The following is a 72,089-nucleotide window of genomic DNA, read 5'->3' as shown; positions in this document are numbered from 1 at the left end:
TACCATGGAGGATACACAGGAAATGGAATGTATGTCTTTTAAAGAGATTGATGAGGACAATCTAGATATGCTGGAGTTAGAGGATGTCTTTAACCATGATTCCCCTAAAACAAAGCTAGGGGGCCTTTTTCAGGACTTTTAAAATGTGAAATTGAAAGAACAAAAATTAAAGTGGGATAAATGGATTTTAACCAAGTACCTTGATCTGAAGATGGTCCCTAGAGGGCTAAGGCTGAATATATTCCCTACATATGACATCAAGGACTAGGTGTTTGTTCAACATTGGAATCATGCCCTAACAGACTGTTCATTAACCCTGATTTCCCTTCTTAATGAATATAAGGATGTGTCGTTAAATGAGGTTAAATCCAAAATTACATGTATACAATCTGATATGGATAGATTTAAGGAGTGTGATGTATATTCAAAATTTGATGGAGTCTAAGATATTAGTAATTCAATCTAAGCATACTAAATTCCTGAGGGATCAAAAGGCTTAATCTCAGGGGGTAGTATATGTGTGGCGTCGCCGCCAAAGGAATAAATCCTGGTTTAACACAAATACCAAGGAGAACACTATTGGTGGTACACATCAAAATAAGGATAGGAGACACCATAACAACAGAGGTAATAAACAAAGGATGCAGAATTTCACACATGAACTCCCTAAGAAAGTTACTTTCTCTGACTCTGAGGTGGATGTCTCTGATGAGGACAGATTTGCTTTGAGGGGGCTTCAGGTGATGAACAGGCATCTGTTGGGGACAAACAAACGCAAGGGCATACTTAAAGGCTCCAGTAATCAGGGAGCAAGACCAAAGGTATACACTGAACCTATAGCTGCAGTTAACACTTCAAAGCACTCCAACTCGCAGGTTTTTCACTAGGCTAAAAAGCAATTTCAGGGAGGGGGGGAAACAAGAGGTATTAAAAGTAAATACTCAGATGGGGGGCTCAGAACAGCCCAGATACTCACTAAGAATAGCAAAAATCAACAAGTATCAGAAAAATTAACAGTAGATGTGGTAATAAACATATCCACCTATTCACTAACAGACGTTGAACGCAGGGTTCTATACTATGGTCTGGGATTTATTCCATCGAGGAACTTTGATATATTTCAGACAATCATCGATATGAACAAATTATTTAGAGACTTTACCATTCAGAAGTTTTTCTCTGATTCGGGTACACCAGAGCATAGTTGTTCGAATAGGTTGCAATCTGAGTCTGTAAGCAATAGTAATGATTTGACCTTTAAGGATACCTGTGCTGTGGTTTCCCTTGAAGGCCTTCATAATAAAGGCAGAGATAGTGGGGATACATCTATTGAAACTACTGTTCTCCCCCTCTTTCAGGTCTAAATCCACGTTTTATCTCCTACATACTAGGGTAAGTCACTAGAGGTGTTTCACCAACGTGTAGTTGAAGAGTTAACTGAATTGTCTATGACCTCACAAGGTGGACCACATAATCTGACTATTAAGGAGAAGGAGGCTTTGACTAGCCCACAAAATAATGACAATATTGTGATCAAACAGTCGGATAAGGGTGAAAGCATGATGGTCAAGGACAGATATTTAGTGGGACTACAACTCCAAAAAGAATACACTTGAAGCACTCAGGGAGCATACTTGAAATAATCTCGAATGAGATAAAAACACACATACCAATAAAATATAACTTTTATTTGGGTTCAATAAAATTAGGAAATATGACCTAAAAACACTCTTAGGAACTTTACTCAGTGTATATGTGAGGTAACTAAAAGTAAATAACCGTGCTGAATGTGGGGTGTGTAGTTAAGGAAATGCTTACTACTTTACTTCTCAGGGTAATACTGGCTCCATGGTTAATTATCATTGGTAGATTGCCACCTCAGTTATAAATCACGTATGTACAGTTAGGTTGTTTTGATAATACTATGATAATGCTCCTAATGTGCCAATTACATGGCACTCATGTTTCAATATTTATAATGACACCAAATACTGATAAAAATAACACTGTTAGCGGTATTGTTCAATATATGTATAGCTGATAAAAAAAAGATATATAGGGGCATATTTATCAAGGTCTGGCGGACCTGATCGACACTGTGGATCAGGTCCGCCAGACCTCGCTGAATACGGCAAGCAATACGCTTGCCGTATTCAGCATTGCACCAGCAGCTCACAAGAGCAGCTGGTGCAACGCCGCCCCCTGCAGACTCGCGGCCAATGGGCCGCCAGCAGAGGGGGTGTCAATCAACCCGATCGTATTGTATTGTGGCGATGTATGTCCGCCTGCTCAGAGCAGGTCTTAGTGACCACTGCTTCATAACTGCTGTTTCTGGCGAGTCTGAAGACTCGCCAGAAACAGGGGCCATCAAGCTCCTTACGGAGCTTGTTAAATAGAGCCCATAGTGATCTTATTGAGGTGTAGTCTGGTTCTCCCCACAGATTGTTACATGGAGAAGTATTAATCAGGTTAGATGAGACAAAGATATAACTTATAATATAGAGCTATTATTATGCTCTATTTGAGAAGTAAACTTATTGACTTGTTAAGGATAACACTGGTAAAGTTGTCCCTTTTGAAAATAATGTGCATTGTTGTCACCCTGTTCGGTTAACGATCATATAAATATAGCTCTATTTATACTTTGTAATTGTAGCAGTTCAGCAGCTGTGAACTCGATATATAGTAATTGATTTACAATGTTGCCAAATGTCAGAGGCAAGTACTTCCAGACCTTGTAGTATTATTCTATTATGGTACACCGTTAGAACAGTAAACCTGTGGCTTTTTAGTGTGGAGATATACTGTTTTTTTAATAGCACTAGTAGTACTGCCCTTGTTAGTATTATTGAGCGGCTTGTATCGCTCCTATTAGGTTATCAGACTTGTAAGGCTTGTAGTATTATCAATACAACCTAACTGTACATACGTGATTTATAACTGAGGTGGCAATCTACCAACGATAATTAACCTTGGAGCCAGTATTACCCTGAGAAGTACAGTAGTAAGCATTTCCTTTACTACCCATCCCACATTCAGCACGGTTATTTACGTTTAGTTACCTCACATATACACTGTGTAAAGTTCCTACAAGTGTTTTTAGCTCATATTTCCTAATTTTATTGAACCCCAATAAAAGTTAGATTTTATTTTATGTGTGTTGTTATCCCATTTGAGATTATTTCAAGTAAGATACTATTTGTAATTTGCATGACTTATTTTACTTGTGCTCCCTGGGTGCTTCAAGTGTATTATTTTTGGAGTTGTAGTCCCACTACATCTCTTATTGTGTTTAGTCTAATTTAATACACAGCACCTACACCCTGCCTTACTGAGTAGCTTAATTTGGCATTGGAGCACAATACATTTATTGAGTGTCATTGGTATTCTCTATTTCAAGTTTTAAAAGGACAGTTATTTGACTGAAGCCCTTAGACAATTGAAAGATATGGAGACCTACCAAATGTTCTCTGGTGACTGACCATACTAAAAGGTTCTCACATGAACTAAAACACCTTGTTGATGATGCGGTGGAGGATGGGTTGATAGACAATGAAGCGGCTAACCATCTTTTGGTCAATGATCCAGTCACACCCATCTTCCACCACCTACCTAAGGTTCACAAAAGTGCAACCAATGTAAAAGGGAGGCCTATAGTAGCTGGGATCTGCTCATTAATGGAACCATTATCCAAATGGGTGGATAATTTTTTGAAACCCTTGGTCCCCAGGCTACCCAGCTATGTAAGAGATACTATCCAAACACTACAAGTCATGGAGGGCGTTCAATGGAGGGAAAAGATTAGTTGGTTAACAGTAGATGTTGCATCTATGTACTCTTCCATCCCTCACGTATATGGCCTGAGTTTTTTCTGGATCTCTACACTGACCTATCAACTGACATGAAGGGCTTTGTGGTACGAGCAGTAAGGTTTCTATAGAACATATTTTTTTTAGGTTTCAGGGATGATACTACCACAGAGACATTGGACTGCAATGGGCGCAAAGTTTGCTCCCTCCTACGCCAACCTCTTTATGGGGTGGTGGGAGAGGGTCCACGTCTATGGAGGTAGTGGTGTCTACCCCTTAGCTCAAATCATCAAATATATACAGTATATTGATGATTTGCTTATAGTGTGGTCTGCGAATTCCACTAGGGCAGAGGAATTTGTTAGAGATCTAAATGACAATGATGTAGATATCCAGTTCACACATGAATGGCAAAAATACAACATTGCATTTCTTGATGTATCCTTGATGGGTATAGCATCAGCTAAAAGGGTGGTCTCTACTCTCTTCAGGAAACCCATTGCGGGTAACAGTCTGATACATGCTCGCAGCAGCCACTCTAAGCATGTCTTTAGAGGCATAATTAAGGGTCAATTTATGTGGGTGCAAAGAAACTGTACCCTGGATGGTTCATTCCTTGAGAAGAGTAGGGATCTAAAAGGGAGATTGAGAAACAGAGGCTATCCAAAGAATATTGTTGATAAAGCCTTTATGAAAGTTAGGAAGATGGAGATATATTCCCTTTTACCTAATGCACCCAGGAACTCAGGTTTAAGAAAGGCTCCAGACCAAGTGAGGCCCAGATTTGTCACTACATTTTCCAAACAGTATGATCAAATTTGTAGAATAATCAGCAAAAATGCACCGATACTGATGGGTGACAAGAAGCTAGGACATACTGTGGAAAAGGGCTGCATGTGTGTGGCTAAAAGAAATGCTACATTGGGTAACATACTATCTCCAAGCCTCCTAAAAAGTAGTGAATCCCGAAGCTTGTGGTTACATTGCAATGGCACATATAGCTGTGGGAGGAGAACGTGTACCTCCTGTGATCATGCCTAGGTCTCTAAAACGTTTACTTCTACCCAAACAGGCAAGCAATTCAATATTAAGAAAAAAATTGAAAGCGCCACTGATACTATGAGGCCTATTTATTAAAGGTCTTGCAGACCTGATCTGACAGTGCGGATCAGGTCCCCAAGACCTCGCTGAATGTGGAGAGCAATATGCTCTCCGTATTCAGCATTGCACCAGCAGCTCACAAGGGCTGCTGGTGCAATGTCGCCCCCTGCAGACTCGCGGTCAATGGACCTCAGCAGGGAGGTGTCAATCAACCAGATCGTACTTGATCGGGTTGAATTGTGGCGATTCCTGTCTGCCTGCTCAGAGCAGGCGGACAGGGTTATGGAGCAGCAGTCTTTAGACCGCTGCTTAATAACTGCTGTTTCTGGCGAGTCTTCAGGGGCATTTTGCGGGGCATTGCCCCAAAGTAATCAGCTCTTTTACCTGTAAAAAAAAAATACAATACCCCCCAACATTAAAACCCACCACCCACACACCCAACCTTACTCTAAAACCCACCCAATCCCCCCTTAATAAAACCTAACACTAACCCCTTGAAGATCACCCTACCTTGAGATGTCTTCACACAACCGGGCAGAAGTGTTCCTCCAGACGGCCAGAAGTCTTCATCCGATCAGGGCAGAAGAGAACCTCCAGACAGCCAGGGCCATGATCCGATATAAATCGTCGCCCGCAAAAAGCCAGCGACGCCAAATTTTGTGCGGGTTTGGTATCCTATACATGGCGTAACTTAGAAGTTACGCGCATATATTTCTGCCTTCGCCCGTATTATTTTTACCCTTAGACTGACATACAAAACACGCACAGTTTGGTATCCAATATACAGCGTAAGGACTTACGTGCGCAGATTTCAGAAAATCTACTCCATTCTCATCTCGCCACTAATTGCAGGAGCCCTTGCACTGACTAAAAAACCAATGTAACTCCCTGGAAGCCTTAACAAACACATAGATTTAAGCAGCATCTCAAGATTAAAGGGACAGTATACTATGATATTGCTTTTTTAAGGTTGATTTGTGTATTTGAAATAGTCAAATGGATTGAGCTTGTAGGTACTTTATCACATTGGGGACATATACTTGCTTATTTAATGTAAATTGGATTACCTTCATCTCTTTATAACTCACAGGTGTAATTTATTATAATGCTAACAAAGCTTGGCACTGATGCCAAAATATATAAAGGGACAGTCAATTCTTTTAAAAAGGGCATGTTATTTCTAACTACTTTCATATTTAATTAGAACACTTGCTTTGTTCTCTTGGTATTCTTAGTTGAAAGCAAAACCTAGGATGGCTCATATGATCATAACACCTTCTTATCATTTATAACACCTTCTAATTACGTGGCGCATCTTTTAGAACTTGCGGTTATTTTTTACGATTCGTAGCCTAATTTGCATAAAACTACTCTTTATTGAGACTTTACATGAACAAAATACTGGCGTAAGTACAGGTAGCCCTCAGTTTACGCCGGGGTTAGGTTCCAGAAGGAATGGTTGTAAATCGAAACCATTGTAAATTGAAACCCAGTTTATAATGTAAGTCAATGGGAAGTGAATGAGATAGGTTCCAGGCCCCTCTCAAAATTGACCTAATACATTATTTTAAAAGCTTTGAAATGAAGACTTTAAATGCTAGACAGCATTATAAACCTAATAAAATAATCACACAACACAGAATATATAATTAAACTTAAGTAAAATAAACAAAAACATTTGCTAGACGGCATTATAAACCTAATAAAATAATCACACAACACAGACTTCACTTGCATTTTTCTACAAACAGTTCTTTCTATGCATTCCAATCTGGACTGACTTATAGAAAGGAAGACCTTGTTCCTTTGAAAGCTGCTTGATAGCTCTGGTCTGGTTAAACGGATTCATTTCAGCTTGCATGGCTTTGCTGCGACACAAGCGGACAGCTCCACCTACTGGCTATTTTAATAAATGCACTGCTTCTCAATGCTTTTCAATAGAAGTCACATGACTGGAAAAAAAGGTTGTTATTCTGAAACGGTGTAAATTGAACCGTTGTAAAACGAGGGCCACCTGTACTTGCGACGACTAAAATGTGTATTTGCGCACATTTTAGTAGATCGCCGGTTTTTCCTACTTACGCCAGTTTAGCATCTGACGGCGCAGTATATTGGATAGCTTGCGTTGTGAGGTGAAATTCGCTTGCGCTGAAAACTATGCCGTATATCGGATTGCGCCCCAGAAGTCTTCATCCAGGCGGCATCTTCTATCTTCATCCGGAGCGGAGCGGTTCCATCTTCAATCCAGCCGACGCGGAGCATCCTCTTCAAATGAAGTCCAAATGAAGAATGAAGGTTCCTTTAAATTACATCATCCAAGATGGCATCCATTCAATTCTGATTGGCTGATTCTATCAGCCAATCGGAATTAAGGTAGGAAAAATCCTATTGGCTGATGCAATCAGCCAATAGAATTGAAGTTCAATCCTATTGGCTGATACAATCAGCCAATAGGATTGAGCTCACATTCTATTGGCTGTTCCAATCAGCCAATAGAATGCAAGCTCAATTCTATTGGCTGATTGCATCAGCCAATCGGAATTTTCCTACCTTAATTCCGATTGGCTAATAGAATTATATCAGCCAATCAAAATTGAAGGTGTTAGGTGTAATTGTAACTTAGGTTAGGGTTTATTTTACAGGTAAATTTGTATTTATTTTAGCTAGGTAGTTATTAAAGAGTTAATAACTATTTAATAACTATTGTACCTAGTTAAAATAAATACAAAGTTGCCTGTAAAATAAAAATAAATCCTAAAATAGCTACAATATAATTATTAATTATATTGAAGCTATCTTAGGGTTTATTTTATAGGTAAGTATTTAGTTTTAAATAGGAATAATTTAATTCATTGTAGTAATTTTATTTAGATTTATTTAAATTATATTTAAGTTAGAGGGGTGTGAGGGTTAGACTTAGATTTAGGGGTTAATATATTTAATATAGTAGCAGCGACATTGGGGACGGCAGATTAGGGGTTAATAAATGTAGGTAGGTGTCGGCGATGTTAGGGAGAGCAGATTAGGAGTTAATAAAATGTAACTAGTGTTTGCGAGGCGGGAGTGCGGCGGTTTAGGGGTTAATATATTTACTGAAGTGGCGACTATGTCCGGTTGGCAGATTAGGGGTTTAATTTTTTTTTAAGTGTTTGCGATGTGAGGGGGGGGGTCTCATTTAGGGGTTAATAGGTAGTTTATGGGTGTTAGTGTACTTTTTAGCACTTTAGTTTAGAGTTTTATGTTACGGCGTTAGCCCATAAAATTCTTAACTACTGACTTTTAAATGCGGTAGGAGTCTTGACAGGAGAGGATGTACTGCTCACTTTTTCCAAGACTCGTAATACCGGCGTTAGGCAAATCCCATTGAAAAGATAGGATTCTCAATTGACGTAAGGGGATTTGCGGTATGCTCGCAATTTGCCAGATTTGTAATTCCAGCAAGACTCGTAATCTAGGCAATTGATATTTCACATTCCAATGTTCTTCACATAGAAGAAATTTTCTATTTATTCATAAATACATATTTCTATATATATATCTGATGGTATTTTGGTTCAATATATATCTCTACCTATAACAGACTCAGCGCTGTGGAATCTGTTGGTTCTTTATAAATACTGTAAAGAATAATAATTTATAGGAATATCTATTTATAAATACTTAGAATGTATTCTGCTATGTGCAGAACATTGGAATGTGAAATATTTACAGTAAATACACAGTATAAAACTTTATTAAAAATGAATATTTAATGAATATGTTTCTTCAGGTTTACATCTACTTAACTGCAAAGGGCTCCAATGCATATATATATTTAAAAGGTAAACTAAACCTATTGATAAAGCAAAGGGACTTACCTTGCATGTAATTCCGCCCAATTCAATGTGGAAAACTAGGGGGAAGTGGGGAGCATCCTTGTTAAAATGCTCATCTTCTGCACCTTCTGATACCCACAGGAGACCTTCCATCAGCTGCATGATAGTTAGAGGGGCAGGGCTAAGGGAACAAGTACACCAGAAAAAAAGGGTATGCAATTGATAAATATACATCTTTGCAAATTCAAATCAATTTTATATTAGTGCAGCCCCCATTGGCCACCGTGCCCCTAACAATAGTGATCCAAGGTACTGTGTGATGCTGGAGATGAGGCTGCACTAAGATGCATCATCAGGTTAGGGCATTTTACTCGCCATGGCCCTGGACTACAGAAGTACATTGTACCTTCTATTTAGCTTGTCCCTAAAGCTTCCTTTCTTCAGAGAGTGATGTTGTGCATATAAATACCCATGTTGAACTCTATACACCAAGCAACTGTAGTCTAGTAATTATAGAGCTCCACGTGGGTACGAGTCAAAGTTCCAAGGTAGTAGCTGAAACTTTAAGTGACATACCCTGTAGAGCTCTATCATTAGAAAAGGAGATGTTCGAACATGAATTTAATTAATACACACAATATAAGCTCTCCAGATCACTAATCATTAAATTACTCCAGGCAAAAAATGTAGCACTTCACCATCAATGCAGTGCTTGCTATTCACCTCTTCAACACTTCTGCATGCTGCAAGACTTTGATAGTGAGTCAATGTTGTTTTCAGGGCCGCACATGACCCACATCACAATATATCATTGAACCCTTATAACCTTTTTAGTTAATGTTTATGTGATTCATCTTCATCAGATCGTGTTTATATGAATGTAACTGTAATTTTAAATGTATTACATTGTGTTTGGTGCAACTTTTTTTTAACTCACTACCCTTTACTAGAGGTTTTCCATCGCGCCAACCCAACAAGCATAAAAAGGGATTGTGCTATCACGATCGTGTCTACTTTAAACTTGTAATATGAGTGCAAGTTAGCGAAAGTTATAGCGCAAGTTAGAGAAGATATTCCTATATCCATACCACGCCGACATTAGCGCGCCACTTGTGATCTAGCCCTTAATAAGTAGTTTAATCCCAACATTTACACAATCATGTTTAAAATATAGGTCAATGGGCACCATGTACTAAGCATCAAAGTGACCGTTCATCTGTATTTCCGCGTCAAAATTCGCTCCTATTCTGCATCTCGTATCTACCAATCTGCGATCGAATAGAAAATGCACTTTTTTTTCATCAGCTATCGTAATTTTATGCAACTAATCGTTCCTAAGCCTTTTTCCACTTACTACATGTTCGATCGCACATAAATTCGCTGTAATCGGAAATTATGAATGTTACAAGTAATCGCCCGCTCCATCTTTCACTCTAACTTTGCGTGATTTGCTTCGCAACTATTTAGGTAGCGAATACTATAGAAAACTATAGGGGATATCAACCTGACGCCAGGTTGAAGTACTTAAGTGAAAGGACTAGACTACAATAGTTTCATTATTGTTTTTTGGATCACTGAATGAAGATGGAGACACTTTTACATATGTTTCTATTCAGATTGATTCAATTACGAGGAAGAAGGGCTATACAGGCACCGGTTGAAAACAATAATGGATTGCAAAGAAGGAGAGGTAGAAGAATCAGAGTCTCTAGAGTTTTCCTTCCACGTATGGGTTTGGAAGGCATTTCTGATTGGGAGATTATCCAGAGATTCCATTTGGACCGATAGGTTCAGCCTGTTCAATTGCCTGTTCTTGAACAACATCATCATGTTGTTAATCTGGATTCTCATCAACAGTTGAGGGGTTTATTACAGGCTCATGAATATCAAAATCCTGATCTTGTGCCATCTGTATTTGGTCAGGAGTTAAGCTTCCACTGTCTTGAGATATAACCTCTGGTGCTGTAACTGGAACAAGATTTAGAATGACCTCTCTAGAAGAATCATCCTCCTCAACGATATCTTTAATAAAAAAAATGTATTAAATTTAGAAATACAGCAATAAAAAAAAATTGGACAAGATTATGTTACATCAGATCAATTTTTTTTCCTACAGTAATGGTTAGAGGGGTTAATATACAATAGAAATTTATACAGTCATGTTGGATTTAAACAATAAGATTAAAGGCCTTCTTAATAAATAATTGTGATTTTGCATGGTTAAACTGTTTACATATAAAATCACAATACATAAAATTATATTGGATGAATGTAACATGAAACAGAATAAAGTGTAAACTATATTAAGTACAGGGGGCATTTAATGTTAGTCTATCCATCTCACAGTCTCACAGTTTGACTATCAATCTATAAACATTACAAGTTTCAAATTTTACAGTTACTTTATACCGAATTTTTTTTTCTTTTCATCCTATATTTACTTTCCAAAAGTAACTTACCATCGAAAAGTGGTGCAGAATCTGTCACCATAGCTCTGAATAGACGTCCAACATCCTCTGTAAAATTACGAAATATAAATTAAAGATTAATATATAATATGTATTTACATATTTAAAGGTGTATATATAATTGGTTTAAAAATACATACCAGAGCTTCTTCCAACCACTGTATCTGGTGTACTGCTCCTTACATCTGGAATAGTATCAGCAGACGATAGGCTGTGGCTTGTATTGGTTGTGGACCGTATATATTGCCCATGTTGTGGTTGTTGTCTTATATTCACATGTTCTATTTGATGTGATGTTGAAGGACATGGTAGCTGTCCTAAAGATGTAGATGGGGTACTGACAGATGCAGAGGTTGATGCTTGAACAGAACCACCTATTAAATAGTAAATAAAGATTTCAATTAATACATTAAATACATTTTAAACTTTCTGTGCAATTTGTGCAATGTTAAGCAAATTTAAAATTTACTCCTATTATTACATTTACTTCATATTTGTATGTTTATTTGAAATGCAAGAATTAAAAGGTCACTAAACCCATCTTTCTTTCATGATTCATATAGAGAACACAATTCTAAACAACATTCCAATTTACTTCTATTATCTAAATTGCTTCATTTGTTTAATGTCCTTTGTTCAAGAAATAGCAATGCATATGGGTGAGCCAATCAGACAAGGCATCTATGTGCAGCCACCAATCAGCAGCTACTGAGCCTATCAAAATATGCTTTTCAGCAAAGAATATCAAGAAAATGAAGCGAATTAGAAAATAAAAATACATTAGAAAGTTGTTTAAAATTGCATGCTGTTTCTAAATCATGAAAGAAAAAAAATTGGGTTTCATGTCCCTTTAAACAAGTGCTTTCCATGTTCCAGAACAAATAAATAGCTTGGATGCCTTGTTTTTTCAAATAAATAAAGCAATAGAAAAAAAAAATAATAGGAGTATATTAGAAGCTTGAAAAGATTGTCATGGTCTCTATATGAATTGAAAGCAGAATTTTTGGTTCAGTGTAACTTTAGAAAAAAAGATAAAAAGAGAAGTAATCAAATTACAAAATCAAATTTAAAGGGACAGTGAACCAAAAATGTTGCTTTCATGATTCAGTTACAGAAAGCAATTTTAACCTAGGTTATGCTTGCTTATTGGTGGTTAAATATCGACCTACAATAAGCAAACGCTAACCATGGTGATGAACCTAAAATTGGCTGAATGCAAAGATTGCATTACTGCTTTTTAAATAAAGATAGAAAGAGAAAGAAGAATATGGATAATACGTAAATAGCAGATTAAAAAATGGTTAATAATGTTTTTAAAAAACAGTAACGTAAGAGACACATTTTTGGTGCAGACAATTAAACAATATAAATATTAATTTGGAGATTAATTTTTAATTACCTTGAATATCGCTATCGCAGTCATCAGTTATGCCCTCAATGACCTCCGTGCCAAGCCTCTGTAGAACTTTTCTTTCAAAGTCTGTCAAATCTGTGACATAAGGCTGTCCGCCTCCAGTACCACATGCATATTGCTTTTCTTTGGCAATTTTGGCTTTAGTTTAACGCTTGATATCATTCAACCTTTTTTTGCAGGAGTCAATATCTTTTTTCGTTGGTCCTCTCACAGCATCACTAATTTTTTCCCAAATAAACTTCTTACGAGCACCGGGAGTTTGCTTGACTCAACTACCATAAATATTATCATAGTATTCGAGTACTAGATCAACAAGTACAACATTCTGTTGATGCGAGAAGTTAGGGTTGCGAGTCTTCTTGGAAGTAGCTGAATCTCCGGAGCAAGCCATCTTCTCAAAGTATATACCGAAAAGTAAATAAACAATATTCTAAGATTTCTGGAAAAATGCACATTCTTATACATGTCATCAGCTAAACCTTGCCGCTTGTATGACGATTATGAAATCTAGATGGTCATGTGGGTGAAGAACTAAACCAATCAGGCCGTAGACTGCTTAGTAACTTTGTTCTTTGTTATCAATAATCCGATTGTCTTTGACACAGAGTAGACGCAAAATTTTACGGCTTGGTTTTTAGTACATTCATGTATGAAGTGCTATCCGCATGGTGCTAATGCCGGCGGGTTAATTCGATACGGTCTGTGCGAAAATTTTGATGCCTTAGTACATGGTGCCCAATGAGTCCACATCTGTGTAGCCAAAGTTACCTCAGTTTGACGTTTGCTACTTTATTTTCATATCTCTCGCATTTAACCCAGGACATTTTTTGCTTTTGTATCAGACTTTTTATGCATGGTCAGAATGCTAGATTTTGTGACATGAGTCAGCTTTCCGAATGCTGAAATAACTCAGCATAAATCCGTATGACCACAAATGAAAAAGTTTCAGATGCCCTTTCCAAGAATTCAATGCTCTTTACTATGTTTTGAAACCATTCATTTAGCTTTTCAAAGAGAAACGATTCAATAAATCTGTCTGCTCCTTTCTTTCTCCATGGCCTTTTCAAGGCAGTCCATTTATTTTGCGTAGCAAATATATTTTACCTTTCATGAAATACTGAAAATAAGAGTTCCTTTACAGACATTAATATATTAATACAAATTCTTTAATTCCATAATTATGACCTGTCGTTTTATGATTTAAGTTTTGAGGCATTGTATAAATAATCTGCTTTACTGCTGCTAGATGTGCTTAGTAAAAAAAAAAAAAGTATTTTTCACATGTACATTTCAGTTCATTGAATACCTTATCAACCTAATTTCTTAATTAAATTATTTTCCTAGTACAAATATTTCTTCATCGTATTTGTAAAATGCTGCATTGAAAATGTTCTCAGTTAAGCTTTAATGCAGTTAGTGCTTTTTCACATTATCTGTTTTTCTAAACATGTTTAATCGTGTCTGCTAATACATAAAAGCAAAATGTACTGAGTTTAATATGTGGTCTTGCAATTTTATATTCTACAAAAACAGATAAACAGATTAAGCATTAATAATTTTTTGTCTGTGATGTAAAATATAATTAATTAGATTAATTTATTGTTTTCTCTTTTAGAGCTAGATTACAAGTGGAGTGCTATTTAGCTCTCCCGATCGCTTGTTAACTGCTAGACGGAGACTTTTTGCACACGTTCGGTTCCACTCATACTGCAAGTTGAAAGTAAAAAGTTGGCACATGAAGAAAACCCCACGTGTGCAAAAAGTAGAACTTCGAATATTTCAACCGCAATAACGTTGTCATGGCTTATGAGCCACACTGCTGTGGCTTCCTGTTTGGTGTCTCGTTGACTAGCAATGTGTTGCACCTTCTTGCCGGTCCCGCTTATTAGACGGGCTGTATCCTTCTGGCTCTCTAAATATTCAGCTCCCGTTTGTGTGCTCTGTTCCTTGTGGTGTCCTTTCTGAGTGAGTACTTGTCTTCCTGCTACCGGACCTCTGCCTGCCTGACACTGCCTGTGCTTAACCCTAAACTGGCTAAAAGTTACCGGACCTCTGCCTGCCTGACACTGACTGTGCTTAACCTTATACTGCCTAAAAGTTATCACACCTCTGTCTGCCTGATACTGCCTGTGCTTAACCTTATACTGCCTAAAAGTTACCGGACTTCAGCCTGCCTGACATTGCCTGTGCTTAACTCTATACTGCCTAAAAGTTACCAAACCTCTGCCTGCCTGTACTTAATCCTTTACTGCCTAAAAGTTACCGGACCTCTGCCTGCCATACACTGCCTGTGTTTAGTCCTTTACTGCCTAAAAGTTACTGGACCTCTGCCTGCCTAACACTGCCTGTGCTTAGCCCTATACTGCCTATAAGTTACCGGACCTCTGCCTGCTAGACACTGCCTTTGCCTAAACCCATAATGCACACCTACCTGATTCCTGCCAGTCTCTTCTGTATTGTGAGTACTAGTTACTTATCTACCTGTTGTTACAATTCAGTGCTGTTGTTCCTGTGCCTTGTTACCTGTCACACCTGTGGGTCACTTCCTGGATATTATTCAGATTGCTAGCGTGTGTTGTTTAATTCATCCCTGCATTGGGGTCTCTTCTGGATTGATACTGTTATCCCTGACAAACATATTCTCCCATAGACTTCAATGGAGTGTGCAAACTGCAAACAATAACACCCATACTTGTGCGCTAACCTGATAGGAGTTATTAATAGTTAACATTAATAGTTCCAATGTTCTTCACATTCAGAACACAGTACTTTTAATTGTAAATACATATTTCTGTATATAGCTATCTATACCTATTCCTATATATCTATTCTTATAGATATATACGGCTAGATTACAAGTTGTGCATTAAGGTAAAAAAGCAACGTTAAGAGGTCCTAACGCTGCTTTTTTACGCCCGCTGCTATTATGAGTCTTGCAGGTTTAGGGGCCCCGTACACTTTTTTGGCCTTACCGCAAAATGACTTACGTAAACACTTTTTTCTATGGGACTTCCATAGCGCCAGTATTACGAGTCTGTACTGGAAGGCCAAAAAGTGAGCGGTACACCCTTTACCTCCAAGATCCCTAACGCATTCTAAAGTCAGTAGTTATGAGTTTTACACTACAACGCTGTAGCATAAAACTCATAACTAAAGTGCTAAAAAGTACACTAACACCCATAAACTAACTATTAACCCATAAACCGAGGCCCTCCTGCATTGCAAACTCTATAATACATTTTTAACCCCTAATCTGCCACTCCGAACATACATCGTCCCCACTAGAATAAACATTTTAACCCCTAAACCACCGCACTCCTGCCTCGCAAAAACTAGTTAAATATTATTAACCCCTAATCTGCCGCCCCTAACATCGCTGCCACCTACATTATACTGTAGGTATAATTTAGCTAATTTAATTTAATTTATTTAATTGTTTTTAATTTAGTTAATTTATTTAATTGTAGTGTAGTGTTAGTTGTTATTGTAACTTAGGTTAGTTTTTATTTTACAGGTAAATTTGTATTTATTTTAGCTAGGTAGTTATTAAATAGTTAATAACTATTTAATAACTATTCTACCTAGTTAAAATAAATACAAACTTGCCTGTAAAATAAAAATAAACCCTAAGCTAGTTACAATGTAACTATTAGTTATATTGTAGCTAGCTTAGGCTTTATTTTATAGGTAAGTATTTAGTTTTAAATAATAATAATGTAGTTAATGATAGTAATTTTATTTAGATTTATTTAAATTATATTTAAGTTAAGGGGTGTTAGGGTTAGACTTAGGTTTAGGGGTTAATAAATTTAATATAGTGGCAGCGACGTTGGGGGCGGCAGATTAGGGGTTAATAAGTGTAGGTAGGTTGCAGCGACATTGGGGGCGTCAGATTAGGGTTTTAATAAATATAATGTATGTGGTGGCGATGTTGGGGGCAGCAGATTTGGGGTTAATAAGTATAATGTAGGTGGCGGCGGTGTCCGGAGCGGCAGATTAGGGGTTAATAAGAATAATGTAGGGGTCGGCGATGTCAGGGTTGGCAGATTAGATTTTAATAAGTGTAAGATATGGGGTGTTTAGACTCAGGGTTCATGTTAGGGTGTTAAGTGTAAACATAACTTTAGTTTCCCCATAGGAATCAATGGGGCTGCGTTACTGAGATTTACGCTGCTTTTTGGCAGGTGTTAGACTTTTTCTCAGCCGGCCCTCCCCATTGATGTCTATGGGGAAATCATGCACTAGCACATACGACCAGCTCACCTCTGACTTAAGCAGCGCTGGTATTGGAGTGCAGTATGGAGCTCGATTTTGATCTATGCTCACTTCTTGCCTTTTAACGCTGGGTTTGCAAAAACCTGTAATACCAGCGCTGCAGGTAAGTGAGCGGTGACACAAAACTGCTCGTTAGCACCGCATAGCTCCTAACACAAAACTCGTAATCTGGCCGATAGGTATTGATATGTATTTTACAAGAAAATCATCAGGAATCATAAAGAAATATTTAATAATAAAAAGTACATTATTTTCTATGTCAAGAACATAGGCATGTAAAATACACGTAACGTGCACCAGGGTTCATAATTTAGGACTAACGCAGTCAGGTGAGCGCACATGAAGAATTGCTAACTTCAATGTGCATTATTGAAATATTACATATAAAATAATAACAAATATTAATAAATATTATTAAAGATACTGTAAAATATGCTAAATAATCCATAGAATATATCTATAAAGTTTACAGTATTTTATTTTTTGCACATGAATAGATGAGAGCTATTTGAACCCACCCAATGTCCCCCCTTAGCATTTCAAGGCCACATATGACACCCACCAATAAAATTCCCATGGCACTCAAAGACCCCAAACTCCCAATTTAAGGCCATTTCATATTAACAGGTTTCATTCTGCCAATTAAAGAAACAAACATTCACAAAAAAACTAAATACATAAATACATATACAACACAACCTAAAAAACTGATATTCTATATTTTTGTACAGTAGTGTAAAAATAAATCAAAATTTAAATGTTAAAAAATTTGTATTCTTGATATAAAGGTATTTAAATATATTATTTAGTTATAGGGAATGTCTAACTCCCCACCATCAACTAGTAGAAGTTTTTGAGAGCAGCACTCTCCAGTTATTGCAAATGTTTTGTTTAATCTGTTTTACAGTATTTCTTTGTGCATTCAAGTCATTGTGTACCCATACTTACGTAGCCAGGACTATAGAATGCAGTTACACTTTACAAATAAATGTGGATAATAATATATTTGTTTTTCGTTTTATTATGACAAGTATATAGGGTAAAAGCTTATAATAGAAATTAAATCAAAGAATCAACAGAGACATTAATGTAGATTCTTTTTGGAACAGCGTTTTAACAATAAAAAAATCGACCTCATGTTTTAAACAAACAACAATTTAATGTCTTTACATTCAGCACAACAGCACATTAATACAATTATTAAAGGGACAGTCTACTCCAGAATTGTTATTGTTTAAAAAGATAGATAATCCCTTTATTACCCATTCCCCTGTTTTGCAAAACCAACACAGTTATATTAATATACTTTTTACCTCTGTGAATATCTTGTATCTAAACCTTTGCAGACTGCCCCCTTTTTTCAGTTCTTTTCACAGAGTTGCATTTAGCCTATCAGTGCCCTCTCCTTTGTAAATCCACGAGCGTGGTCACAATGTTATCTGTATGGCACACATGAACTTATGCCCTCTAGCTGTAAAAAACTGCCAAATGCATTGAACTAAGGGGTGGCCTTTAATGGTTTAGAAATTATCATATGAGCCTACCTAGGTTTAGCTTTTAACAAAGAATACCAAGAGAACAAAGCAAATTTGATGATAAAAGTGAATTAGAAAGTTGTTGAAAATTTCATTCCCTATCTGAATCATGAAAGTTTAATTTTAACTAGAGTGTCCCTTTAAGTAATTGGTTCAAGACATTTTTGATGGAAGCAGAAATGCTCTGAATTTTCTAATCTCCTTTCTCCATTAATACTGCCAAGAGAGTTGATTTAGGGATTAGCTCTCAACAATTCCTTACTCATGAATTATTACCAAACCCAAAACATGCAGGACTTGGGTGTTGAAGGGTAACAGATTTTTTAGTCTGTACTGTTACTTGCACAAAACCAAATTATTTGAACTAATAGGACTTGTACACTCAAAACACAATTAGGGTTGCCAAATGTCCAGCATTCAATGGGCCATTTCATCAGGCTGTCCAGTAAAATCTTCACAAAAAATACTTGTCCCTTAATCAATTTTCTTTTATAGCCCCTGAGAGTTTGCTAAATGTAAAATGCATTCTGTGCTTTAATTTATTACAAATATGGAGCATAAAGAAGTGAGATGCATTCAGGGAGGTAAAATCAAATGCTATTGTGATAGGGTCTGAGAGGCAAGCCCCTATGTGTATGTGTGCGGCTCACAACAGTCCCGCCCCCGGTCGTCTCCAAGTACTGTTCTAATAAGATGTATAAGACAAGCCTCTACGCATGTATAAGCCTATTGTGTCCCCTAATGATATGGCAAGTAAAAGCACCATACTGTACTAAGTGTTGTGCTAACAGACCGGACTGAGGGGCTCGTAATCCCTAAACTTAGTGGGGATAAAAACTACACAGGCTGGACATAGTGTGTTAGATATCTAATAGCATATATGCAGGATGTCAGAAAAAACATTATGCGGCAAAGATCAAGAAAACCATTCCTAACCTAAAAGAACACAGCATAAATACTAAGGTCAATATATATATATATATATACCCCTATGCAAGTACAATGTACCAAGATCCAAAAAATCCCCCTAGCCTATATACAAATGGGCATCACAAATAAGGTCAATCTAAATACATACATATGGAAGGATAAAACCCCCTGTACTCCAACAGAATACATACATAGGCAGATCCCCAACGGGTCAGCATAGTAAACACAGAGTAGCAAGTGTGGAAAGGGGTGGGCAGTCAAAAAAGATAGTATACATAACAAATCATAGATACACATGTATCAATAATGGTCATAGTTCAGAGAACCATACAAATATAGTGACTCCTATAAAGACCCGGAGTGTCGACAAGGAGTACAGAGGTATATATAGACCCATGTAGGCACCGTCAATAAACGGCAACTCAGTTACCACCAGGGCCAACAATGCTAATAAGGGTTAGGAGATCAAACATATATAACATAAAAAAAATCAAACTTATAAAAAGCAGTGCCAGTCAATCCCCATATTCAAACCTCTGGGATGTATGGTGTCAAGTTTGAAGATCCACTCAGCCTCTTTCTGAAGTAGAAGAGTGTCCCTATTGCCTCCCCGAGGTAATGGGGGTACGTGGTCAATCAGTTTGAATATTAGGTCCGCCATGGAGTGTCCCTTTTCCATGAAATGCCTGGCCACAGGCTGATCACTCTTCCCTTTATCGATCGCCGTCCGGATGGCATTCCTGTGGTTTGCCATCCTAGGTTTACTCCTGACTGAGCAGCATACACTAATTTGGATCCGCATTGTGCTTATGGTCTACCTTACCTATACCCTGTTGCGATGTATTAGGTGTCTAGCAATTGCCCGGTTCTAGCTAACAGTAACTAATGGCCTAACTATGGCTATATGATCTTGTACTTGTACACTTCTCTCTACAAGGCTAGTAATTATTCTTCATCACCTATTACTTCAAAATGTGTTTACAAAATGCCTTTACAATATGCTCTTGTTTGCACTTTATGAATAGAGCCTGTGGCTACATATGTACTGATTAGTTGATTGTGATGGTATACTTAATTGGGCACTTTGATGTGGGATGTTACATTGTTCACATTGTTTACTTTGTATTCTATGACTGGTTGCCTTGGCAACTACATTTTGGTGTTTTTTGCACAGGGGGGAGGGTCTTATGTATGTTTAAATGTTTGACTCACTTGTATGTTGTTGGTCTGATTAAGGGGAGCCTTCCCCGAAACGTTAACAAATAAACTATCTGTTTATTCTTAAGTCCAGAGAGTGCTGTTTCCTGTTTGCTACATTTTACCTACTCTAGCACACTGACCCTTGGAGAACTGTTTGTGAGAGTGCACCTGCCTCATTTTGTATATATATATATATATATATATATATATATATATATATATATATATATATATATTATAGAGAAAGAGAGAGATAGAGAGAGGTATACATATATATTGTACCAAATACCATCAGATATACATTATCTCACCCCTCACATTTTTGTAAATATTTTATTATATCTTTTCATGTGATAACACTGAAGAAATTACACTTTGCTACAATGAAAAGTAGTGAGTGCACAGTCTGTATAACAGTGTGAATTTGCTGTCCCCACAAAATAACTCAACACACAGCCATTAATGTCTAAACCGTTGGCAACAATAGTGAGTACAGCCCTAAGTGGAAATGTCCAAATTTGGACCAATAAGCCATTTTCCCTCCCCGGTGTCATGTGACTCGTTAGTGTTACAAGGTCTCAGATGTAAATGGGGAGCAGGTGTGTTAAATTTGGTGTTATTGCTCTCACACTCTCTCATACTCGTCACTGGAAGTTCAACATGGCACCTCATGGCAAAGAATTCTCTGAGGATCTGAAAAAAATCATTGTTGCTCTACATAAAGATGGCCTAGGCTATAAGAAGATTGAAAAGACCCTGAAACTAAGCTGCAGCACAGTGGGCAAGACCATACAGCGGTTTCACAGGACAGGACAGAACACGCCTCGCCATGGTCGACCAAAGAGGTTGAGTGCATGTGCTCAGCGTCATATCCAGAGGTTGTCTTTGGGAAATAGATATATGATTGCTGCCAGCATATCTGCAGAGGTTGAAGGGTTGGGGGGTAAGCCTGTCAAAGCTCAGACAATATGCCGCACACTGCATCAAATTGGTCTGCATGGCTGTCGTCCCAGAAGGAAGCCTCTTCTAAAGATGATGCATTAACAAAAAAGTCTGCAAACAGTTTGCTGAAGACTAGCAGTATAAGGACATGAATTACTGGAACCATATCCTGTGGTCTGATGAGACCAAGATAAACTTATTTGGTTCAGATGGTGTCAAGCGTGTGTGGCGGCAACCAGGTGGGGAGTACAAAGACAAGTGTGTCTTGCCTACTTTCAAGCATGGTGGTGGGAGTGTCATGGTCTGGGCCTGCATGAGTGCTGCTGGCACTGGGGAGCTATAGTTTATTGAGGGAACCATGAATGCCAACTTGTACTGTGACATACTGAAGCAGAGCATGATCCCCTCCCTTTGGAGAATGGGCCACAGAGCAGTATTCCAACATGATAACGACCCCAAACACACCTCCAAGACGACCACTGCAGCTGAGGGTAAAGGTGATGGGCTGGCCAAGCATGTCTCCAGACCTAAACCCTATTGAGCATCTGTGGGGCATCCTCAAATGGAAGGTGGGGGAGCGCAAGGTCTCTAACATCCACCAGCTCTGTGATGTCATCATGGAGGAGTGGAAGAGGACTCCAGTGGAAACTTGTGAAGCTCTGGTAAACTCTATGCCCAAGAGGGTTAAGGCAGTGCTGGAAAATAAGGGTGGCCACACAAAATATTGACAATTTGGGCCCAATTTGGAGATTTCCACTTAGGGGTGTACTCAATTTTATTGGCAACAGTTTAGACAGTAATGACTGTGTGTTGAGTTATTTTGAGGGCACAGCAAATTTACACTGTTATATAGGCTGTACACTCACTACCTTACATCGTAGCAAAGTGTAATTTCTTTAGTGTTGTCACATGAAAATAAATGATAAAATATTTACAAAAATGTAAGGGGTGTACACACTTTTGTGAGATACTGTATGTAGAAATATGTATTTATGAATAAATAGAAAATATTCTGCTATGTGAAGAAAGTTGGAATGTTAAATATTCATATTTTCATATCAGGTTAGTGCACTAGAAAAATATGCAATCGGGTTTTGCATGTATGCCTATATTTACTTTGCATGTCATAACAAACGTAGTTTTTTGGACCACTGTGAGCTGTTTGCTGGAGTGCAGTATGATGGGCGGCTGAGAAGTTCCAGCTTGCGTTTACAGCACCTATCTGGTGCTACATGTATGTAAGTGCACTTTAATACTGATACAGGCTGTGTCTCTTACTGTGCTTTGCAATGTGACTTTGTGTTCTCTCACTATATAAATTGTCTATACCCACTAAGTAATAATTGGACCTGCATTGCCAGTTTTCAGTCAGCTGGATGACTGCAAAGTTCCAGTCTGCCATGTAAGCGCCTTATTGGTGCTTTTCCACATGTGAGTAGTGATTTTGACTATTTTCTACCTGGTATCGGCACCTTTGTGTTTTTAGTCTTCCTACTATACAGATCCCCTCTGTGCCTAGAGGCTGATCTTCTCTGGACAAAGAGCAGCCTGGACTAGTCAGTACCTTTAGAGGACTTTTGTGACTATGATGTTTATCATCATTTGTTATTTTCGTTTTTGGGATAAGTTTGTATTATATATATATAGTTTTGTTTGAGACCGCCCCCTGGTGTCTATTCTATGGTAATCATTTTGTACCATTTATAGCCACTTTTACTTATCTTGGCTATGGAGGACATTTACCCTTTAAAGTGTAAAGTAGAGGCCAATTTGCATGTCAAAATATAGGTAAGTATTGTGTTGAGGAAGGTGAGACTCAAATGAAGCTTATTACATGTGCACATACTGCACAATAATCGTATTAAATAAATAACATTTACTGATCCTTTAATATTATTGTTGCTCTGCTCTTTGCATCACCAGTATTTCTGACTTTAAATCTTCACTTTCCAGAAGCCACTGCTCTTTTTTTTCTCATGCTAAATTGTATAATTGTTTTTGTTTGTTTTTGCTGTACGTTCAGATAATAAATGTGTTCATGCAATTCAAAATGACATGCACATAAAAACAGTGAACAATCCTAGTGAACATAAACTATAATAACATTTCTAAATGTCCCTTTATGGGGTATATGTGTATGTATTTAAAAAACAAACAAAAAACAATTACTAGCCAGCTAACTACATTTACACCCTTTCCCAAGCTCCTTTGCTTTGTCTTCTGATGTCAATCACAGACAAATAAATTTAGTTAAAACCCAATCTTAAAGCACAAGTGTTTTTTAAACCTCTCAAGTAGTATCTAAGAACTTGGTGCTATTCTTCTTAAAAAAATCCTCATGGGCATTCTTGAGGCAAACAAACTGCAGCACTGCATACCTTATGTAGGGATTATTTTTTGTCATACTTGTTTTATTGACTGTGGTAGTGTTGCTGGTTCAATGTATTTTTAAGCTTGGATTTTAAACACCATTAAAATGACAGTTAACACCTTGTAATTACAAGACATTTCTAAAGTATTGTTATAGAACATATCACAAAAAATATTTTCAAAACAAATTAACATTCTTTTTACTGAAATAGTTCTTCAATAGTCAAACCCCTCCCACCCTTCATCTTATTTGGAGGAACCTACCTGGGTTTAGTCTTTGTTATCAGTTAAAGCCAATTATGGAAAGTTAAATAGAAGGGCTAGCCTTGGGAAGTCAGCAGGTTGCATTTTAAGTTAAATTACATGAAAAGGGTGCAACATAAATAATGAAAATATAATGCAAAAATGCTCTATTAAGCATAACAACATTTTATATAAAAATCTCAAGGTGTTTACTGTCTCTTTAAAGAGGTTACAGCCAGCATATTTAAACCAATTCCTATCATTAGATTTATTTTTCATAACTGCTCAATAGTAGCAAAAAGCACAGGCCCTAGAGTTCTAGAATTTAATCATAGATTTCAGAATAATTGTAGAACCTAGATTTCTGTTTCTGACAAATGACATTAGGCCGTTGACACATTTTACTCTATGGGGGATTCTTTCAAAATTGACTTACATATTTATAAAATTACTTTATTGATCACTGATTTTATACTGGATTTTGCTTTACCTGTATCAGTATCAGGATCATTTTGGTAACATTTAATTGATGCAATAAATCATAAAGCTCTATTTATTCCCTCTCACAACATGCAGCAAATGATGAATCAGCACTCTGTCTTTACAGTAGACTAAGATGCCAAAAAAAAGTCTACAATTTCTATATTTAGCTGCAAACTATCCACCATTCATTTAAAAATATAGGGCCATATTACGAGTGGAGCACTAGTAGTTACGCGCGAGCGATAAGGGTTTTATTGGGGGTGTTTGCATGAGTTGGGTTTTTCACTCGTATTACAAGTTGAAAGTAAACATGATCTCTTGAGCACAATCACGATTTACCGTAGAAGGAGTACACATCAAAAATACATTAAAAAGTACAGTTACACTCATAATAACACCATCTAATAAACATTATTCAAAAAGAATATTGCACAAAAAGTTATAAGGGTTCAAAGATATGAGGTCTCAGATGTTAAAAAGAAAGCATGCAGGGGCAGAACCTAGCCAATCAGGGAGATGTCTGCATAATCCAGTAGCTCCTAAGCCCTACTTCCAAACCGCACCGCATAGACCTGGGGGATCGCCACAAAAATGGCAACACAGGTGCATGAAAGACTGGTGAATACACTGGGCAAAAAAATGGATAGTTTCAAATTAAGCAGTTTTTCCAAAACCGGAAGTGCGGCCCTGCACGGAACTTGCTCCAGCTCCCCTGCCACTACGCACTAGAAATTAATCACAGTGCTGTTTTCCACACAGGGGCAGAGCCTGGAGCAAGCCCTTAGCTGCCACCTTCCTCAGCTGCTTTTACAAAAGGAGATCCACCACAAAGGGCACTGTCTTGGAACTCCCCAGCCTGAACCTTCTCTAAGCTACAGGAAACAGGCTTCTCTACACTGGGGACACTGGAAGAACTATAATTGTGTGATATAGTGAGCGTTGGGAAGCTTAAAAGGACTGCAAGAATATGGATGTTTAAAAAATGCAATATATTTAATACAATCAAATAAAATATACAATATAATACATACAGATTAAAAAACTTCTTAAGAACTTCTTAAAATCTCCATGGATCCATGAGATAGAAATTAAAGATTATAGTATTATCTATATCTGTTTAACTGAAAATGCCCTGCTGTTGGAAGTGTTGGAAGTGTTACGTTAGCTCCAATAACAATCTAAGATCATGATATTATGTGATCTTTTAAAATACAATTTGAGCACAAATATTTACATACAGCAAACTGGAGTATAATAACCAGAGATTTAGCGTGATACAATATAGATGGTACGAATGCAATATTAAAGTGTGAGTGATACAAATTCAATATACATACAATACAATATTGTGGGATAAATGCAATTGCATTACCAGTGAGGTGACCGGATAAGTCCGGTATGTTATATAAAGAAATAGTGAAAAATGTCTCTCAGATGGTCTCTAAAAAATGTCTCTTTGAAGGATCATAATGTTCAAAAAAATATAGTGTTCCACAAAAATATAATAAATTAGTGAGTGTAAAAAATCCTAGATGATTAACTCTAAATGAAAACTCTTCCCAAAAACTTCCAAAAATAACTCCAATGACTGTGGTAAACGTGAGATATAATTAGAAAAAAGTGAGAAAAATGCAAAAGGAAAAAATACAATGATGTGGCGGATAGGTCCAAGATCCTCCTCCTAAATCTGTGGGTAAAATAAAGTACAATAGTGTAATAACGTCTAAATGCGGTATAATGGAATCAGAAATGTGCTCACCAGTATGTCGACGCGTTTCGGCCCTCCTAGGCCTTTCTCAAGACAATACTGGTCTGTATGTCTCTGGGAGCTTTATATCTTAATACTATAGGTGATTGGTTCTACTTTGGCGCCAAAAAAACGGCGCCAAAAAACGGGGTCTGCCCTTTCCTGTTTATCCCAGTGTTACATGGGAAACAGTGGTTTTCTTTTTTGTTTAATGTAACTTTTGTATTCTTAAAATATTTTGTATCATATTCTTTTCGTATACCTTATTATTTTATGACGTCTCTTATTTCTCTAATATGGTGTATATCAGACAATATTTCTTTTTCTTGGTTGCCCCACTTCCGGAGCGTTTTACTCGTTATCTCTTCCGGTTTCTTTGCCTGTAGCCTAACATCCGGTTTCGCTCTCGCTACTTCCGGTTTTGCTTCTACTGGAAGTCTGGAATTACTCTTATCCGGTTGTGCTATTGCCGGATGTTTGTCTAATTTATAACTTTAGTTTTACCTGTGACGTTTTCTATTTAACCTGCATGACTGTGCAGTGGGTTAGGGGTCCAGCAATGTCCTAATTTTGTATGTATGGGCCAGTATTTAACGTATATGTAAAATACTTATATATAACATATATAAAAATTTTTTTTTAATAAAACATCCTTAGCTTATATGTGTGAATTTTAACCAGACAATACAGAATGCATAAGTACCTATATCTTTAAAATTATTTAAAATTGTTAAAAATACTCAAGAAATTCTCCAGAATATCTGTCACAAATATAGGAATTTGTGTGAATAGATCACACGTTTAAAATATTCTTAAAATACGTTCCAATAGTGTAAACAGGTATATGAGATAAGGGTGTGGTTTATAAATAACAAAGAGGCTTTTAGGAAGCGTATAGGGGTAATAAACCCCCATTTGCTTAAAGTGGTGTTATATCTATTGAGGATGGTATATATAAGTGCTGATACTAAGAGTCACTTTCTGCAATAATTGGGACATCTTAATTTAAGTTAATTGTACATAGGGGAGGGGGTGGATTTTGCTGATGTACTCGAAGGAGAAGACTTCTACAGTTTGTCTTATGTTTAAGGTGCTTAAAGTAGGAGTTTGGAGAATTGCATAATCCTCAATGGGAAAACAGGATTCCTATTCTTTTGGTTCTTATTGTTACTCGGTTTATTCAATCTATTGATGAATATTTAGGGACCTACTGGTGTATGTTGCGGATTCTGTCTACTAGTCTATCAATCTAGAGCGTGCAATCCAGCTAGTGTGAAAACACATGCTTTTATTGGTATGCTTTTGTTTGATAAGGGTATTTAGTGGTATATTTGTTTTATACACCATCTAAAAAAAGTAACAATTACTGTCTAGTCTTTCCGTAAGGACAGCAAGTGTGACAGATCCTCTTTGTGGTTTAGTCCCTTGGGGAAGAGGCAATCCAATGTAAAAATCCATTTAGATTCATTGAATAGCAATTTCTTTTCATGGTTTCCTCCTCACCAGTTCTTCTCTATCTTTTGGATCCCAAAAAACTTAAAGTCTTTTATATTGCCTCTATGGGTTATGGAGAAGTGTCTATACAAAGGCGTATCTGTATCCAGTTTTTCAATGCATAATATATGCTCTCTTATTCTGTCCTTTAGTGTTCTTGAAGTTTGTCCTACATATTGTAGGCCACATGGGCAGAATATTAAGTAGATGACTCCATTATCGTGACACCTGATGAGGTCTTGTATCTTGTGTTCATCCCTCTTGTCATGTCCAAAGAATTTGTTCGTTTTGACTCCACTTTTACATGCTTTACAGTTCGGGCATGGGAAGAAGCCTTTAATCGCTTTTCCCTGATAGTTTGTGGTAGCCTTTTTTCTATTCTTCAGGACAGTTGGGGCCAATATACCTTTTAGGTTATCAGTCTTTCTATATATAAATCTTAGTTGAGCTATCAGTTTTTCACCGATCACATCGTCTTCTTTTAGGATGACCCAGTGTTTCCTGATGATTCTTTCAGGTATATGTCTATTTGAACTATATTCTGTTATCATCGGTACGTTTATTCTGCTGTCTTCTTCTCCTATTGTCAGTCTTGTCTTGTATTTCAGCAAGCTGTTTCTGTCTGTTTTGCCAACTTCCTCTATCTTTTCCACCAGATTTTCTTCCTTATACCCCCTCTCTAGAAATCGTTCTTTTAGTATGTCTGCTTGTTCAGCCCATTTGTTGGGATTAGAGCAGTTTTTTCTTACCCTTAGAAGCTGTCCTTTTGGAATATTAGCTTTCCAGGTAGTGTGGTCGCAGCTCATACTATGAATGTAATTGTTACAATCTACTTTTTTTAAAAAAGTAGATGTTTAAATTTTTCCGTTTTTCACCTCTATTGTAAGATCAAGAAAATTTATTTTATTATAACTGTATTCAAATGTGAACTTGAGATTTCTCAGATTTTTATTCATCACATCAATAGTATATATCAGATCTTCGATTGACCCCTTCCAGATGATAAGAATATCGTCTATATATCTTGAGTATAGGACCAGGTCCGCGCCTGCTGGGCATGAGTCCCAGAATATTTGTTCCCAATGGCCCATGTATAAATTGGCGTAACTAGGCGCGAACCTGGTCCCCATTGCTGTTCCACAAATTTGTCTAAAGAATGTGTTGTTATTGCAAAAATAATTATGGCTCAGAATGTATTTTGTGCTCTCTAGTATCCAGACATGTTGTCCATCAGGTACTTCAGGATCTTTTAGTAGAAAAAAGTCCACTGCTTCCAGGCCTGCCTCATGTGGGATGCTCGTATAGAGCGATGTAACATTGCATGTTGCTAGTATGTAGTTTTCATCCCATACTATTCTATCCAATATGGATAGTACTTGAGTGGAGTCCCTCAGGTATGATGGAAGCCTTGTGACATATTTTTGTAGGTTCCTATCAACGTACTCCGAGAGATTGCTAGACAAGGACCCTATGCCCAAAATGATAGGTCTTCCTGGCGGGTTTTCTAGGGACTTGTGAATTTTGGGTAATTGATAAAAGACTGGAGTAATCGGGTATGGTACTTTGATGTAGGGGATACTGAATGAAAAAGAATTTAACTACATCAAAGTACCATACCCGATTACTCCAGTCTTTTATCAATTACCCAAAATTCACAAGTCCCTAGAAATCCCGCCAGGAAGACCTATCATTTCAGGCATAGGGTCCTTATCTAGCAATCTCTCGGAGTACGTTGATAGGAACCTACAAAAATATGTCACAAGGCTTCCATCATACCTGAGGGACTCCACTCAAGTACTATCCATATTGGATAAAATAGTATGGGATGAAAACTAAATACTAGCAACATGCGATGTTACATCGCTCTATACGAGCATCCCACATGAGGCAGGCCTGGAAGCAGTGGACTTTTTTCTACTAAAATATCCTGAAGTACCTGATGGACAACGTGTCTTCATGCTAGGGAGCATCAAATACATTCTGAACCATAATTATTTTTGCAATAACAACACATTCTTTAGACAAATTTGTGGAACAGCAATGGGGACCAGGTTCGCGCCTAGTTACGCCAATTTATACATGGGCCATTGGGAACAAATATTCTGGGACTCATGCCCAGCAGGCGTGGACCTGGTCCTATACTCAAGATATATAGACGATATTCTTATCATCTGGAAGGGGTCAATCGAAGATCTAATATATACTATTGACGTGATGAATAAAAATCTGAGAAATCTCAAGTTCACGTTTGAATACAGTTATAATAAAATAAATTTTCTTGATCTTACAATAGAGGTGAAAAACGGAAAAATTGAAACATCTACTTTTTTAAAGAAAGTAGATTGTAACAATTACATTCATAGTATGAGCTGCCACCACCCTACCTGGAAAGCTAATATTCCAAAAGGACAGCTTCTAAGGGTAAGAAAAAACTGCTCTAATCCCAACAAATGGGCTGAACAAGCAGACATACTAAAAGAAAGATTTCTAGAGAGGGGGTATAAGGAAGAAAATCTGGTGGAAAAGATAGAGGAAGTTGGCAAAACAGACAGAAACAGCTTGCTGAAATACAAGACAAGACTGACAATAGGAGAAGAAGACAGCAGAATAAACGTACCGATGATAACAGAATATAGTTCTAATAGACATAAACTTGAAAGAATCATCAGGAAACACTGGGTCATCCTAAAAGAAGACAATGTGATCGGTGAAAAACTGATAGCTCAACCGAGACTTATATATAGAAAGACCGATAACCTAAAAGGTATATTGGCCCCAACTGTCCTGAAGAATAGAAAAAAGGCTACCACAAACTATCAGGGAAAAGCGATTAAAGGCTTCTTCCCGTGCCCGAACTGTAAGGCATGTAAAAGTGGAGTCAAAATGAACAAATTCTTTGGACATGACAAGAGGGATGAACACAAGATACAAGACCTCATCAGGTGTCACGATAATGGAGTCATCTACTTAATATTCTGCCCATGTGGCCTACAATATGTAGGACAAATTTCAAGAACACTAAAGGATAGAATAAGAGAGCATATATTATGCATTGAAAAACTGGATACAGATACGCCTTTGTATAGCCACTTCTCCATAACCCATAGAGGCAATATAAAAGACTTTAAGTTTTTCGGGATCCAAAAGATAGATAAAAACTGGTGAGGAGGAAACCATGAGAATAAATTGCTATTCAATGAATCTAAATGGATTTTTACATTGGATTGCCTCTTCCCCAAGGTACTAAACCACAAAGAGGATCTGTCACACTTGCTGTCCTTACGAAAAGACTAGACAGTAATTGTTACTTTTTTTAGATGGTGTATAAAACAAATATACCACTAAATACCCTTATCAAACAAAAGCATACCAATAAAAGCATTTGTTTTCACACTAGCTGGATTGCACGCTCTAGATTGATAGACTAGTAGACAGAATCCGCAACATACACCAGTAGGTCCCTAGATATTCATCAATAGATTGAATAAACCGAGTAACAATAAGAACCAAAAGAATAGGAATCCTGTTTTCCCATTGAGGATTATGGAATTTTCCAAACTCCTACTTTAAGCACCTTAAACATAAGACAAACTGTAGAAGTCTTCTCCTTCGAGTACATCAGCAAAATCCACCCCCTCCCCTATGTACAATTAACTTAAATTAAGATGTCCCAATTGTTGCAGAAAGTGACTCTTAGTATCAGCACTTATATAAACCATCCTCAATAGATATAACACCACTTTAAGCAAATGGGAGTTTATTACCCCTATACGCTTCCTAAAAGCCTCTTTGTTTTTTATAAACCACACCCTTATCTCATATACCTGTTTACACTATTGGAACGTATTTTAAGAATATTTTAAACGTGTGATCTATTCACACAAATTCCTATATTTGTGACAGATATTTTGGAGAATTTCTTAAGTATTTTTTAGGATTTTTTGAGTATTTTTAACAATTTTAAATAATTTTAGATATAGGTATCTGCATTCTGTATTGTCTGGTTAAAATTCACACATATAAGCTAAGGATGTTTTATTAAAAAAAATGTTTTATATATGTTATATATAAATATTTTACATATACATTAAATACTGGCCCATACATACAAAATTAGGACATTGCTGGACCCCTAACCCACTGCATAGTCATGCAGGTTAAATAGAAAATGTCACAGGTAAAACTAAAGTTATAAATTAGACAAACATCCGGCAATAGCACAACCGGATAAGTGTAATTCCAGACTTCCGGTAGAAGCGAAACCGGAAGTAGCGAGAGCGAAACCGGATGTTAGGCTACAGGCAAAGAAACCGGAAGAGATAACGAGTAAAATGCTCCGGAAGTGGGGCAACCAAGAAAAAGAAATATTGTCTGATATACACCATATTAGAGAAATAAGAGACGTCATAAAATAATAAGGTATACGAAAAGAATATGATACAAAATATTTTAAGAATACAAAAGTTACATTAAACAAAAAAGAAAACCACTGTTTCCCATGTAACACTGGGATAAACAGGAAAGGGCAGACCCCGTTTTTTGGCGCCGTTTTTTTGGCGCCAAAGTAGAACCAATCACCTATAGTATTAAGATATAAAGCTCCCAGAGACATACAGACCAGTATTGTTTTGAGAAAGGCCTAGGAGGGCCGAAACACGTTGACATACTGGTGAGCACATTTCTGATTCCATTATACCGCATTTAGACGTTATTACACTATTGTACTTTATTTTACTCACAGATTTAGGAGGAGGATCTTGGACCTATCCGCCACATCATTGTATTTTTTCCTTTTGCATTTTTCTCACTTTTTTCTAATTATATCTCACGTTCACCACAGTCATTGGAGTTATTTTTGGAAGTTTTTGGGAAGAGTTTTCATTTGGAGTTAATCATCTAGGATTTTTTACACTCATTTATTATATTTTTTGTGGAACACTATATTTTTTTGAACATTATGATCCTTCAAAGAGACATTTTTTAGAGACCATCTGAGAGACATTTTTCACTATTTCTTTATATAACATACCAGACTTATCCGGTCACCTCACTGGTAATGCAATTGCATTTATCCCACAATATTGTATTGTATGTATATTGAATTTGTATCACTCACACTTTAATATTGCATTCATACCATCTATATTGTATCACGCTAAATCTCTGGTTATTATACTCCAGCTTGCTGTATGTTAATATTTGTGCTCAAATTGTATTTTAAAAGATCACATAATATTATGATCTTAGATTGTTATTGGAGCTAACGTAACACTTGTTCCAACAGCAGGGCATTTTCAGTTAAACAGATATAGATAATACTATAATCTTTAATTTCTATCTCATGGATCCATGGAGATTTTAAGAAGTTCTTAAGAAGTTTTAATCTGTATGTATTATATTGTATATTTTATTTGATTGTATTAAATATATTGCATTTTTTAAACATCCATATTCTTGCAGTCCTTTTAAGCTTCCCAGCGCTCACTATATCACACAATTATAGTCACTTCTCGAGTCCACTAGGGGACTATTGCTAGTGAGCTTAAGGCTGTTAAATACTAGCGCTCGGTCTACTACACATGTTTTAGGACACTGGAAGAACACAAATGTGAGCTGGCTCCTGCATACACACAAGTGCCACAGCACACTGAATGCACTGCCATACTTTAGAACAGTTGGGGCATTTTGGGCACAAATCTCAGATCCCTCACTATCCAAAACCCGTGTGCTAAGCCTCAGCATATAGATTGCTATCTCAGGCGGGGAAACTCACCTTTTACAATATTTTACATGCATACTGCGTTGGGGCCTGGACTGCGACAGCCTGCAGGGCTACATTGACCTGACACTGTCACCACACTCTGCACGCACCAGCCTTTAGGCATCAGAACCCAACCTGACATTAAGCGCTTCTGGATATGCCTGGACACAGAAACTCTAAAACAAACAACGTAAACAGCTCCAAGCTAATGCAACCATTCCTCAAACAACAAGACCTAGCCCCAAAATCACCGAAAATGGCCGCACCCACAGAACAGCAGCAACACGAGAAAGAAACTACAAGTGCGCCTGCCATTACGAAAGATGATCTGCAAAACCTATGCATGAAAGATGATATTAAAGATATCTTAGGAGAGGTCAAAAATTGGTATGGGGAACTAAAAAAAGACCTATCTAAATTCACACAAAGGGTCTCGGTCTTAGAGGAGAGCCACAACACGGTCAATAATGACATACAGCACATTTCCAAAGTTGCATACGACCAGGAAGAAACTATACATCAACTGATGGAGAAAGTTGAGGACCTGGACCACAGAGGCAGGCGTAACAACCTGCACATACGCGGGATGCAAAGACAATCCAGCCAAATGCCATAGAAGGCTGCCTCCAGGTCTTGTTCTGGACCCTGAAGGGTCCAAAGAGCACCGCAGATATACGCATTGAAAGAGCCCACAGGACCCTGAGAGCAAAGCCCCCCCCCCCACTGAAGGCGCCCCCTTGGGACATAATTGTAAAGCTATTAGATTAAAAGGACAGAGAAGAAATCTTGAGACAGTCCAGACAAAAACAAAAAGTAATGCACGCTGGATTCCACATCCAGATCTTCGCAGACCTCAGTCCACCAACACTACAGAAGAGGAGGCAGCTGAGCTTCATCACCACAGTCTTGAGGGAGCAGCAGATCCTGTACCGGTGGGGATTCCCGATCAGCATTGCCGCATCTAAGGGAGATACAACAGCCATCCTCAGGTCTCTGGAGGACCTGCCAAGATTCAACAAAACCCTCCAACTCAACATCATGCACCCAGAGGACCGCCAATTCTCCCCCAGAGACTCTCAGCGGATAAAAAACCAACAGCACGAAACTCACAACTCTGCCAGCCCAGGGCCTCACTCTATACCTGAAAGTGTGGACCAGGTCTCGATGTCCACTAGTTCCATGGCATCTCCCACCTCGAACTGACATTCCATTCTAACCATGGAGGTTACAGGTCGTATGACAAAACATTATTTTCTTTCTCCACAATTCTTTAGTTTTGGAAGTGGGGATACTACCCCAACTGTTTTTTTTTATTGTTGCAGGACTGTAAATTTTTGTTAATTGAACTCTTCAGTTAGAAAAGAAAAGAAGAAATTGAAACAAAAGAGTTTAAAATTCCCATTATAAGTGTTATTGTATTGTGTTCTTACTGCTTATTAAATGTTTGCACTATTATTTTTTGAACCTGTTACATTGTCTCAGTTTGTAGTACAGCAGTAGCTTATATTAATTACAGACTGACAGGCTATCACTCGGCACGTAAACCCATACCCATACCCGCTAGATCCAATATGGCACATACAATATCCATTACCACCATAAATGTGAAAGGCCTGAATAGTACGGAAAAGAGATCCATGGCCTTTAAAGACTTCTACAAAGCCCCCCAGTGATATCCTATTTATACAGGAGACACACTTTAAGAGAGAACCCAAACCCAAACTCCTGAGCCACAAATATAGAACAAGCTTTCTGGCTTTGGGCGGTACCAGGAAGGGAGGGGTAGGCATTCTATTTAAAAATTCCCTACACTTTCAAGCAACCCACATAGAGAAAGATAAGGATGGTAGGTACCTGATTCTGATGGTTTATTATTCAATAGGCCAATTACCCTTGCAAACATATATCTCCCAAATAAAGAATACCCCACTTTATTCAGACACATAACCAAGCTCCTACTAGAACACGCCCAGGGGACACTATTCATGGGGGGCGACTTTAATTTATCACTGGACACCTCTACAGACATCACTAATTCGCCTAAACAAGTTCTAAAATTGGTAACTAACAACCTACTCCTACTACGGCTCCACTACATCTGGAGAACCTTAATCCTGACATCAGGGACTACACCTTTTACTCACACCCGCACAACACATATACCAGAATAGATCACATACATAAAGACCAGTTGGGCCTTTCCATGATTACTGACTCGCAAATTTTGCCAATCACATGGTTGGATCATGCCCCCATACAATGTGCAGTGGCGTGGCCAGACATGCCACAGCGCCCCTTCACCTGGTGGATGGATGCCTTCCTACTAGGGAATGCACTAACTAAACAGGCTGTAGACCAGTCCATAGAAAACTATTTTAGAGAAAATGACACAGACAACATAACCTCAGCCACTCTTTGGGAGTGCACAAGTGCGTCATAAGAGGTGAACTAATAGCGCACAAAGCCAGGGAAAATTTCCGCCCCATATCCCTCTTAAATTCTGACATAAAAATTTTCCCCAAGATACTAGCAACAAGACTGAACAGATACTTACCTAAATTAATAAACACAGAGCAGGTGGGCTTCATCCCGGGTAGGGAGGCTAGGGATAACACCCTGAAAACACTACAGATTACTTCCCACGCCCAAGCCACTCGCACCCCTACCATTATAGTTTAACGGACGCAGAGAAAGCCTTCGACCGTGTTAATTGGCTTTTCCTAAAAACAGTAATGCAGAAAATTAAATTCAGCAACAAATTCCTAGAATTAGTATTTTCCCTATACAGGGAGTGCAGAATTATTAGGCAAATGAGTATTTTGACCACATCATCCTTTTTATGCATGTTGTCTTACTCCAAGCTGTATAGGCTCGAAAGCCTACTACCAATTAAGCATATTAGGTGATGTGCATCTCTGTAATGAGAAGGGGTGTGGTCTAATGACATCAACACCCTATATCAGGTGTGCATAATTATTAGGCAACTTCCTTTCCTTTGGCAAAATGGGTCAAAAGAAGGACTTGACAGGCTCAGAAAAGTCAAAAATAGTGAGATATCTTGCAGAGGGATGCAGCACTCTTAAAATTGCAAAGCTTCTGAAGCGTGATCATCGAATAATCAAGCGTTTCATTCAAAATAGTCAACAGGGTCGCAAGAAGCGTGTGGAAAAACCAAGGCGCAAAATAACTGCCCATGAACTGAGAAAAGTCAAGCGTGCAGCTGCCAAGATGCCACTTGCCACCAGTTTGGCCATATTTCAGAGCTGCAACATCACTGGAGTGCCCAAAAGCACAAGGTGTGCAATACTCAGAGACATGGCCAAGGTAAGAAAGGCTGAAAGACGACCACCACTGAACAAGACACACAAGCTGAAATGTCAAGACTGGGCCAAGAAATATCTCAAGACTGATTTTTCTAAGGTTTTATGGACTGATGAAATGAGAGTGAGTCTTGATGGGCCAGATGGATGGGCCCGTGGCTGGATTGGTAAAGGGCAGAGAGCTCCAGTCCGACTCAGACGCCAGCAAGGTGGAGGTGGAGTACTGGTTTGGGCTGGTATCATCAAAGATGAGCTTGTGGGGCCTTTTCGGGTTGAGGATGGAGTCAAGCTCAACTCCCAGTCCTACTGCCAGTTTCTGGAAGACACCTTCTTCAAGCAGTGGTACAGGAAGAAGTTTGCATCCTTCAGGAAAAACATGATTTTCATGCAGGACAATGCTCCATCACACTCGTCCAAGTACTCCACAGCGTGGCTGGCAAGAAAGGGTATAAAAGAAGAAAATCTAATGACATGGCCTCCTTGTTCACCTGATCTGAACCCCATTGAGAACCTGTGGTCCATCATCAAATGTGAGATTTACAAGGAGGGAAAACAGTACACCTCTCTGAACAGTGTCTGGGAGGCTGTGGTTGCTGCTGCACGCAATGTTGATGGTGAACAGATCAAAACACTGACAGAATCCATGGATGGCAGGCTTTTGAGTGTCCTTGCAAAGAAAGGTGGCTATATTGGTCACTGATTTGTTTTTGTTTTGTTTTTGAATGTCAGAAATGTATATTTGTGAATGTTGAGATGTTATATTGGTTTCACTGGTAAAAATAAATAATTGAAATGGGTATATATTTGTTTTTTGTTAAGTTGCCTAATAATTATGCACAGTAATAGTCACCTGCACACACAGATATCCCCCTAAAATAGCTAAAACTAAAAACAAACTAAAAACTACTTCCAAAAATATTCAGCTTTGATATTAATGAGTTTTTTGGGTTCATTGAGAACATGGTTGTTGTTCAATAATAAAATTAATCCTCAAAAATACAACTTGCCTAATAATTCTGCACTCCCTGTATCTCTATACAGTATCTCACAAAAGTGAGTACACCCCTCACATTTTTGTAAATGTTTTATTATATCTTTTCATGTGACAACACTGAAGAAATTATACTTTGCTACAATGTAAAGTAGTAAGGGCACAGCTTGTATAAAAGTGTAAATTTGCTATCCCCTCAAAATAACTCAACAAACAGCCATTAATGTCTAAACCGTCGGCAACAAAAGTGAGTACATCCCTAAGTGGAAATGTCCAAATTGGGCCCAAAGTGTCAATATTTTGTGTGGCCACCATTATTTTCTAGCACTGCCTTTGCCCTCTTGGGCATGGTGTTCACCAGAACTTCACAGGTTGCTACTGAAATCATCTTCCACTCCACCATGACAACATCACAGAGCTGGTGAATGTTATAGACCTTGCACTCCCCCAACTTCCATTTGAGAATTCCCCACAGATGCTCAATAGGGTTTAGGTCTGGAGAAATGCTTGGCCAGTCCATCACTTTTACCCTCAGCTTCTTTAACAAGGCAGTGGTCATCTTGGAGGTGTGTTTCGGGTCGTTATCATGTTGGAATACTGCCCTGCGGCCCAGTCTCCAAAGGGAGGGGATCATGCTCTGTTTCAGTATGTCACAGTACATGTTTGCATTCATAATTACAATAAATACTCTGCACATCAACAAGATTAAATAGATAAGGATTTAATTATATCAGAGTACCAAACGATGTATAAAGGTGAAAGGGGCCCAGCCCATTCCCATTCAAACCTGCATACAGCACATACACACTCCAAACAAACGCATACATTTCCCTTAGGCGTCCCTATGGGAAAGAAAAAAAGGGGTCATCTCCAAACCGAGTGCAGTTCAAAAAAGAAGCACAGTTCATCAAACAGAAGCACAGGGGTAAAAAGAACATTATTGTAATCCTCTTGCAGTAAAACAAAACATATGATTTTCAATTGAAGTTGCAACAAACTTATAACAAAGTTCAATCCCCAGCTGTTACAGTGTCTCCTTTAATGCCGTGAAAGAATCGCACACCTCTCCTCCTAAACCAGACACTTCATCTGTGTAAATATATATGACAAAAGAACACTGAACTATGTCCCAAAAAAAATGACTTGTATCTATATCAAATACAAGCATAAGGGAATAAATGATGTGTTTTTAGTTTTCTTCAAATCAGGGCAGCTGTATTCATTCAGAGGTTGAACAGGTATAGTAAATGTATACGAAAAAATATAAAAGTTCCAATAAATCCTGTAACCCCTATTTCTTCACAGCCCCTGTAATTGTCAATCGATGTAGAGAAATCCCACTATGTATATATGTGGTAATAAATTTAATATTGGAAGTCCAAACAAACACATGAATTACAAGTACTCACTCACCCTTCTTCTTGAATATGAGAGCCGGGTTGATTTACTTTCAACAGTCACTGGTGTGTAGCAATGCTGAGGATCACAGCGGGTGTTGGAAATGCCTCCTATGGTATACACGCTATGTGGTGCGTCCAGTGAGAGAGAGTGCTTGTGAAGCTGCTGGGAGCAGTTTGAAGCCAGGACAAACCGCCAAAAAATAATACAATCCAGGTACTTCCACACAGGTGGAAAAGTTCCAGCAGTAAATGGATCGAGATTGAAAGTTTAAAGTTTCTTTATTGATATCCGTAGAAAGTATACTGTGAGAAATCACAGAAAAGAATTACAATATCACAGCCAATAAGCTTGTCAGCCCAATAGCTCTATATCAAACAGACCAACATGTTTCGTGCTGGTACAGCACTTCGTCAGGGATAGTAAAGGGTTAACTGTTCACCTGTTAAATACATACCTGGTCCAATCAAAACTAAGCATCTTGACTCTGTCCAATAAGGAACAGAATGACTAGATTCGTATTATGTGTCATACATTTACAATGCTTCATTTGCATGTTAAGCCTGGACCAATGTTGCAACAACAGGTGTTCAGCATAAAAATAAATGATTAATCGCATTAAAATACAGCGATAGATATTGAGCTAACTGATGTTAATAAAAACTTAATGTGGATGAAATAAAAAAACCAACACAGTAAAATACATATATGGTGCTGTGAGCATTTCTGTTTACATCCGATCAGTGCTGTGTTATAACAGCAAATAGTTTCAATTACATATCAATATACCAAAGTGTAGATCTAACCATTTTGTATTGTATATCCAGCTAAGTAGCCAAAAAAATATAATGTCGATTAGATATGGTTATAGATCTACAGAATAATGTACATAGGTATACAGGATATGACATTAGTGTCATTATTTGTAATATTATCGGAAGAGTGAAACATGCATAAAAAAATACATACTAACAATAACAACTTGTTATGCGTTGCAGCATCTTCAAAATTGTAACAAAATACATATATATGCGTTAGTCTTTTGAAGAAGTATCCTAGGTATTCTTCAACTTCTAACTATCCTTGTTAGTCTGACCTGTAAAGGGACATAATCCGTAATGTGCAGAACTAACTGAATGCAGCTAAAATGCTTGTGATAAATCCCTTATGGATAAATATATTTAACAAATTGATTTGTTCTATTTCATCGAAAAAACTGGTTTGCAGAATAGCTACCAAAGGGAGCCAGAAATAATATTACCATATCACTAAGGATAAATAACTAATGTGACAAAAAAAGTGAGATAGTGTATTTCCGTAATGAAATAGGGAAATTAGTGTGAATAATAACAACTCTATGTGTTTTTATCGGATCAATACTCTGTAGATCCTGAAATAAAAGACCATATTGGAACATTTTTTGCAAGTAAATGCAGACTATGATTAACTAAACATGTGAATAAACTGCCGTGAAATAAACCTTAAAATAAATGAATGAAAATTATAATAATTGAAAATTACCTCCATATTATTGTTATTTATCCTGTGAATAATTTTATATCTGATTTTTCATTTATACCTATTGGAGCTCCTGTTTGTAATGTGAATATCCAGAAGGTTTCACATTTATTTAATTTGTCATGTCTATTTCCTCCAGTATTTAATTTAGGAACATAATCAATGGCCTTGAATGAAAAATATTTATGTGGTTTATCACAATGTGACCTAAAGTGCTTGGCTACCGGTGTCTTAGGCTCCTTGTCTGATAAAGATAGAAGGTGCTCCCTTATTCGATCTTTGAGCATACGAGACGTGCGACCTGTATATTGTTTCTTACATAGTTTACAGGTAATTAGATATACCACAAAAATCGAATTACATGTCAGATTGTATTTTAATTTAAATGTTTCACCAGTATGATTAGATGAAAACGAGGATTCAACTTCAGCGTATTCACATGATTTACATGGGTTGGTGCCACATTTAAAAAAAAACAATTTTGGTTCTAACCAAGTTCTCTGTGCATGGTCAATTTTTTTGTCAAGATGTCTCTTTAGACTATTACCAATATTTCTTGCTTTTCTAGATACAAATTTTATGTTGTTTAAAGTGCTGCTATCAAGAAGTTTGTCTTTTTCTAATATAACTAAGTTTTTTCTTATCACTGAGCAAATTTGTTGGTATTGGCTACTGTATTTAGTTGAAAAAACTACTGTTGATCCTGAAAAATCATTTTTTTTTAATCTTATCTGTTAGTAATACATTTCTGTCCATGGATAGGACTTAATTTGATATATTTGTTAGTGTGTTCTTTTTATAGCCTCTGGCTGATAATCTTTGCGTAAGATCTTCAGCCTGTTGTTTATACTGGGATATATTAGAGCAGTTCCTACGAAGGCGCATATACTGGCCCTTAGGAATCCCTCTTTTTAAGTGTTCAGGGTGATGAGAATTTGCCCTAAGAATGGTATTCCCTGCTATTGGCTTTCGATAAGTTTCTGTCTCTATTTTATTGGCATGGACTTTAAGCAGAACATCCAAAAAAGCTAATTGGATCTTAGAACTGCTAGGTGTGAATTTGAGGTTCATGTTGTTATCATTTATGTATTCCAAAAAACCCTGTAATTGTGTATCAGTGCCTCTCCAAATTACCAACAGATCATCTATATACCTAAAATATGCTTTTATGCATGATTTAAATGGATTTGTATCAGTATAGATTTTAATCAATTCAAAAAAGCTTAGGTATAGATTTGCATATGAGGGGGCAAATTTTACCCCCATCGCTGTACCACATTTTTGCAAATAATATTGTCCCAAGAACAAAACATAATTATGAGTTAGGAGATAACCTACTGTCTCTATAAGAAATTCAATGTAATCCAAATCGTAATTGGTGTGTCTTCTCAGCATGTGATAAAGTGCATAACACCCTTGGTTGTGGGGGATGCAAGAATACAGTGAAGAGACATCAATATAGACAAGGATACAGTTGTCATCCAGTTCAACCTGTTCGAGCATATTCAAGAGATGTTTAGTATCCCTGACATGACCAGGTGTAGAGCTAACGATAGGTTGTAAATGTTCATCTACAAAGGCACCCAATTTCTCCCCTAGTGTGCCAATGCCAGAAATGATGGGCCTGCCAGGGGGAAATTTAGGGTCTTTATGTATTTTAGGTATATGTTTGAAAACTGAAATCTGTGGATGAGTCACTTTAAGATTGTCTGCTGTAATTTTCGTGATGAAACCTCTATGTACTGATTGGTTTAAAAACTTCTCAAGGTCTTGTTGAAATTTTATGGTTGGATTGAAACTAAGTCTACTATAGGTATCAGCAACATCAAGTTGTTTTATGGCTTCCTTAATATAGCAGTCTCTGTTTTGGACCACTACAGAGCCTCCTTTGTCTGAGCTAGTAATGACAAGATTGTCATTATTTTTTACCTTGTTGAGAGCCATTCTCTCTAGTTTACTAAGATTGTCACCCTTGTATTTCTTTCTTTTATTATTCTTGTATGTATTCTGATGTAGCTCAGTTAGTTCTTTTTCCACTATGGTGTGAAATGCTTCTATTAGGTCACCCCTCATTTGGATGGGATAAAACTTTTCATTTTTTGTTTTCACTTTAACAGATGGTATAATGTGTGAACTGGTGTCATATCTAAAGCTTTCACTGTTGAGGCTCATTAAATCAATTAGACTGCATTGCTCTTCAAAATTAGAAATGCTATTAAAATTGATCAAATGTGTTTCAGAGTCTGGAGTGTCATTTATATCACATTCAGACTCATTTTGTGTACCTGTATTAAAGTGCCTCTTTAAAGTAAGATTTCGTATAAACTTATTTACATCTTATTTACAAACAATGAAAAATCAGTGGTTGGTGCAAATGTTAAACCCTTTGATAGAACTTTAGTTTCCAAATTTGACAAGTTGACATCCGAAAGATTAATAACATAAATTTCATTAGTTGCATCAGGACCAGATTTTACTTTTTCAATATTAGAAAAGTCCTTATTTCTGTTCATTGAAAGTTTTAATTCTTTCGTGTTGTGCATCCCCTCCTTCTGCTGGGGTACCTCACTGGAAGTTCTCTTTCTTCTTCCTCGTTAATCATAGTCTGCATTTACTTGCAAAAAAATGTTCCAATATGGTCTTTTATTTCAGGATCTACATAGTATTGATCCGATAAAAACACATAGAGTTGTTATTATTCACACTAATTTCCCTATTTCATTACGGAAATACACTATCTCACTTTTTTTCCCCCTTTTTTTCACCACGAATACACATTCTAGCTGAGATACACATACAAGGAGATATCAATATAAAAAAATCACTTTTTTTGTCACATTAGTTATTTATCCTTAGTGATATGGTAATATTACTTCTGGCTCCCTTTGGTAGCTATTCTGCAAACCAGTTTTTTCGATGAAATAGAACAAATCAATTTGTTAAATATATTTATCCATAAGGGATTTATCACAAGCATTTTAGCTGCATTCAGTTAGTTCTGCACATTACGGATTATGTCCCTTTACAGGTCAGACTAACAAGGATAGTTAGAAGTTGAAGAATACCTAGGATACTTCTTCAAAAGACTAACGCATATATATGTATTTTGTTACAATTTTGAAGATGCTGCAATGCATAACAAGTTGTTATTGTTAGTATGTATTTTTTTATGCATGTTTCACTCTTCCGATAATATTACAAATAATGACACTAATGTCATATCCTGTATACCTATGTACATTATTCTGTAGATCTATAACCATATCTAATCGACATTATATTTTTTTGGCTACTTAGCTGGATATACAATACAAAATGGTTAGATCTACACTTTGGTATATTGATATGTAATTGAAACTATTTGCTGTTATAACACAGCACTGATCGGATGTAAACAGAAATGCTCACAGCACCATATATGTATTTTACTGTGTTGGTTTTTTTATTTCATCCACATTAAGTTTTTATTAACATCAGTTAGCTCAATATCTATCGCTGTATTTTAATGCGATTAATCATTTATTTTTATGCTGAACACCTGTTGTTGCAACATTGGTCCAGGCTTAACATGCAAATGAAGCATTGTAAATGTATGACACATAATACGAATCTAGTCATTCTGTTCCTTATTGGACAGAGTCAAGATGCTTAGTTTTGATTGGACCAGGTATGTATTTAACAGGTGAACAGTTAACCCTTTACTATCCCTGACGAAGTGCTGTACCAGCACGAAACATGTTGGTCTGTTTGATATAGAGCTATTGGGCTGACAAGCTTATTGGCTGTGATATTGTAATTCTTTTCTGTGATTTCTCACAGTATACTTTCTACGGATATCAATAAAGAAACTTTTAAACTTTCAATCTCAATCCATTTACTGCTGGAACTTTTCCACCTGTGTGGAAGTACCTGGATTGTAAATATATATGACAGAAAGGTGTTAATATGGAAAATTCCCAAGCCTGGGGTATAGGTTATATCTATAAAACTGTAATCTGTGTAACAATGTCCCAGAACCATACAGCAAGCTCTGTTGTAACTAGTGTAGATGTGATGTATAGCTCCAATATGCGGTGTGTCAGCTAGCATATCAAACTAACCCCAAAGAGCCCAAACTTGCTATTAGAATGATGCGGCCCATATATAGTAAACAGGGAGGTATAATAATTCTCATCTGAAGATTAGCTGCACCGGTTAGTCCATTTCCTTTTAGCTGAAAACGTCACTATGATCTGTGCTCCAAGAGGGTAATGCTATCCATCCACAGGACCGCTTCCACAGGTAGGTTCAGCCGTCTAGATATCAAATCCCGGCGAGAAGGCCAGTAGGCATAGAAAACTGGAGATGACCACCTCGGTAACACACTCCGATTTGCATTTCGGGGCTCTGCCCTTTTTCAAGGAGTACTCAAGGAATACTCCTTAAAAAGGGAATACTACTTGAAAAAGGGCGGATCCCCGAAAAGCGAGGTGGAGTTTGTTACCAAGGTGGTCATCTCAAGTTTTCTATTCCTACTGGCCTTCTCGCCGGGATTTGAAATCCAGATGGCTGAACCTACCTGTGGAAGCTGTCTTGTGGATGGAAAGCATTACGCTCTTGGAGCACAGATCATTCAGGAGGAGAGGTGTTTGATACTTTCACAGCATTAAAGGAGACACTGTAACTGGGGATTTAACTTTGTTATAAGTTTGTTGCCACTTCAATCAAAAATAATATGTATTGTTTCACTACAAGTGGATTACAATAATGTTCTTTTTACCCCTGTGCTTCTGTTTGATGAACTGTGCTTCTTTTTTTAACTGCACTCAGTTTGGAGATGACCCCTTTTTTTCTTTCCCCTAGGGACGCCTAAGGGAAATGTATGCGTTTGTTTGGAGTGTGTATGTGCAGTATGCAGGTTTGATTGGGGGTGGGCTGGGTCCCTTTCACCTTTATTCATCATTTGGTATTCTGATATCATTAAATCCTTATCTATTTAATTTTGTTGGTTTGCTGAGTATTTAATTTTGGGTATGTAGGCAATACCTTACTCGTGCACCCCTAATATAGTAGAAGTTATCCATTATATCTATTCATTTATTATATATTAGTAGTGCTGTTACATTGTGTAATTTTTAGATTATATGTTGGCATTCATGGTTCCCTCAATGAACTGAAGCTCCCCAGTGCCGGCAACACTCATACAGGTCCAGACCATGACACTCTCACCACCATGCTTGACTGTAGGCAAGACACACTTGTCTTTGTACTCCTCACCTGGTTGCTGCCACACGCGCTTGACACAATCTGAACCAAATAAGTTTATCTTCTAGTAATCCATGTCCTTAGTCTGCTTGTCTTCAGCAAACTTTTTGCTGGCTTTCTTGTGCATCTTTAGAAGATGCTTCCTTCTGGGACGAAAGCCATGCAGACTCATTTGATGCTTTGTGTGGCGTATGGTCTGAGCACTGACAGGCTGAGCCCCCACCTGTTTAACCTCTGCAGCCATGCTGGCAGCACTCATACATCTATTTCCCAAAGACAACCTCTGGATATGACGCTGAGCATGTGCACTCAACTTCTTTGGTTGACCATGGCGAGGCCTGTTCTGAGTGGAACCTGTCCTGTGAAATCGCTATATGTTCTTGCCCACCGTGCTGCAGCTCAGTTTCAGGGTCTTGGCAATCTTCTTATAGCCTAGGCCATCTTTATGTAGAGCAACAATTCTTCAGAGAGTTTGTTGCCATGTTGAACTTCTAGTGACAAGTATGAGAGAGTGTGAGAGTAATAACACCAAATTTAACACACCTGCTCCCCATTCACACCTGAGACCTTGTAATTCTAATGAGTCACATGACCCCGGGGAGGGAAAATGGCTAATTGGGCCCAATTTGGACATTTCCACTTAGGGGTCCACTTAGGAGTGTACTCAATTTTGTTGCAAACAGTTTAGACATGAATCGCTGTGTGTTGAGTTGTTTTGAGGGGACAGCAAATTTACACTGTTATACAGGCTGTACACTCACTATTTTACATTGTAACAAAGTGTCATTTCTTCAGTGTTGTCACATGAAAACATATAATAAAATATTTACAAAAATGTGAGGGGTGTACTCACTTTTGTGAGATACTGTGTATCTATACCTATATATAATCATGTGTATATATAGGTATAAATAAATAGGTATAACTATATATTTCTGCATAAATATATCATATTCTGCTCTGTGAAGAACATTGGAATGTGAAATATTCACATTTTCATGTCACTTGAGAATACGCAATCTTGTTTGGGCGTTAGTAAGGTATTATGTTTTTTCAATTTTTTTTCTCCTTTGACTTCCTTGGGGAAATAGCTTTTCTTGCCTGCAATATTGTATTTCGGCTTTTTACACTTGTCGGGTTAGCGCACGAGCAATAACTTTTTCTTTCAATTTGTAATACGAGCGCATCCCGACATGCACAAAAAGTTTATATCTAGCGCAATTAACACTTAAGCAGAAGCGTTAAATAGTGATCCACTTGTAATCTAGCCCATAGTTAGTTGTAAAGACTATCATTAATGTTTTTTTTACTCCATTGTATATGCTATTCCAATACCTTTCTTTCCAATATTAATATATATTACATACCTTTATATCAATTAAGATCTCTATATTGTACCTTGCTGTGAATAAATATATATTTTCTTGCAGCATGTTCACCAATTCTGACATAATTTACATAGCAAGACATGAAACACATTAGTAAGTATCTTAAAATTATCAAGAATTCTTCATAATTTTCATAAAGCTTCATGGATAATTATTTCATTCCACAATTATCACTGAACTTAAATAGCTGCATGAGGCATTTTAAATACTACTGGCTCCTAAATTTAAACCACCTACTGTCTGAAAAGCACAAAATTATCCTCAAGGGATTAATTTTTACACAGAACAAAGAGAGAGAGAGAGTGTGTTAGAAGGCTGCAGCAATGTGTAGGTGGGTGCTGTTATAATTATTTGCATACTTGACTGCAGATACTATTAAGCAATATGCCAAGTGCAAAACTGTTTTACATAATAAATGTGAAGAAACATCACCAAGTGAAGTGATGGAACACATTAATAAAAGTTTGCTCAGCATGTATCCTTCATGCAAAAGATGGTGACAGATATCTGAGCAATAGCAACAAGCTAATTATTTGGCTTAGTCCTGAAGGATTAGCTGTTTTATATCTACTGTTTGTGGTAAAGGACAACAATGTAATAAGTTATCAAGACCATATATTTTAATTTAAAGGTGTTTTCAATTTTAACTTTAAGTGACATTAAATACAATGGTAAAAAATTGCAGTGTACAAATATTGAGCAAGATTACAAGTTGTGTGGTATGGCTTTACAGCTAAGAAAATGTCCTTTGATTGCTGAATGATCAGCTACTTGATATTACAAGTTGTGCAATATGGCTGTACCACAATCGTTATAGCCTATACCGCAATGATCCATTCCGCAATCAAAGACCAGTAGTTATGGATTTTGTGGAACAAAAATGTTTCACAAAACTCATACAAAATATGTTACAGAGTATATTAACCGTGGCCGGACTTTTGGCCGACGGACACTTGGCCGACGGACACTTGGCCGACGGACATTTGGCCGACGGACATTTGGCCGAAACACAAGTGGCTGTCAGATAACAGTCCGGCACAAGATAGATAGATTTGATAGATAGATACATAGATTAGATAGATAGATCAATAGATGCAATAGATACATTTGATAGATACGATAGATAGATAGATAGATAGATTTGATAGATAAATAGATAGATTTGATAGATAGATAGTTTCCCAGACAGAGAATTACAAAACGTGCGGCCTAGGACCCATGGTAAGGTTCCCAGAGGCAGTTGCGGCGCCCGAGGCTGTGATTAGAACAGAGCACTCTGGTAACGCATCTGCCCTCGGCCGAAATCGGAACATTCTTTAGCTTTCTGTCTGTCAGCCAAATGTCTGTCGGCCAAATGTCCGTCTGCCAAATGTCCTTCTGCCAAAAGTCTTTCTGCATTTTGTCAGAGCACCATATTAACACCCATAAACTGCCTAATAACCCTTAAACCGCCAGCCCCTGCATCGCAAATACTAAAATAAACCTATTAACCCCTAATCCTCTGCCCACCCACATTGCAACTACATAAAAGAAAGTATTAACCCCGAATCTGCCATCTCCCTGCATCGCTAACATCTAATCAATCTATTAACCCCTAATCCGCCATCCCCCCGCATCGCTAACACCTAATCAATTTATTAACCCCTAAACCACTGTCCCCCACATAGCGACAAATTAAATTAAACTATTAACCCCTAAACCTAACACCCCTAACGTTAAATTAAAGTTACAATATAACTACATTAAAATAAATAAATAAAAACGTACTTGTGAAATAAAAAAAAATAAGCTTAAACTATAAATGCACCTAACAATACTATTTTTTAAAAATAAGATACCAAAAATAAAAAACCTAAATTTAAAAATTTAAAAATCCTAACACTACAAAAAACAACAACTAACAGTATAAAAATAATAAACTCTAAAATTAAAGAAAATAACAAAATCTAACATTACAGAAAATAACAAACTCTAAAATTATCCAAAATAACAAAGTCTAACATTACAGAAAATAACAAAAGAAATTATCCAAAATAAAAAAAAGATATTCCTAATCAAAATAAAGAGCCACCCCAAAATAACAAAACCCCCTAATCTATATATAAACTACCAATAGCCCTTAAAATGGCCTTTTGCAGGGCATTGCCCTAAAGTTTACAGCTCGTTTACCCAAACAAAAACTACAAAGTCCACCCTAACATTACAACCCCCCCACCCCCAAACTGCCTAAAACAAAAAATCCTAACTAACAAAAACCCTAATCTACCCATTGCCATGAAAATAGCATTTTTATGGGCATTGCCCTTAAAAGGACATTAAGCTCTTTTACAGCCCATTAAAATAAAAAACCCTAATCTATAAAAAAAAGCCACCCCAAAAATAAAAAAAATCCTATAACTAACCCCAAAATTGGTACTCACCATCCCTGAAGTGCGGCCCTCTATCTGCATCCAGCGTACAACCATCTTCAATCTTCATCCTGGCGGAGTGGAGGCGGATCATTTTTTTTTTATAAAGGGGTATCCTTGCATTCCTATTGGCTGAAAATTTCAAATCAGCATTCCTCTTGGCTGATTGGCTGATTGGAATTAAAAGGGTATCCTGCATTCAAGCTCTAGTGTGTGGCAGACGAATGCAGGAAAAGGATCCTCCATATCTGATGATCACGTCTCCGCTCTGCACTGCCTCCACTCCGTGACACCAGGATGAAGGTTGAAGATGGTGCCAGGCTGGATGAAGATTAAGCCACCTGGAAGAAAACCATCACCGCCAGACAGGAATGGTGAGTACCTATTTTGGGGTTAGTGTTAGGTTTATTTTTTAATTTTTGGGGTGTTTTTTTTTTAGATTAGGGCTTTTTTATTTTCATGGGCACTAAAAGAGTTGATTCCTCTTTTAAGGACAATGCCCATAAAAAATCCCCCTTCAGGGGCAATGGGTAGATTAGTTTTTTTTTAAGTTAAGTCTTTTTTATTTTTGGGGGTTGGGTGGTTGTACTGTTAGGTTGGGACTTTGTATTTTTTTTTTGTGTGTAAAAGAGCTGATTTCGTTAGGGTAATGACCTGCAAAATACCCTTTCAAGAGCTATTGGTAGTTTATTTATAGATTAGGTGGTTTTGTTATTTTGGGGTGGCTTTTTCATTTTAAAGGGGTATTAGATTAGGAATATCTTTTTTTATTTTGGAAAATTTTGTTTGTTATTTTCTAAAATGTTAGATTTGTTATTTTGTGTAATTTTAGAGTTTGTTATTTTTTGTAATGTTAGGTTTTGTTTTTTTCCTAGTTTAATTTTTGTGAAAAAGTTTTTGGTATCTTATTTTTTTTAAATAGTGATGTTAGGTTTATTAATAGTTTCAGATTAGTTTTTTTATTTCACATGTACGTTTATATTTATTTTAATATCAAAATAACAAGAGTATCGCATTGAGCAATGATACTTTTTTATTGGACTAAGTATACATTTATAAGTTGACAAGCTTTCGGAAGAATCCCTTCCTTTCTCAATTCTGAAGCAATACTGACCAATTCAATGGAATTTACAGATTATATCTTAAAACACAGGATGGCTAAAAAAATATATAGTTCCCCTGTCTGTTCTACTACACTGGATACTGTCTGCCTCTGTCACGTAAGCCACCTTCATGATTTTTACAACACCTCCTCCTCTCCCTGCACTCAGACCTCTGTAACACTTTTTTTTTAGCCATCCTGCGTTTTAAAATATAATCTGTAAATTCCATTGAATTGGCCAATATTGCTTCAGACTTGAGAAAGGAAGGAACTCTTCCAAAAGCTTGTCATCTTATAAATGTATAGTTAGTCCAATAAAAAAGTATCATTGCTCAATGCTATACTCTTGTTGTTTTGATATCTAAATCTCTGGACTAACACGGCTACTCCAATCAATGTATTTATATTAAGGTAGTTATATTGGAACTTTAATTTAAAGTTAGGGGTTAATAGGTTTATTTAGTGTTGGCGATGTGGGGGGGGGGCAGATTAGGGGTTAATAGCTTTATTTAGTGTTGGTGATGTCGGGGGATAGCAGTTTAGAGGTCAATAGTTTTATTTAGTGTTGGCGATGTGGGGGGTCGGTGGTTTAGGGGTTATTAGACTAATTGCTTATGTTAGGGTGTTAGGTTTTTACAAAACTTTCTTTCCTCCATAGACTTCAATGGGGAATGCGTTAATGTGATTGCCATTTCGCAATCGCAGGTGTTAGGTTTTTTCTTACATTTTTTCTCTATGGAAGCAATTCCTTTGCAAACTCCAATGCTCCCATTTTCTCCAATGTTTTCAAATACATTTGTGAGACAATCATTTATTACATTTGTCTTGCACCAAGGAAAGTCAACACTGGTATGCCAATTCATCAGAAAATACTTTTGAAGAAAGTTGACCACTCCAACTTGTCTTCCTCTGTATGAATTATTAAAGGGACAGTCTAGTCAAAATGAAACTTTTATGATTCAGATAGGGCATGCAATTTTAAACAACTTTCCAATTTACTTTTTTCATCACATTTATTTGTTCTCTTGGTATTCTTTGTTGAAAGCTAAACCTAGCTAGGCTCATATGATAATTTATAAGACCTTGAAGGCTGCCTCCTATCTCAGTGCATTTTGACAGTTTTTCACAATTAGAGGGCATTAGTTCATGTTTGCCATATAGATAAAATTGTGCGTATGCATGTGGAGTTACCTAGGATTCAGTACTGATTGGCTAAAATGCAAGTCTGTCAAAATAACTAAAATAAGGGGGCAGTCTGCAAAGGCTTAGATACAAGGTAATTATAGAGGTAAAAAGTATATAATATATAATATAATGGTGTTGGTTATGCAAAACCAGAGAATGGGATTATCCATCTTTCTTTCATGTAATTAGCAAGAGTCCATGAGCTAGTGACGTATGGGATATACATTCCTACCAGGAGGGGCAAAGTTTCCCAAACCTCAAAATGCCTATAAATACACCCCTCACCACACCCACAATTCAGTTTTACAAACTTTGCCTCCGATGGAGGTGGTGAAGTAAGTTTGTGCTAGATTCTACGTTGATATGCGCTCCGCAGCAAGTTGGAGCCCGGTTTTCCTCTCAGCGTGCAGTGAATGTCAGAGGGATGTGAGGAGAGTATTGCCTATTTGAATGCAGTGATCTCCTTCTACAGGGTCTATTTCATAGGTTCTCTGTTATCGGTCGTAGAGATTCATCTCTTACCTCCCTTTTCAGATCGACGATATACTCTTATATATACCATTACCTCTGCTGATTCTCGTTTCAGTACTGGTTTGGCTATCTGCTATATGTAGATGAGTGTCCTGGGGTAAGTAAGTCTTATTTTCTGTGACACTCCAAGCTATGGTTGGGCACTTTGTTTATAAAGTTCTAAATATATGTATTCAAACATTTATTTGCCTTGACTCAGAATGTTCAACTTTCCTTATTTTCATACAGTCAGTTTCATATTTGGGATAATGCATTTTAATTTAACATTTTTCTTACCTTAAAATTTGACTTTTTCCCTGTGGGCTGTTAGGCTCGCGGGGGCTGAAAATGCTTCATTTTATTGCGTCATTCTTGGCGCGGACTTTTTTGGCGCAAAAATTCTATTTCCGTTTCCGGCGTCATACGTGTCGCCGGAAGTTGCGTCATTTTTTGACGTTATTTTGCGCCAAAAATGTCGGCGTTCCGGATGTGGCGTCATTTTTGGCGCCAAAAAGCATTTAGGCGCCAAATAATGTGGGCGTCTTATTTGGCGCGAAAAAATATGGGCGTCGCTTTTGTCTCCACATTATTTAAGTCTCATTTTTTATTGCTTCTGGTTGCTAGAAGCTTGTTCTTTGGCATTTTTTCCCATTCCTGAAACTGTCATTTAAGGAATTTGATCAATTTTGCTTTATATATATGTTGTTTTTTCTCTTACATATTGCAAGATGTCTCACGTTGCATCTGAGTCAGAAGATACTACAGGAAAATCGCTGTCAAGTGCTGAATCTACCAAAGCTAAGTGTATCTGCTGTAAACTTTTGGTAGCTATTCCTCCAGCTGTTGTTTGTATTGATTGTCATGACAAACTTGTTAAAGCAGATAATATTTCCTTTAGTAAAGTACCATTGCCTGTTGCAGTTCCTTCAACATCTAAGGTGCAGAATGTTCCTGATAATATAAGAGATTTTGTTTCTGAATCCATAAAGAAGGCTATGTCTGTTATTTCTCCTTCTAGTAAACGTAAAAAATCTTTTAAAACTTCTCTCCCTACAGATGAATTTTTAAATGAACATCATCATTCTGATTCTGATGATTCCTCTGGTTCAGAGGATTCTGTCTCAGAGGTTGATGCTGATAAATCTTCATATTTATTTAAAATGGAATTTATTCGTTCTTTACTTAAAGAAGTACTAATTGCTTTAGAAATAGAGGATTCTGGTCCTCTTGATACTAATTCTAAACGTTTAGATAAGGTATTTAAAGCTCCTGTGGTTATTCCAGAAGTTTTTCCTGTTCCTAATGCTATTTCTGCAGTAATTTCCAAAGAATGGGATAATTTGGGTAATTCATTTACTCCTTCTAAACGTTTTAAGCAATTATATCCTGTGCCGTCTGACAGATTAGAATTTTGGGACAAGATCCCTAAAGTTGATGGGGCTATTTCTACCCTTGCTAAACGTACTACTATTCCTGCGTCAGATGGTACTTCGTTTAAGGATCCTCTAGATAGGAAAATTGAATCCTTTCTAAGAAAAGCTTATCTGTGTTCAGGTAATCTTCTTAGACCTGCTATATCTTTGGCTGATGTTGCTGCAGCTTCAACTTTTTGGTTGGAAACTTTAGCACAACAAGTAACACATCGTGATTCTCATGATATTATTATTCTTCTTCAGCATGCTAATAATTTTATCTGTGATGCCATTTTTGATATTATCAGAGTTGATGTCAGGTTTATGTCTCTAGCTATTTTAGCTAGAAGAGCTTTATGGCTTAAAACTTGGAATGCTGATATGGCTTCTAAATCAACTTTACTTTCCATTTCTTTCCAGGGTAACAAATTATTTGGTTCTCAGTTGGATTCCATTATTTCAACTGTTACTGGTGGGAAAGGAACTTTTTTACCACAGGATAAAAAATCTAAAGGTAAAAACAGGGCTAATAATCGTTTTCGTTCCTTTCGTTTCAACAAAGAACAAAAGCCTGATCCTTCATCCTCAGGAGCAGTTTCAGTTTGGAGACCATCTCCAGTCTGGAATAAATCCAAGCCAGCTAGAAAGGCAAAGCCTGCTTCTAAGTCCACATGAAGGTGCGGCCCTCATTCCAGCTCAGCTGGTAGGGGGCAGGTTACGTTTTTTCAAGGAAATTTGGATCAATTCTGTTCACAATCTTTGGATTCAGAGCATTGTTTCAGAAGGGTACAGAATTGGTTTCAAGTTGAGACCTCCTGCAAAGAGATTTTTTCTTTCCCGTGTCCCAGTAAATCCAGTAAAAGCTCAAGCATTTCTGAAATGTGTTTCAGATCTAGAGTTGACTGGAGTAATTATGCCAGTTCCAGTTCCGGAACAGGGGATGGGGTTTTATTCAAATCTCTTCATTGTACCAAAGAAGGAGAATTCTTTCAGACCAGTTCTGGATCTAAAAATATTGAATCGTTATGTAAGGATACCAACGTTCAAGATGGTAACTGTAAGGACTATCTTACCTTTTGTTCAGCAAGGGAATTATATGTCCACAATAGATTTACAGGATGCATATCTGCATATTCCGATTCATCCAGATCATTATCAGTTCCTGAGATTCTCGTTTCTGGACAAGCATTACCAATTTGTGGCTCTGCCGTTTGGCCTAGCTACAGCTCCAAGAATTTTTACAAAGGTTCTCAGTGCCCTGCTGTCTGTAATCAGAGAACAGGGTATTGTGGTATTTCCTTATTTGGACGATATCTTGATACTTGCTCAGTCTTTACATTTAGCAGAATCTCATACGAATCGACTTGTGTTGTTTCTTCAAGATCATGGTTGGAGGATCAATTTACCAAAAAGTTCTTTGATTCCTCAGACAAGGGTAACTTTTCTGGGTTTCCAGATGGATTCAGTGTCCATGACTCTGTCTTTAACAGACAAGAGACGTCTAAAGTTGATTGCAGCTTGTCGAAACCTTCAGTCACAATCATTCCCTTCGGTAGCCTTATGCATGGAAATTCTAGGTCTTATGACTGCTGCATCGGACGCGATCCCCTTTGCTCGTTTTCACATGCGACCTCTTCAGCTCTGTATGCTGAAGTAATGGTGCAAGGATTACACGAAGATATCTCAATTAATATCTTTAAAACCGATTGTTCGACACTCTCTAACATGGTGGACAGATCACCATCGTTTAATTCAGGGGGCTTCTTTTGTGCTTCCGACTTGGACTGTAATTTCAACAGATGCAAGTCTCACAGGTTGGGGAGCTGTGTGGGGATCTCTGACGGCACAAGGAGTTTGGGAATCTCAGGAGGTGAGATTACCGATCAATATTTTGGAACTCCGTGCAATTTTCAGAGCTCTTCAGTTTTGGCTTCTTCTGAAGAGAGAATCGTTCATTTGTTTTCAGACAGACAATGTCACAACTGTGGCATACATCAATCATCAAGGAGGGACTCACAGTCCTCTGGCTATGAAAGAAGTATCTCGAATTTTGGTTTGGGCGGAATCCAGCTCCTGTCTAATCTCTGCGGTTCATATCCCAGGTGTAGACAATTGGGAAGCGGATTATCTCAGTCGCCAAACGTTGCATCCGGGCGAATGGTCTCTTCACCCAGAGGTATTTCTTCAGATTGTTCAAATGTGGGAACTTCCAGAAATAGATCTGATGGCGTCCCATCTAAACAAGAAACTTCCCAGGTATCTGTCCAGATCCCGGGATCCTCAGGCGGAGGCAGTGGATGCATTATCTCTTCCTTGGAAGTATCATCCTGCCTATATCTTTCCGCCTCTAGTTCTTCTTCCAAGAGTAATCTCCAAGATTCTGAAGGAATGCTCGTTTGTTCTGCTGGTAGCTCCGGCATGGCCTCACAGGTTTTGGTATGTGGATCTTGTCCGGATGGCCTCTTGCCAACCGTGGACTCTTCCGTTAAGACCAGACCTTCTGTCACAAGGTCCTTTTTTCCATCAGGATCTGAAATCCTTAAATTTAAAGGTATGGAGATTGAACGCTTGATTCTTGGTCAAAGAGGTTTCTCTGACTCTGTGATTAATACTATGTTACAGGCTCGTAAATCTGTATCTCGAGAGATATATTATAGAGTCTGGAAGACTTATATTTCTTGGTGTCTTTCTCATCATTTTTCCTGGCATTCTTTTAGAATACCGAGAATTTTACAGTTGCTTCAGGATGGTTTAGATAAGGGTTTGTCCGCAAGTTCTTTGAAAGGACAAATCTCTGCTCTTTCTGTTCTTTTTCACAGAAAGATTGCTATTCTTCCTGATATTCATTGTTTTGTACAAGCTTTGGTTCGTATAAAACCTGTCATTAAGTCAATTTCTCCTCCTTGGAGTTTGAATTTGGTTCTGGGAGCTCTTAAAGCTCCTCCGTTTGAACCTATGCATTCATTGGACATTAAATTACTTTCTTGGAAAGTTTTGTTCCTTTTGGCCATCTCTTCTGCCAGAAGAGTTTCTGAATTATCTGCTCTTTCTTGTGAGTCTCCTTTTCTGATTTTTCATCAGGATAAGGCGGTGTTGCGAACTTCTTTTGAATTTTTACCTAAAGTTGTGAATTCTAACAACATTAGTAGAGAAATTGTGGTTCCTTCATTATGTCCTAATCCTAAGAATTCTAAGGAGAAATCGTTGCATTCTTTGGATGTTGTTAGAGCTTTGAAATATTATGTTGAAGCTACGAAATCTTTTCGTAAGACTTCTAGTCTATTTGTTATCTTTTCCGGTTCTAGAAAAGGCCAGAAAGCTTCTGCCATTTCTTTGGCATCTTGGTTGAAATCTTTAATTCATCTTGCCTATGTTGAGTCGGGTAAAACTCCGCCTCAGAGAATTACAGCTCATTCTACTAGGTCAGTTTCTACTTCCTGGGCGTTTAGGAATGAAGCTTCGGTTGACCAGATCTGCAAAGCAGCAACTTGGTCCTCTTTGCATACTTTTACTAAATTCTACCATTTTGATGTATTTTCTTCTTCTGAAGCAGTTTTTGGTAGAAAAGTACTTCAGGCAGCGGTTTCAGTTTGAATCTTCTGCTTATGTTTTTCGTTAAACTTTATTTTGGGTGTGGATTATTTTCAGCAGGAATTGGCTGTCTTTATTTTATCCCTCCCTCTCTAGTGACTCTTGTGTGGAAAGATCCACATCTTGGGTAGTCATTATCCCATACGTCACTAGCTCATGGACTCTTGCTAATTACATGAAAGAAAACATAATTTATGTAAGAACTTACCTGATAAATTCATTTCTTTCATATTAGCAAGAGTCCATGAGGCCCGCCCTTTTTTTGTGGTGGTTATGATTTTGTATAAAGCACAATTATTCCAATTCCTTATTTTATATGCTTTCGCACTTTTTTATCACCCCACTTCTTGGCTATTCGTTAAACTGAATTGTGGGTGTGGTGAGGGGTGTATTTATAGGCATTTTGAGGTTTGGGAAACTTTGCCCCTCCTGGTAGGAATGTATATCCCATACGTCACTAGCTCATGGACTCTTGCTAATATGAAAGAAATGAATTTATCAGGTAAGTTCTTACATAAATTATGTTTTTTAAGCAATAACAATTTTGGTGTTGACTGTCCCTTTAAAAAGCTGATAGAGATGTATTTAAAGCTATAGTGCTGCAACCTGGGATGGCATTTTTTTCTTCTTTAAGTTTTAATACATATTCTACTTGTGACAATATTCTGCAAGTTATTGGATTAAGCTCTCAGATTACCTGGGGACAATGAAATGCAGCTTGATATGAACTAAAGAGTATATTAATGTGTGAACAAGAGGCTTCTGATAACTTTTGCTCATAAGATATGTTTTTCCAGTTCTATATGAAAGTACTCATTCCCTTTTTTATGTTTGTGGTGACTTTATTCCCCAAGTAAGTTGCTGTATTTGTTGTTTACTCCACTTCAACAACAAAAAAGAGTTTAGTGTGTATATATATATATATATATATATATATATATATATATATATATATATATATATATATATATATATATATGTCGAACTGAAGATCTCAGTCACTTAAAAGTGCCACTGTTAAATATGGTTTCACAGATCTGTGATGTTACCTGCTTTTTCAACTGTGCCTTGTATTTCAGTTTAAATCACATTTTTTTTTCTCACTGTTTAAAAGTTATATAACAAATATAAAAAGCTCTCTGGGATAAAATAGAGAAATGCAACTGCTGCAAAAATGTAAAGTTCCCACTTCGTATTCTGGATGCTAATCTACAGGGCATGATTGTCAAACAAGACAACAATGTCACTTATGTGTTAATGTGCACTGCTTCTGTCTGAGTATTCAAGAATACTTATGAACAAAGATGGCGGTGCCCAGTTTGCAGATGCAGAGTTTCACTTACTGATACTTGTAAGAGGTAAGAATTACTTTATAGAGGGATGCAGACACAAGAGAAGAAACAAAAGAACAGTGAGTAGCAACCATTTTATTTTAGCTGTACCCATCAATTTAATGTCCCTTTAAAATCTCTTTAAATTTATGCGAGCTAAATTTAACTCACCTCCAATTATTTCACTTCACCTAAAACTAACCGCAATCTAAATTTGCCTTACTTCAAACAATCCACACAAAATTATCCCTCATATTATCCCCCCTAAGATGAACCATACAAATGATCCTTCACTGTAACAGTCCTAGTGCCCCTTAGTAAAAAAAAAGAAACCTCAACACATTAACAATAAAAGAAACTGGGTCAGATTACAAGTGGTGTATTATTTAACTCTTTTGCTCGTGCGCAAACACTGCCAGAAGAACTTTTAATGGGCGCGGGTTAGCACGCGTATTACAAGTTGAAAGTAAAATGTTTGCTATACTGTCCTCACTACTGATAGCTAGACAGCTAGTTAACAAAACAGACAAATATCGCTTTTGTTTATTCCAAACTGATTTTACTTCTGAATAGTTATTTTGTAAAACTGCAATACAAGAAGAAAAGTTGAAATTACAATATGTACTTACACGTGGTGCTTGCAATACATACAATAATACGTTTCTAAAACAGAGAGCTTACATTTAAACCTTACAGCAAAATAACAATGCAATTCAGATGTACAATGAACAATAAATAACTTACAGGCATATGTATATCTAGAGGCAAATATGAAGAGCTGATTTCCATGCTTCTTGAAGCTAAGATGGCTGATGTGAAACTGAAAGTTAAAACTTTTTATTAACAAACTTTATTAACACTTCCTGTTTCATTCTTAAGAGGAATTAAACTGTAATTGCAATATAAAACCACCAGATGTCATCAACATAATAACCATATAATATACAAAACACTTCCCATCTGGTATAAACATATACCACTACTACATGATCTATAAATAATTATTAAATTCAACCAGATAACTCTTTACTTTGAAAAAGAACAATTAAATCTGACACAGGTCTAGGATATACTTTAGCAGTCACTTGTTTAATGATTTTGACCTCTACTTTGCAAATTTTACCATCACCACTAGGAATGGCTTTTACAATAAGACCCATTGGCCATTCATTGTGCTTTACTTGGGAGTCTTTCAACAATACAAGATCTCCTTCTTGAACATTTGTTTTCTCCTCTTTCCACTTTCTTCTTGTTTGGAGTGATGACAGTTACTCTTGCCTCTAATGTTTCCAAAAGGTATCAGCAAGATACTGAACTTGATTCCACTGCCAATTGTAAAGTTATTTCAAGGTGAACTCCCCAGGTGGAGCTGATGTTGCACAAGCCTTTTTGAGTCAAGAACATTGCTGGTGTAAGAATTTCAGGTCCCTCGGGGTCTGTTGAAATGGAAACCAATGGTCTAGCGTTCATTATAGCTGTAACTTCAGGTCTGATCTCACTGTCAGAATCTGGTCCAATGAGGTCAAATACTTTAGCTTCAGATTGATCACTTGTTTCTGCCTGATGTAAGAAATCTGGGCCTGAGAACCAGTTGGTATGTTTTAGGTGAGCTGCCTGAATTGCTCTAGTACCATGATCTGCTGGATTCTGACTGGTGTTAATATAATGCCACTGATCTGGATTAGTAGATTTTCTAATAAAAATTATTCTGTTTGAGACATATACATGTAATCTCCTACAAGTATTGTGAATATAACCTAACACGATTTTGCTGTCAGTGTAATATTTAACTGCATAAAGTTCAATGTCCATTTCTTCAGTAATAAGTTCAGCTAGCTCAACTGACAAAACAGCTGCACATAATTCTAAACGTGGCACTGCATGGGCTGGTCTTGGAGCTAGTTTAGATTTGCCCATAAAAAAGCCTTGACCATTGCTGTCCATGACTCTTGAATATGCCACTGCTGCTATTGCTACAGTAGAAGCATCAGAAAAAAACACATACCTCCTTTCTCCCTGTGAATGATAGTGACACCGACACATAGGGAATACTAAGATCTTTAAGATGGATCAAGTCTTCTGTCCATGCTCTCCATTGAGCTTCTCTACCTGGTGAGAGTGGGGAATCCCAGTCACATTGATCTGTTGAGAGTTCTCTGACTAAAGTTTTATCTTGCATAGTGATTGGAGATGCAAACCAAGTGGGTCATAAAGACTGTTTACTGTAGCCAGGATACTTCTCGGTGTGAACGGTTTTATCTCTCTAGACACTAAAAAAGTGAAACTGTCAGTCTGTATGTTCCAACTTACTCCTAAGCTCCTTTGAAGGGGTAGAGGATCTAAAACAAGGTCTTTAGATCTTTAGCTCTGTCATCTGCGGGAAATGCTTCCATTACTGAACTTCTGTTGGATGCCACCTTGTGTAGCTTCAGATTCGATTCTGTGAACATGTCCTTAGCCCTCTGCAGGAGACTGACTGCTTCAGCTTCAGTAGGCACAGATGCAAGTCCATCATCTACATAAAAATTCCTCAAGATAAACTGTTCTACATCTTTGCCATACTCACTCTTTCCTTGCTTTTCTATTTGTCTTAGACCATAAATTTTGGGGCAGGCTCTGCTTGGTCATGGTCAAAGATCTTTTGCATAAAGTTAACAACATGTTCCTTCATTTCTGTTTTTTTCATAAGGGAACGCTGTAGAGCAAGGAGTCTTTTATGGGCCATAGAGTAAGGAGTCTTTTATGGGCCTGCTCTATGTTGTTTGGTAGTCTAAGACGAGGTAAGCAAAATTGTAGGGGTGCTATCCAGTAATTTGCTTCATCAATAAACATCTCTTTTTCAACCACATCAAGGAACATACCATCTTGAATATACATAGTAGGTTTGTCATTGTTTGGAGTAGTAACAAACACATTATCATATAAACTGTCCACATTGTGAGTTGCAGTTTCTAAATATCACAATAAGGGGGTGTATGGCTGTTGTTTACAAGCATTAAAAGTCTCTTTTACCTGTATATAGCTAGTGTATGGGCTGAACTGAGAAGTGCGTCCACTAGGCATCACATTTGTCTTGAAAGAGTTCACATCTGCTAGTCTATGAGCTCCTCCTAAGCATACTTCCCCAACTATGGGGCATATCTATCAAGCTCCATTCGAGCTTGAAGCCCCGTGTTTCTGGTGAGCCTGTAGGCTCACCAGAAACACCAGTTATGAAGCAGCGGTCTAAAGACTGCTGCTCCATAACCTGTCCACCTGCTCTAAGCATGCGGACAGACATCGCCACAATTCAACCCGATCGAGTACGATCGGGTTGATTGACACCCCCCTTCTGACAGCCGATTGGCCGCGAATCTGCAGGAGGCAGGGCTCACAAGAGCTGCTGGTGTAATGCTGAATACGGAGAGCATAATGTTCTCCACATTCAGCGAGGTCTGTCGGACCGGATCTGCACTGTTGGATCTGGTCAGACAGATCTTTGTTAAATAGGCTCCCCTGACCCAACCTAAATCTAAATGTTGTGCATAAGGACTGTTGTGAGGCCCATTAATCTGCTCACATACTTTGTGCACCTTCAGAATGTCTCTTCCTAACAAGAGAAGTATTTGTTGATTAGGGTCAAGTGCTGGGATCTTGTCTGTTAAGGATTTCAGATGAGGGAAATGCTGTGTAATGTCAGGTGTTGGAATTTCTGACCTGTCATCAGGTATCATGTCACATTCGATGAGTGTGGAGAGTTTTGTGTGTGTTTTCCCATCACTAGACTGAACAGTGAAGTTGGATACCCTATGCTCTGTTTTCTCTGTAATGCCTGAGCATGTTCTTAGAGTGTAGGAAAATGTTTCATCACTAATTTTAAACACATAAAAAACTCTGATTTGGCTAAAGAATGGTTACTTTGATCATCTAACACTGCATATATCTTTACAGAACAGTCAGGTTTGTTAGAGGGATATACAGTCACTAAACAAATCTTGGAACAAGATCTGAGCTTTGTCCCTTTCCCGCATACTTCTGTACACTTGGATATGATAGTGGATGGAGTAGCTTCCTCTTGCTCCCTGCCTTGCTCTCCCTTAGGTAAAGGAGTCTCTACTGCCCAGGGAGCTGGACCTGGATGCAAAGCTGAAGTATGCTGGTCACTATTGCATTCTCTGCATCTTATGTTTTTGTTGCCTTCTTTGGCAATGTGTCTGGTGGATGCACACCATCTAAAGCAGATAGAATTCTCCTTCAGGTAAGATTAATGTTCATCAATGTGCTTGCTTCTGAACCCACGACACTTTGACAGTGGGTGTGGTTTATTATGAATTGGACATGGACTGTCTGATTCCATGGATTTCCTTGCAGGGCTGTTCACTTGTGGAGTTGCATTACTAGCTGACACTTATGCCTTTCTTACTGACACTGTTGGTCTGTTAGTGTACCTTGTTCCTGCCTTCTATGTATTTACTGGAACTTGGTTGCTGCATGTTGAGAATATGAAGCTTGGATCATTTCTGGTCTTTGCCTTGTTGACAATAAATTTGGTGAAGAAACTGAATGGTGGAAAGGAGACATGATGGTCTTCTTTGTACTTGGAACCTTGAAAAATCCACTTTTCTTGCAGGCTATACGGCAGTTTTTCAATAATTGGTTTGATGCCACAACCTGTGTCTAGGTATGCCAGTCCTGGCAAATAGCCTCCTGTCTTAGCAACATTCACCTCCAACAACATGTCACCAAGTTCTCTTAACTTTAGGTTGTTTTTGTTTGAGATTTTGTGGAAATTTTCCAGCTTCTTTAACAGTGCATTCTCAATAGCTTCAGGGTTGCCATAACATTCTTCTAGTCTCTGCCATACCATTTTAACTCCATCAATTGGGTTATAAACATGCACTGACCTGATTCTCTTGTCCTGTTGAGATGATACTGGTCCAAGCCACTTTGTCAGATGATCTAGCTCTTCTCGGGCTGTAAGTTTAAGATCTCTGGTGACACAGTGGATTGATGTCTTCCATGCCCAGTAGTTCTCTGGTCGATCATCAAATGTCAGTAGCCCTGTACTCACTAACCCTCAACGAATCAGGTGCTTTGTTAGGTCAGTAGTCTTGGAAGTTCCTAATCTGAGAGGGGATATGTGAGAGTCCATATAATGTGACGGATGTTGTGGAGCAGCGTAGCCTCTGTTTTCTTGAAAGCGCACCCTTGGTGTTGAGACATTTGCAGTGTCAGTCTGGGAAGGAGGGTGCCAGTCAGGAATATTTGGAGTGGACTGTAAATATGTTGAGTCAGGAAACTGTGGTATTATGCTGGACATAGGTTGGATAGGAGCATACTTTTATCTTGGTCCAGAGCATGGTTCTGAACATACTCATGAGTCCTTTGTACTGAATCATGGATAGTTATTTCTGCAAAATCTTGAAGTGGTTCCTCTTCTAGTTCAGCTGCTGCTTCATAGACTGCTGCTTCTGCAGATGCTGCAACTGCTGCCCTTTGAATCTTAAGCACATGCATATTAGCTTCTAATTCTGCCCTGCATTGCGCTGTTTCAGCTTCCATATCTACTTTGCGCATAGCTACCTCTGCTTCAAGCTCTGCTTTCTGCTTTATCATGTCTGCTTCTTTTTCCGCATAAGAAACTTGTACCTGAGCTGCTTGCTCTTTGGCATGGGCTCTGAGTCGTGCAGAACTGGCTGATGATCTGCAGGAGCGCATCGGATATTTAGAGCCAGAGAAATAGGATCTGGTTTCTAAAGTTTGCTGTGTCATATCAACACTCTAATCTTGGTTCATAGTGATCAGGTTAAAATAGCACAATATTTTAAATGCAGTTCTTGTGCAAATTATTTTGATTGCCTTTCACTTTAACTTGCAAGTCTTGTATGTTTGCGTGTTATTTACTGCTTTTTACTTTAAAATTCAGCCTTTGAAGCCTATTAATCAAGCCGTCAACTGCAAATACGCTGGAATTCTGCAGCGTAATTGTGGCAAGCTTGATTCGCCTCATTTATCAAAGCCTACAGACTGGCAAAAGTTGAAATTTGTGACGTAACATACGATCTGCCGGGCTCAGTCCAACACAGATTGATGCTTACGTCATTACAGATGTTCCAAATGCAAATTCAGCACTAAGTGACTACTTTTGCTAGTTAACAAATATCTATCAGTTACGCTCGCCACTATTCTGGCCCAGTATACCTGCTTTTCAATCCACCGCCCTGGAATCAATGGGAGTCCGAAAGCAACAAAAGCTTAAGTTTGCTGCTGCCCGATATCCCATTGATTCCTATGGGAGAATAAAAGTTACGTTTACACCTAACACACTAAAGGCTAGTTTTGTCGGTAACGACCCGCGTAGCTAACACTGGCTTTTTTTTCCCCGCACCTCTTAAATACTGCTGGTATTTAGAGTTCACAGAAGGGCTGCGTTAGGCTCCAAAAAGGGAGCGTAGAGCATATTTACCGCCATTGCAACTCTCAATACCAGCGGTGCTTATGGACGTGGCCAGCTTCAAAAACGTGCTCGTGCATGATTCCCCCATAGAAAACAATGGGGCAGTTTGAGCTGAAAAAAACCTAACACCTGCAAAAAAGCAGCGTTCAGCTCCTAACGCAGCCCCATTGTTTCCTATGGGGAAACAGTTTCTAAGTCTGCACCTAACACTCTAACATGTACCCCGAGTCTAAACACCCCTAACCTTACACTTATTAACCCCTAATCTGCCGACCCCGCTATCGCTGACCCCTGCATATTTTTTTAACCCCTAATCTGCCACTCCGTACACCGCCGCAACCTACATTATACCTATGTACTCCTAATCTGCTGCCCCTAACACCGCCGACCCCTATATTATATTTATTAACCCCTAATCTGCCCCCCACAACGTCGCCGCGAGCTACCTACAATAATTAACCCCTAATCTGCCGACCGGACCTCACCGCTACTATAATAAATGTATTAACCCCTAATCCGCCTCACTAACCCTATAATAAATAGAATTAACCCCTAATCTGCCCTCCCTAACATCGCTGACACCTAACTTCAAGTATTAACCCCTAATCTGTCGACCGGACCTCACCGCTACTCTAATAAATGTATTAACCCCTAAAGCTAAGTCTAACCCTAACACTAACACCCCCCTAAGTTAAATATAATTTAAATCTAACAAAATAAATTAACTCTTATTAAATAAATTATTCCTATTTAATGCTAAATACTTACCTGTAAAATAAACCCTAATATAGCTACAATATAAATTATAATTTTATAGTAGCTATTTTAGGAATAATATTTATTTTACAGGCAACTTTGTAATTATTTTAACCAGGTACAATAGCTATTAAATAGTTAATAACTATTTAATAGCTACCTAGTTAAAATAATTACAAAATTACCTGTAAAATAAATCCTAACCTAAGTTAAAATTAAACCTAAGACTTCACTATCAATAAATTAATTAAATAAAATACCTACAATTATCTACAATTAAATCTAACACTACACTATCAATAAATTAATTAAATAAAATACCTACAAATAAATACAAATAAATAAACTAACTAAAGTACAAAAAATAAAAAAAGCTAAGTTACAAAAAATAAAAAAATTAATTACAAACATAATAAAAATATTACAACAATTTTAAGCTAATTACACCTACTCTAAGCCCCCTAATAAAATAACAAAGCCCCTCAAAATAAAAAATGCCCTACCCTATTCTAAAATGAAAATAGAAAAGCTCTTTTACCTTACCAGCCCTTAAAAGGGCCTTTTGCGGGGCATGCCCCAAAGAATTCAGCTCTTTTGCCTGTAAAAATAAACATAATACCCCCCCAACATTACAACCCACCACCCACATACCCCTAATCTAACCCAAACCCCCCTTAAATAAACCTAACACTAAGCCCCTGAAGATCTTCCTACCTCTTCTTCACCACACCGGGTATCATCGATCCGTCCATGCTCCGATATCTTCATCCAAGCCCAATCGGGGGCTGGAGATCCATCATCCGGCTGAAGTCTTCTATCAAGCGGCAAGAAGAAGTCCAGAAGAGGCTCCAAAGTCTTCATCCTATCCGGGCAGAAGAGGAGATCCGGACCAGCAACCATCTTCATCCAAGCGGCATCTTCTATCTTCATCCGATGACGAGCGGCTCCATCTTGAAGACCTCCGGCGCGGATCCATCCTCTTCTTCCGACGTCCTAAGTCCAAATGAAGGTTCCTTTAAATGATGTCATCCAAGATGGCGTCCCTCGAATTCCGATTGGCTGATAGGATTCTATTAAGTATTAACCCCACATTTAACAAACACTAAGTTACAAAAAAATAAACACTAACGCCTAGATTTAGAGTTTTGCGGCCAAAGGGATGCGTTGGCTACGCGTGTTTTCTTTCTAGCGCTGCTTCTAAACAATGCTGGTATTTAGAGTTCTCTGAAGAACATCAATTCTCTGAAGAACATCGCCAACCCCTATATTATATTTATTAACCCCTAATCTGCCCCCCCAATGTCGCTGATACCTACCTACACTAATTAACCCCTAATCTGCCGCCCGGACCTCGCCACCACTATAATAAATGTATTAACCCCTAAACCGCTGCACTCCCGCCTCGCAAACCCTATAATAAATAGTATTAACCCCTAATCTGCAACTTCAACGTTGCCGCTACCTTACCTACACTTATTAACCCCTAATCTGCCGACCGGACCTCGCCGCTACTCTAATAAATGTATTAACCCCTAAAGCTAAGTCTAACCCTAACCCTAACACCCCTCTAAGATAAATATAATTTTAATCTAACAAAATAAATAAAATATTATTAACTAAAGTCTTCCTATTTAAAGGTAAATACTTACCTGTAAAATAAACCCTAATATAGCTAAAATATAACTAATAATTATATTGTAGCTATTTTAGGATTTATATTAATTTACAGGCAACTTTGTATTTATTTTAACTAGTTACAATAGCTATTAAATAGTTATTTACTATTTAATAGCTACCTAGTTAAAATAATTACAAAATTACCTGTAAAATAAATCCTAACCTAAGTTACAATTAAACCTAACACTACACTATCAATAAATAAATTAAATCAATTAGCTACAAGTACCTACAATTAAATAAACTAAACTAAATTACAAAAAAACAAACACTAAATTACAAAAAATAAAAAAAAAGATTACAAGAATTTTAAGCTAATTACACCTACTCTAAGCCCCCTAATAAAATAACAAAGCCCCCAAAATAAAAAAAATCCCTACCCTAATCTAAATTAAAAAAGTTAACAGCTCTATTACCTTACCAGCCCTTAAAAGGGCTTTTTGTGGCTTGTAAAAAAAAACACAATGCCACCCCCCAACATTACAACCCACCACCCACATACCCCTACACTAACCCAAACCCCCCCTTAAATAAACCCCCCTTAAATAAACCTAACACTACCCCCCCTGAAGATCTCCTTACCTTGAGTCATCTTCACTCCGAGCACCGATGGACCAAAAGAAGACATCCGGAGCGACAGAAGTCTTTATCCTATCCCGGCAGAAGAGGACATCCGGACTGGCAGACATCTTCATCCAAGCGGCATCTTCTATCTTCATCCATCCGACGAGGAGCGGCTCCATCTTTAAGACCTCCGCGCGGAACATCCTCTTTCTACCGACGACTACCGACGAATGAAGGTTCCTTTAAGTGACGTCATCCAAGATGGCGTCCCTCGAATTCCGATTGGCTGATAGGATTCTATCAGCCAATCAGAATTAAGGTAGGAAAAATCTGATTGGCTGATTGAATCAGCCAATCAGATTCAAGTTCAATCCGATTGGCTGATCCAATCAGCCAATCAGATTGAGCTCGCATTCTTTGGCTGTTCCGATCAGCCAATAGAATGCGAGCTCAATCTGATTGGCTGATTGGATCAGCCAATCGGAATTAAGGTTGAAGAAATCCTATTGGCTGTTTCAATCAGCCAATAGGATTGAGCTTTAATCGCCGCCACCTACATAAAAGTATTAACCCCTATCCCGCCGCTCCCGGAGCCCACCGCAACTAAATAAAGTTATTAACCCCTAAACCCCTTGCCTCCCACATCAGTACCACTTACTAAACCTATTAACCCCTAAACAGCCAGCCCCCCACATCGTCATAAACTAAATTATCCTATTAACCCCTAAACCTAACAACCACTTAACTTTACATTAAATATTAACTCTTCCCTATTTTATAATAAATTTAAACTTATCTTTAGATTTAAATTAAACTATATTAAACTATTAATTAATCTACCCTATTATGCTACAATTACATTAAACTATATTAAAACTAATAATTAACCTACCCTAACTGTTATACTAAAATTACATTAAAATACAAATTAAATTAACTATATTACATATTTAAAAACCTAACCCTGCTCAAATAATTTAATCTACTATTAAAAATTACTAATTTACAAAAAAATAACAACTAAGTAACAAAAAATAACAAACACTAAGTTACAAAAAAAATAAACACTAAGTTACACAAAATAAAAAATAATTTATCAAATATTAAAACTAATTACACCTAATATAAGAGCCCTATAAAAATAAAAAAGCCCCCCAAAATAAAAAACCTAGCCTACAATAAACTACCAATGACCCTTAAAAGGGCCTTTTGCTGGGCATTGCCCCAAAGAACCCCTCAAATAAAAACATAATCTAAAAAACCTAAGCTCCCCATTGCCCTGAAAAGGGCATTTTGGATGGGCATTGCCCTTAAAAGGGCATTTAGCTCTTTTTCCTTGCCCAAACCCTAATCTAAAATTAAAACCCACCTAATAAACCCTTAAAAAAAACTAACACTAACCCCCGAAGATCCACTTACAGTTTCTGAAGACCCGACATCTATCCTCAACGAAGCGGCAGAAGTCCTCATCAAAGCCGGCAGAAGTCTTCATCCAAGCGGGCCAAAGTCTTCATCCAAGCCAGCAGAAGTCTTCATCCAGACGGCATCTTCTATCTTCATCCATCCAGTGTGGAGCCGCTCCATCTTCAAGACATCCGGCGTGGAGCATCCTCTTCTTTCGACGTCTTCTTCAACAATGAAGGGTCTTTTAAATGACATGATCCAAGATAGCATCCCTTAGATTCCGATTGGCTGATAGAATTCTATCAGCCAATCGGAATTAAGGATGAAAAAATCCTATTGGCTGTGGCAATCAGCCAATAGGATTGAGCTTTCATCCTATTGGCTGATCCAATCAGCCAATAGTATTGAGCTTGCATTCTATTGGCTATTCCAATCAGCCAACCTTCATTGTTGAAGAAGATGTCGAAAGAAGGCAATCCTCTGCGCCGGATGTCTTGTAAATGGAGCCGCTCCGCGCCGGATGGATGAAAATAGAAGATGCCGTCTAAATGAAGACTTCTGACGGCTTGTAACTTAGTGTTTGTTATTTTTTATAACTTAGTTGTTAGTTTTTTGTAACTTAGTAATTTTTAATAGTAGATTCAAATTATTTGAGTAGGGTTAGGTTTTTAAATATGTAATATAGTTAATTTAATTTGTAGTTTATTGTAATTTTAGTATAACATTTAGTGTAGGTTAATTAATAGTTTAATATAGTTTAATGTAATTTGAACATAATAGTTAGGGTAGGTTAATTATTAGTTTAATATAGTTTAATTTAAATCTAAAGGTAAGTTTTAATTTATTATAAGATAGGGATGAGTTAATATTTAATATAAAGTTAGCGGCTTGTTAGGTTTAGGGGTTAATACGTTAATTTAGTTTATGGCGATGTGGGGGGCTGGCGGTTTAGGAGTTAATAGGTTTAGTAAGTGGTAGTGATGTGGGAGGCCAGGGGTTTAGGGGTTAATACATTTATTTTGTTGTGGTGGGCTCCGGGAGCGGAGGGATAGGGGTTAATACATTTAGTTAGTTGCAGCCGTGTCGGGGAGCGGCGGAATAGGGGTTAATAAGTTTATTAGAAATGTTGTGGGCTCTGGGAGCAGTGGGATAGGGGTTAATAACTTTATTTAGTTGTGGTGGGCTCCAGGAGCGGCGGGATAGGGGTTAAACAGTTTAGTATAGTGGCGATGTTTAGTGACAGTATATAAATAAAGCTGGGAAAAAGCCAAATAGTAGCGAGTTCGATGACTGTTTAGTTAACAACATTCCACTGCTCATCGACCCGTACTTGGTGCACAGCTTTTTGACAGCTTTTTATATAAATATGGAGAGTATATTCAGGTCCGCGGTCACGATGTTAGGCGTTGTCAGGTGAGCGTATTGGTGCCATCGAATGCAGCACAGTTGACGGCTTGATAAGTAGGCCTCCAAGTATCTTGCTTGTTATTATTTCTCACTTTACAATGCAGCTCCTGTATCTTCCCTTGATATAGCATGCCTTTTTACTATACTGTCCTCACTACTGATAGCTAGACAGCTAGTTAGAAATAGCTTTGTGTTTATTCCAAACTGATTTTACTTCTGAATAGTTATTTTGTAAAACTTCAATACAATAAGAAAAGTTGAAATTACGTGGTGCTTGCAATACATACAATAATACATGCTTACATTTAAACCTTACAGCAAAATAGCAATGTAATTCAAATGTACAATGAACTCTTAGCCAACAATAAATAACTTACAGACAAAAATAATTACACAAAAAAAAAAAAAGAAAGATCAAAAATAAAAACAAATTACTCCTAATCTAAAAGCCCTATCAAAATAAAAAAAGCCCCCCCAAAATAAAAAAAAACCTAGCCTACACTAAACTGCCAATGGCCCTTAAAAGGCCATTGGCAGTTTAGTGTAAAAAATCTCCATAGACTTTAATGAAGATAAATATTTTTATCACCAGTTTCCATAATTTACCACCTCAATGGAAACTATGCCCAAGCCAGAATAAATGCTGCATAACTTAAATGCATAATGACAACTTGTAATTATGTAAAAAAAATCTCTTGTTTTGCATAATAGATTAAAAAAAATATCAGAGCCACTTATTAGGTAGAATATTAAAAAAGTAGATTAAATTTAAAAACAAAGATTTATAACTAGATTGATTAATCTGCTACTAAAAAGTCTTAATAATAGCAGTTCAAGCGTAAAAACACATGGGGCCCCAT

Source organism: Bombina bombina, chromosome 1 (genome assembly GCF_027579735.1).
Source record: "Bombina bombina isolate aBomBom1 chromosome 1, aBomBom1.pri, whole genome shotgun sequence".
NCBI lineage: Eukaryota > Metazoa > Chordata > Amphibia > Anura > Bombinatoridae > Bombina > Bombina bombina.
Note: the sequence above shows the minus strand (reverse complement) of the source record.